The sequence below is a fragment of the Caloenas nicobarica genome, chromosome 13 (assembly GCF_036013445.1).
Source record: "Caloenas nicobarica isolate bCalNic1 chromosome 13, bCalNic1.hap1, whole genome shotgun sequence".
Taxonomy (NCBI): Eukaryota; Metazoa; Chordata; class Aves; order Columbiformes; family Columbidae; genus Caloenas; species Caloenas nicobarica.
The window spans coordinates 9,630,871-9,686,231 of NC_088257.1; the positions used below are offsets into that span (position 1 = coordinate 9,630,871).

The window sequence follows — 55,361 nt, forward strand, 5'->3', positions numbered from 1 at the left end:
TCTTGAAAAATCAACAAACCACTGCAACACTGAATTTCAAATGTTACTCACTCACAAATCAGACTATCCTCTAGGTAATAAGATCATAATAAATCTTCTGGGAATTTTACATGGCAATCATTCTTTTGGAAACAAAACCATCGGGTTTCAGGAGACTTAACAAAAAAAATATATATGTATCTACTACCCGAGTGGCTGGATCCTCCTTAGTATAGTGTAGTTCTCTGTTTGGAGGGAAAAAAGGTATTATTGTTGAGAAAATGAGATGGAGTCCTGCTGTAAGGAAGCATCTGCTCACCAGATTACATCCTAAAGCAGGAAGCACAGACGTGATCAACCGGTACCGACACTTGTGTTTCAGTTTGGTACTAATCAAATAATTTGTCCTGTCTGTACTTCTTGAATACATATCCCTGGGGAATTGGGATTTTTGTACTTATCCTGCCAAATAAAGAGCTTTCTTTCAATTAGTGCACACCACCCATTATTATTTAAATCTCTATTTCTGTAGTATCTCGGTAAACAAGAAAAGTTTTCTTCCCCTCAACCTCCAAAAATAAGGCTAATAAAGAGTAAAAGAACAGCTTACTAAAATGCTCCTAAATTTCTATTTTATTGGAACAGTACTTGAATTTCAAGAGATATTTAAACAGCCTTCATTTCCATGAAAAGGCTACTGCTCATCCATTTAAAGCTCTACACATTCAAGCATGATGACAGTCGTTTAAAAACCGTGTGATCAGCCACAACGCTAAAAAAACCCAAACACAAGAATCAGTGTGTTGCTGAAGTCTTACCATTTTTTTTGTATTACTGACACATTTTTTTTATAAACACCAGCAAATCGATATTGTTACTGCAACTAGAGTTTTTGGCTGGCTGCATTCTACAAGCCCCACAAAAGACGACTCTTAAATCAGTTAAACAACTTAATCTCTGCTTCTGAAAGCACTGCAGCTTTTGCATCTCCCAAGAGAAATAGAAAACTATTTTTAAAGTTACAAGACCACATTCGTACGAGGAGAAATATGTACATGGTAAGGCATCAGCATCTAGTGTTACAAGAACTCTTAAATCAACCTTTGTAAGTAAGTATTTGAGACGTACTCAGTTACAGATAAAGGAAATCAGAAAAAAAACTGTGGGTTGTTTTGTTTTGTTTATTGAAATACGAGCAGCAGTATGCAAAAAATATCTTTAAAAACATAACATAGCAAAACCTAGTAATTTTAAAATTAACAAAATAAAAAGACGTTTAGAGTTAAATGAAAAAAACCTCATTGCTAGAACTGTGTTTCCTACAATGTAAACAAAAGCATAAAGGTTATGCTTGCAACAAACACAGAAGCAGGTTTATGGAGCAGCACAATAAAGCAACATTATGTTGTAATCTGATGGTTTGGTCTATTGATTTGAATTCAGAATGGGTTACCTGGTTACCTTCCTAAACAGAAACTTCACAACTACAAGAAAAAGAAACTTGTCACATCTTTTGAAGTAAAACATTTAGAAAAGGTTTTGTTTTGTTGTTTGGTGTTTCTTTCCTAAAAACCATCACTAGCAACACTTTGGGCAACTAAAACAATACCCTGGAAAAAATATTATTTCAAACTAGGGAGAAAGCCTGACACATTTTAAAATTCTCTAGATTTACACTGCGAGAGTACCTGCCCAAGAATATTCAACTTTCACATTGGAATACTGTGGGGGAGAAAAAAAAAATCATAGCTTCAAGCAAAACCCAAAAGAATTCCAGTATTTTAAACAATTTTATACCAAATCATAACAAATGGGCTGGTTCATTATTCTTTTGACTAATGGGCTGCTCTGTTAGATTTGTCTCTCATCAGTCAGTCATACTAGAAAGTTTTATTTTGGTCCTATTGATACTACAACCCAATGTCATCCCTTCATTTATGACTACTTCAGGCCTAACACAATTAAATGAACGTAATACTTACACAAGGCACCAGATTGACCACCAGCAAGACTAAAGTCCTCTAAGGAAGAATATCCCAGCTACCACCTTATCTTAGTGACTGTAACAGCAAACCCAGAAAGAACTTCAGTACGTGCCTGTTCAGGCTCTTTGCTGGTACTGCCAAAGCTGTTCGTTAATGCTGTGGTTGGTGCAAAGTAGAAAGATGACCCAAAAGAAGAAAATACACTACGAAAGCCAAAACAGTTTTCATTGAAGAGTAACATTCAATCTAAGCTGGGCTATACTGGAAAGGCTCCATCTTCCACTACCACACTACCGGCTGATTCAATCTCTCCACCTCTCCATCTAGATCAAGAAGTGACTTACACACAATTATGCTGCAACAGAGGCAGCACTCACTGCTATTGCTGTACTTAAAACATCACTAGGATCAAATGGTTCTCTTCCAATTCCTCTGTGCATCAATACCTGAATTTTGTACCAGCAGCACAGATAAACTAAACATGATTAGAAATACCATGAACCAGTAGCACACAAAATTTGCTAACTAGAAAGTTCTCAAAAAGTTCTACTTAAAAGGAAAAGTAGAACATAGACAAACCTCCCTGGGTCTGCTCCTGCAAGCCTACCCTGGCAAAATCAGCACTCACACGGATATTCCCAGCATGCATGTATTACAGTTCAAGAATATGTACAGAAGTAAAAAAAAAAAAAAAAAAAAAAAAAAGACGGACAACTTTAATGACAGCATCAGAAGTGGCTTAACTGGATATTATTGCAGAAATGACGGTTCAGTGCCTGGGTAGCCAATCTAAGCACAATACCAGCACTGAGCACCAGCCTGGCTCAGGAACACCCACTTCAGCACCCGGCCTCCAGTCATTTCTTTGGCCACTTCTAAACATGCAAGTGAACAGAGACAAAGCCAGGTGAAAAACATTTTGGATAAAGTAAAATCTTGTACCTACAACTTAGATCTTTCCTTAATCCAATGTGCCATGACATTTATTATAAAAGCTAGTAAAGAAAAAAAAATCCTGTAGTGTCAAATACATATATGCAGCAAATTGACTGAAAGTCAGGCCTGGGGAGAAGAAAATAGAAGCCTGATCCTGCAGCCAACTGACTTCGCAACTTATCCCATCAAAAGAACAATCTGTGGGTTGGAGTTCCAAAGAATGAAAGAGAAGACCCCAAAGGTGAGTGGCAAATAATGTTACTTCCCTTGTTTGTTTTTAAACACACTTGAGAAACTGCTTAAAAAAAACCCCAAAACACAAAACACCAAGTAATACAGAAATTCCTGTACAAGAGAATATTATGGTTCTGCAGAAGTATTACAGTTTATTCCTTTAAGGCATTTCATAAGAAACATTTTAATGACACGTAAACAACTTCATTCCTTTAAGATCATTTGTTACTTAGGTACCATATGATGCACGATTTCCACATTTGAGCAGAAACTGTCGTTCAATAGAAGACACAAGAACTCGTGTAAGCAATCAGTATCTCAGGATTGCAGTAATTAACTGCAACACATCTTTTAGTAAGTATTTGCATTTTAGAGTTTTCAACCTCTCCTCCAAACAATGAACCCTTTTCCGAAGGGCTGTTTGGGAAAAAGAAAAAGGAGGGTGGGAAGTTAAAAAATACAATAGATCATTTTCTGCATGCAAAGAAATTTTGTATATACTTCACTTGTAATTCTCTTAGAATGTTTCTTTCAGCCTCCTTTCTTATTATTTAGAGGGGAAAAATATGCATACATTATTTAACTGATTTCTTTTAGTGTTTAGTACAGTGTTTAAATTCTCTACTGAGTAATACAACAGCACAGGCAACAGGATTCTTTACATGTGAGAGAGAAATTTCATTGTCATATTAATGCAGTCCTTCCATCCCATAAAGCTGCCAACTACAGTTACGAGTCTTCTGATCGAACAACTGCCACCAGGGACAGGATCAAGACCAGTGTTTCATGTAGGCTACAAAGAAGTGATTACTTTTGGTCATTACCAACAGGTCTGTATTAAGTTACATGACCTGGAAGTAAAAGCTTCTGCATTCAGTTACTAACTCGCTAAGCCACTCACAGTCTCCAAAGAGACTCAAACTCATACTGAAAGTGAATTAAATACAGTGTAATCACTAATACTGCATAATGTCTACTGAGAGATTAAAAGGCCTAATGCAGATCAATTCCAGACAGGTAAAATAAACAGCTAGAACACCAAAAAGAAAACAAAAAAAACTTATTCCTTCCAAAAAGTAGTAAGCACTGCCATTTACAAATAGTAGTGTTTATGTTAAAATAGAGAAGGGTACCTAAAAAGAAATAGCCTTGGCAACCAAATCCAAATGGCATGAGTGTAAATCAAAGCAAAATGAGAATTACTACTCCAGAAACGTGCAAGGTGTTTACCTTGTATGAATTACTATTTAAAATGGTGGTTAAAAGAGCTATTACAAAACTGAAGTGGGAAAAGGCTAAGAACTGCTATTCTGTATTAATATACAGTGTGTTTATGACAGCATTTTCCAATAGACAATACAAGTGTTTTTACACCACTCCAATATTTGTAAAAAGTATATTTCATGTGTACACTTAAAAAAAATCACATTGTTCAATCTGAGGCAAATTAGCCCTAATAAAGTCTAATTTTGCTTATGACAGATGTCAACCTTAAGATGTTAAACAACTACGCTAAAAATACAGCTTGCCAGCTGGAGCTGCACATGTTCAGACAGTTTCATAAACCTAAAAAGAAAACCCCGAACTATGATATGTATTTATTTTCTGAAGTCAGTCTTCATAATTCTTGTCCCTACAGGACAAAATGAAAAAATTTTCCAGTTAAGACATATGCCTGTTTAAGTTCTACTTGAAGGAGGGGAAAAGTGTTCTGAATTTTTCAATAGACTTTTTTCCCTTAGGGCTCAACTATCACTTAAGCATCACAAGAACAAATTGAAATGTAAAACTGATTAGCTATACACAATGGAATTGGTCACAAAGGGATTTTTTTTTTTTAAAAAAAAAAGTTAAACCGTAAGATCCATCCTCCATATAGCTCACAGTATCCACACTGGAAGTTTCTCTAGAATTAGAATAAGTTCGCTAAAAATAAGGCTGAAGACAGAATTTCAGCACTATGAAACAGACGAGATGGGATTAAGAGGAGAACCCATTTGTGTAAGTACTTTATCCAGCCACTGGAGGGGCCCATGAAGATGAATTTCTATCCAGCATGGGGTGCTTGTGACATCTTGTCGGTGATATTCAGCTCCCCAGCCCTATAAAAACAAACAAAATGTTATCCAGCAAGTTGAGAACATGCTTGTCTTTCAAAATAACTGTACTAACAAGAAGCAGGAAATCACGTTTTAAGATCCTTCTCTCAAGGTAACTCACAATCTAGCAACACTTCTTATCTAACTGGAAAAAAAGGAGGGTGGGAAGGAGCGGCAGGGAGGCTGCACCAGAAGCCTGAACCGAGACTTGTCTGCTGCAGACTTGGAGCAACTACATGAGCTGCTCTGTAGAGCTCAGTGCCGACTGGAGAATGACTCCTGGCTATGGCCACATCTCTCTTCTGCTTCTCCCTCCTCCTCCCTACGCTCCACACTCCTTAACTGAGCAGCATTTATCATAGCTCACAAAACAAGTCATCTTTTGGGCAAGATCCAAAAAAACCCCTGTAAGGTCCAAGCGAGGCTCCATGCTACATCTGAAACAGACAGCATCTTGATTGAACAACATTGAGAAAACACTACTGTAAGAATAGCAGCAAAAATTCAAATTGTATTTTTTCCATTGTCAATTTTTAAACAATATTAATATCTTTGAAGGGGCTGCATTTTTTTTCTGCAATCACACTCCTCTCTACTCACATTCTTTTAGTGGTCTTGTAGTTCACTTTGTTCCTTAAAATTTAGATCATGAACTCAAATTTCCTTTAATAAAATTACAGCAATCGCAATGATTAAATCCCTGTCCTGAACACTGAAGTAACTAAATACACAGCCAACATTCAATATAGCAATCTGTGCTTTTACTGTCTTGCATTGATTTCCCTCCCCCCAAATTAACCATTTTCATTGAGAACCACATCAGGTCAGAATAGCTTTGCTGCATTGTTACAGTGCTAATGTAATTGCTGCTGAATACTCAAATCCACAATAAATTTAAATGGCTCCTAAACAATTTGTTTACCTTTACAAAACTCATTCGAATGGTGCACATCTTGGTGAGCTCATATACTGCTTCAAATCCATGGTTGACAGACTGAGCTAAAAGTTGAGCAAACTCCTGATTGTTGAAAATTTTCAGGCTGCATCCACTAGGAATCTTGCACACGGTTGTTGGATGAAAGCCATGGTGGTAGTTGCAGTTCCTGCTCTGTACAAATATGCTGCTATCACTTAAACACTCAGCATAGACTTCTCCACCAACATAGTAGAGATGAACTCCTTGAAAACAAAGATAAAAACATTTCAAATTATTTTTTTCCTAGGAGTACTTCATACAACTCCCTTGAAATCAGAGACAAAGTAAATTTTCTGTTTGAAGAGCTTTACAGAAAAGCTCTTTAGCCCACACTAGAACATATTTTCTCATTTCAAACGCAGTAGGTCTCATTATACATCAGCCACTAGATGTCCTTCTCTCATCAATTACAGAATAGGATGAAAAAACTACTTTCACAAGTCAAGGTATTTTCCTAGAGAACTTACGGGGATTTTAAAACTCCAGTTTTATATAACTGGTAGCTTCTGCCTATCAAAATTCCAACAGAAATCAAAGTGCCTAAGAAAAGAGGCTGTGACAGACACGAATGAGAAAGTGTATCTATAGTCTGCTCAGATTTTCAATGTATTCTATCAGGCAAAAGGAGAGGTAAGTCCAATTAGTTGCACAACTTAAATACCATCTGGCTTTACAGACCTTAAAAACCAGAGCTCCCAGATTTATCACATCTGCCTGGATTCAGCTACGCACAGGAGCTATTCCCTCCCTTCATGTTCTGAAGCAAATATTACACTACATCTGAATAAAAATTAATGTATAAAAGCCGCTGATCCTTTCAGGATCCCAACACGGATTCTCACACTCCTGTTTTGGTTGAGATCCTCGCCTCCTCCTTCCAGAGCTTCTCTCTTTCCCCCACCCACCATTACATGGTTGGGATACAGTTCAGTTTGACACATCTTCCTGCAACACCCTGAGAATCCCCTGCAGATTATCCCTTGGTTTGCCAGATGAGGCTGCAGGACCTCAACAGATGCAAGTTGATCTGTCAGACAGCAGCAACTGTTGTGAACATTGTTAGATCCACTTGAGACTAAGGTAGGATGAAGGTTACACAGAAGAACCGTCGGCTTCATCAACTATAAGTGGCTGTCAGAATATCTGAGCTGGGCAAGAATACATTTTCACAACACAACCCTATTCCTTTAAAAAGGCAGGGACCACAATGTGCTGGCTAACCTGTTTTGAGGAAAGACCTGTGAGACCTCTGAACAGGGGAACTGGATAATATAGTAGTCTGAGAAGAACACAGATATTTCAAAAATAATCCAACGCACAATCAGAAGTCATGCTTGCAATGCAATACTTCTACAGACAAAAACTGAGGAAATAGGATCGGGTAGTTTTAAGAAGGAAACAACTCAGACTTTCCAAACAAAAGCCATAAATAAATAACATTTTATCCCAAAACAAACTGTTCTCAGAACTGTTACCATAAAGCAAAGTTTTCATTAATAATTAGTATTAGAGATGTAGATATTTCAGAGCTCATTGCAACCAACACTATTCTACAACATGATATTGGCTCTTTGTTACATTTCTGACCTTCGGTGGATGCACAAGATTCCTCTGCTAGTATCATTGAAAGGGGCAAGCCCAAACAAAAGAACAAACCACTCACAATGAACAATAATAAATTTTCTTGGATGACAGAATTGCAGAGCCAAGTTTCCACCAGATATTAATATCTTGTGGTCTCCAGATTATCTACAAAACTTTGCCATACTTATAGGAGTTTCTAATTAAAAGACTGATGTGACAGGTCTTCAAGAGACTACAAGCAACAGTAACTTTCATTTAAAAAAAAAACACCACTCAAGACCAACTGTACCAAATTATTTTAGGTATTAAAAAGGCCTCTAGATATGTGCAATGCAAACAGGGGTCTCTTCTCAGGACTTAGTTACAAAAGAGATATTCAGGAAGAGTACTACATTTTAAGATAATTCAGGCACATTCCAAAGATGAAAACTGAGCACCTAGTTGTGCTATCAGCCAAACAGCACTAGAAGATCTTGCAAAACCTGTTGTCTTCAGGAATCCCTCCCACACACATACACACCCCCTGGATTCACTCAGACAAATCAGCCCTTGCAGCTTTGCATTAGCACTTCAAAGTCCTGCTGCCAACTCATGCAAGATATTTGAACACACTGCAGACCACAGTGTACTACCTTGCATAAACAACAAAATAAAAAAATTTAAAAAAACACTTTGATATACTGTAAAGTGGTATGAAGAATTTGATTTAAGCAGCAGGTATAACATAGAATATCAGAAGTCCTGCAATACGTTTCTTGGTGCTGAAACACAAAATTCTACACACAGACTATCCTTAACCATAACAAACAAGTCCCTGTGACAATATAGGTTGGTAAGGAAGAGGTAGTATTTAATCTTTTACATTAGTGACAAAGAAAAATGCATGCAATTCCTAGACTAATTAGAATCAAACTATGTCTAAGTCAATTGTCTTCAGATGCTGAAGAGGTAGACAAGAATAGCAGAAGTAATCTGTGATATATTATCTCAGAATAATCACTGCAGTATAGAGAAGCTGAAATAAAACCAAGAACTTAACCATGTGTAACACAACTAAACTTTACCTTTTCCAATATGTCGTCTAGTGTTCTCAATTGTTGAGTTGCGATTAACATTTGAGAGCAAACCTAAGCAGAATCTGTTCTTATTATTGGAGGGATCTGTAAACCCATCTACTAAGACACTTGTAGAAGATGCATGAAAAGCCTCCCCAACACGATTATTTAATTCGTAATACACAATCGAACACCAGTGTTTGGGTTCTTCATAGGCAACAGGCTGAACATCTGAAAATAAGCAAAATGGAAATACCAGTTTACATAAATGTTAAAATATTAAATCTAAGAACTGTAAAGCAGGCCTTCTAAAATACCAACAGATAACTAACAGCTTAGTCAGTAGTTACGATGGGCAAGAACAGTCCTGATTAAGATCTTAATGATTTTCACTTTCATGCATTTTTAGCTAGTCCATGGATTTTATAATTATTTTGCTATTTTAAGCCTGATATTAAACAAAAAAAAACCTACACAAAAAAAAATATAGATGACTATGTGATATCAGGTGAAACATGATTCTTCTGTCCACTTCTAAAAAAACCTGTTTTAATTGATATTTTGAGACTCAATTTTCACAGCCTTTGTGCATATACAATTCTAACAGCAGGCAAAAGTAGCAGAAAAGACTAATTCTGAAAAACGAAAAATTCAACTTCTTGTAAGCGACACTGTGCACCCGAGGCTTCAAAAAACAAGAGATGCAAATAAGCAAATTTTATTTCTCAATTCTTCCTGTTGTAGCCCCAGTTTGCCTTGAAGGACACTTCCACTTGTCAATAAAGTCTACTGGGCCATTTGAAGTTATTTGTTCAAAATGAGTCATGAGTTTTAAGAGGTGAAACTACGTTAATTTTACACCATACTATGTAACTTACCTCTGGTAGATATATTTGGCATAATTTGAGGGATCATTGTATTGCTCGTGTCCATAGACTGAGAATTATCCTGCCCCATTTGGTCATCAGGCGGCATATATGCAGGAGGTGGAGTATCAGCTACAAACACACAAAAAAAAGAATAAACCAGAATAAATCTCAATTTACTATATTTATTTGTTCATTCTACAGTTGTAAACACACAAAAATACTCTTGAACAAGAGACGTTAAAACTTTTGGACCCATTTTCAAAGTAATCTAAAGACAACCCAGCCAACTGTCTTTACAGTAACCTCCTTCAATAGCTGGGTTCTCACCTATGTGGCTAAAACCAAGATCAGACACTCGAGGAAAACTAAGAGACGTACTTTTTTCTTTTTGCCCTTTTCTTTAGCTGCAGTCCTGAAGCTGGGCAAGACAGCTATAGTTCCCACTTTTTTTTCACACAAACATTAGCTTTCTTGCCTACCCTCTTCTCCGTGTTCAAAAAGAAAGAAGTAGTAGAAGAGAGAACTGTAGTTGCTGTAGCATAACAAAGGCTTAAACCAGGTATTTTTCTGCTGCTTCTGTAGGCTGAGTTCATTATGAAAGTGTGGATCTCTGCATTCTTCCATTCAGCACAGTAGTCAGTGTACCAACACGCTATTAACCCCTATTTCGGAAATTCCCTCCACATACATGATGCATCTGTCCCAGTGATCGCAGTCCTTACCCAGGAGGGACACCTCACTAAACAGACACTCTTTTCGCAGCGCTGGGCGGCCAGAAAGAACAAAGATGAGGCCACTGTGCTACTGGAAAAATAAATTCTTTTATCTATTCACTTCTTCACTTTATAAAACACACCAACAACCAGACAGACTCAATAAGGCTTCTTTCCTTTGCCCCATCATTTTTTTTTCCCTATTTTCACCCAAATCTGTTAAGTTCGTATCAAAACTTTGCTCTATTTTTTTCCAGTTAAAGGCCATATGTGTCTTTATTCAGAGAAAGACGCCAATGAACTTCTTGCTCAGTTTCCTACATCTCCTTTCTTTTCAGTGCCGGATATTCTTCTAAAGTATGTATCAGGTATTCTACATCGAAGCTGTGCAAAATAACTCACCACTATGGTATCCATGACAAAAAACATTTGGAAAAATTAAACTATAATGATTAACTCTGACCAGTGACAAAACTAGGAAAAAAAAAAAATCCCAAGATGCAAATGGAAAAGCAATTTATTGCAAGTTATCACAAATTCCTGAGGTAGTATGTCACAATGGCATGTGACATTTCAATTATTTTTATGGAGTTGACATTTAGGCTTTACTTACCGGGTAGCTGAAATGGGCTAGATGGTCCAGAGCTAGCTGGGGAGCTGGGGTAAGTGCTGCTGGCTGGAGAAGGTGGATAGGGACTGTTTGGTGAAATGGAAAATGGAGTGCTGTTGGGCTGCTGGAAAGAATCTGGAAATGTCGCATTGTGTGGCATATGTGGTTCGTTGTGGCTTAGGTTCCTGAACTGAACTAGTAGACTGTGCTGTGGATTGAATTCACTATGTCTAGGCACTAACACTGGAGGTAGAACTGAAAAAACAAACCAGAAAACAGAGAAACTTCGATTAAAAACTGAGATAGAAGGAAAGAGATATAAATAATGTGCTATTCTGCTCATCATGAAAATTTCAACACTAGCTGAGGTGGAAAGGGCAGTAGAGGATTCATCTGTCATGCCTTTACCTCATCCTCTCTCTTTTTTTACATTATGCTTCATGGAAGACTCAATCTTTACTCTTTCAGAAATCAGAGCAAAACCACACTTATCTCATGCTATTGGAAGTAGATTTTTGTCTGCAGGGTTTTTGTGTTTTTGTTTGTCTTTAAATGCCACATGGCACACACCAAAGTACTGATTTAGAAGTGCCAAACGCACTGTATGTATACATTATCAAATCAGTAAAAACGGAAATACAGTCTATCTTACTATAGTCAAACTATGTAGTTACATGTAGTCATTTTCACTGAGGACAAATGAAATCTATACTACAATATGCAACTATTGCTAAGCTGAAGTTTTAATTTTCCAATTCAAGAGTGTTGGAGTCTGGAATTCAACTGCTACAGTAGAGCACTTGAGCACTAGAGCCAGTTGCAGTAGAGTTACAACCATTTTGTAGAACAACGGAAGCAACTTTTCACTATGTTTTCCAGAGCAACATAATTCATCTCTCCCACTCATAACCACAATCCTCCTCACCTTCTCCCATGGCAACGTGCCCTAACACCAGCCTTGCTACCAGACACAAATTTGGTACGTACCTTGTTCTAACTGATCATCACTCAGTTCTGTTCAGCTCTTCTGCCTGCTAATGGGAAATGAAGCGGGGAACACTGCACCCTAGAATATTTTTTTTTAAATCTCCTCAATTCATGTCACTCACTGATGAAATATTAAGCCTCTGAAAGAAGGCTACCGACCTCCTTGCAAGGACTGAGGTTTTTAAACAAGTTTCTCAAAGAAACTAAAGTCTTCTCATTACTACTTTCCTATTTTCTTATAAATGAGGGTTTTGCTACTAACTTTAAGCACAGCAAGCTTAAGAGATCTGTGGGAAAAGCGTGATTTACCACAAAGAAAATCAGCTAGCACAGAATGGACAACACACTTCTCCAAAACCCCACTAGAAAAGTACATGTTGAACATTCCTCTTCCAAACTCTCCCATACACCACATATAACTTGTTATATAGTACTGGAGGAGAAGAAGGAAATGAACAAGAAGTGGTTCCTGGAGATTCTGTTCAGTTTTTAGATAGACATACCTGGGCTTTCCACCCTCTTATAGTGGTACGGATTGATGCAGACTTCCTTCTGTTTAGATCCAAAAGGAAATTCACAAATATCCAATGGCTTCAGCTCATGATGGCTTTGTAGATCTGGCCAACGCCAAACACGACAGTAAATTACATGGGGAAGGCCTTTCCGGTGAGAAACTTGAAGTCGTCCATCTAAAGAGCGGGGGATAGTAACACACTTGCTGGGCTGTCCTGGACTGCTCAAGGCTCTCTCCAGTTCTTCCATAGCACCCTTTTTCTTTTTCAGCTTTTTTACCAAAGCATCAACAGCTTTTTCTGCCCATTTTTCCTCTTCATCTCCTTGTTTCCAGCCCAACAGACGCTTTACAGCTGGGCTAGTAAAGGAGAACAAACTGGCCATTGACGTCATTTGACACAAGTCTTCAAAAGGTTTGTTAGGTTTTGTCTGGTTTGGTTTTGGTTTTGTTTATTTGTTTTTTCAAATTAATGTCAGTGTATACCAAAAGCAGTTATTGCCATCGATGAGGTGTATTATTTCTTGGAGGCTGACGAATGAACATATAGATGCCAGTGAAGTCTTCACATCAAAAATAATGATCGATTCTTCCAACTTAGTTCTATTAAAAAGATAAGTTAACAAGCAATTAGTAAACAAGAACGTGGTAAAACAAAAAGGCGGATATTAAAAGAATGCCCGTTTCAACCCTAGCCATTGCACCTGATTCTGTTTCAAAACAGAATCCCAGAACTACTAGGACCTCATCCCAAAGCTAAATAAAGTAAAATGTGATCGAAGTCTCTAGTTCTTGCATTACTGATTAGTGGGAAAAGCACAGTCAAGGGACCAAAGGGACAGCACAGTTTCTGTTAACAACGCGCCTTAAATCTGCAAGTTTCCTTCAGAAGACAGGCTTGGGGAATATGCTTTAAAACTGGTATTATATCCCAAACACAGTGCTTCACCGGAAAATTTCTACTTGCTTTGAAGAAACAGGGAACAGGCACAGTGGAACCTGTAGTTCCACAGCCAGTATTGCACAGAAGTACCCAGCTTCTCAAACAGATTTTTATTTCCCAAAAGGAAAATTGCTAAAGCATCTATTTGTTCTTGAGCTCTAATTAGGTACCCTGTGTTTTTTGAAAAGTATTAAAAAAAGAGGAAGAAACTGTAGATAACTCAAAGGAAAAAACAAACCAGACCCAATTAAAAAATAACCAATAATCTCAAACCACCCCGCCCCCCCCAGCCACTCAAGAAGGTGGTCAACCTTTTCAGCTGTGGCTATTTTTATGCTGCACTTCCTTATATCTTTTAAGAAGAACATTTGAAGCACTGGATATTTTAACCTTTAGCAAAAAAAAAAAAAAGTTTTCTTTTCCCCAGAAAAAGGGGGAGGAGAAGGCACGGCAGAGTAAGTAGGAGAAATGTGACCTTTACTACAAACTGCCTCAGAGGGAGAGGAGCAGAACAGCACTGAGCAGCTCCAACAGTGCTCATGAATGGTGGTGTTTTCTACCACTCCCCAGCTCTAAAGCAAATCCTTCCCCCACCAATTTAAGGAGTAACGATGACAAGAGGAAATGATGTGCTGTGGCAACGAACTGATAAGAACTTGTAAAATCCCTTGTGAATACTAAATAAGCAAGTATAGACAATGAGCAGCTGGCAAAAAGCAAGAGCAGAGCTAAGAGAAAGGATGTCAATAACAAAAGATGCTTCCTCTCTTGCTACAGAGACTGCCAAACAACATTGTCTCTCAACTTTTGACAAACCGTGGTGAATTAGAACACCTAACATACCCCGAGACACCAAATCTGCACATAAGAGAAAAAGGGGTGTGTGTGTGGGGAGAAAGCAAGATTTTGTGTTGCTTCTTAGACTGCTACCTTTAATCAAGGGATCTTTTTTTTTTTCCTCTCATCTTTGATCAACTAAAAGTCATCTGATAAGGCTTTTTTAAGTGTCTAGGCACATTTACAAGCTCCCTCAGACATGGGTACTTCCCTGCAACAGAACCATATATTAGGCATCCTCAGCTAAACATACAGCAAACATCCCTAGACATTTACAATGTCACACATGTAATCATCCTAGATTTTCTACTGGGGAGATGGGAGGTGAGGAGACCAGAGAACAGACTGAAGGACACTGCTAAAATGAAGAATGTAAGTTTAAAAACTTATAAACACCCCCTACAGGAAAAAAAAAATCCATTTATTTCATGCAGTAGCTTAATTCTATTGGTACTACTTTGATCATTCAGCTTTGTTTCAATAATATGGAAAAAAATGGGAAAAGCAAAACAAACAGAAAAACTGTTTGAAGATCTTTCTTCCTAAGCTCTCATAAAAACAAAATGAATAAAAGAAATTAAAAGAAGTCTCTCACTGCTTCGGTACGTCCTATTGCAAAAAACCAAAAAACAAAACACACCCCAAACTCCAAACAAACAAACAAAAAAAGAAAAACACAACCACAGCACCAATTATGTATCACCTTATTTCTTCAGAAATAAAGACATGTCCACACCTTATGTATAAATTTAATTCTCTAGAACTATTACACACGAGAACCTTTGCACCCTTCAAAGTAACAGGAAATACATAAAGGGAGATAAACTTGGCGAAGAACTCAGACTAAATTTATTCTTTTACTGAGGATAAAAGTTTACTGTTCTAAAAAGTAAAAGCTGTTTATAGTTGCAATTAACTTCCAAGCCTTGGGTACATTCAATAGCTGTAAGTTATCAGCAGTTGCTCACACCCCTAAAAAAGGAAATGAACCCACCTAGAATCTCAGACCAGCAAGAAGACAATTAAAAAGTTCTATTTCTGTTTCTCAGCTATGCTTTCAAAGAATCTTAAGCACCATCAAGGCAGAAGACACACTAGAAACTTCTACAGTTAAGTTGAGCTCTAATAAGATTTTAAGAAATGTCTCGACTGTTGCCACCCTGATCTATTCCATCACAGCTGCCTCACCTATATCATGCAATCAAGCTTACAGATTTAGCATTCTGTTCCATGATCAAGTTTTTCGGTTTTTGTTTTTAGTATTTTGAACACAACACTAACATGCAACAACTACGAATGAAATTGTACTGGTTGTATACAACTTCAACATCATTTACCCGCAAGTATGCTTGCGGAATAAACAAGCTAACTAAAAGCAAAGAAAGCTGGAACAGTTCTACTAAAATGATGCATTGCACTAACTAGTATTTGTAGGGCAAGTGTCAAAAGAACTTTGATAAAAGATTCTGTCCTATAAACTATGATTTTAGAAAAAAAATCTGCTTGCAGTAACATAATTAGCTCTGAAAACTTTACATTAGTCTGAATACCTATCAAGCAAAATGTGGTAGAACAAGTATCCCAGAAGCATTGTAACAGATTTGATCAAAACAGTTGCGACTTCTTAAAAAAAAGTTTCCACATTCATGCTTGTCCCATAACCACTGAAAAACAAGATTGTTGAAGTTGAACACTAATAGAATTTACTGTAAATCCACTCTGGCCACGCATGAGGCTTTCAAGACTCTTATGCTGAAGTGTATTTTTACCTGTTCAAAAACTGCTTGGACAAAAAAGAAACTCTGCAACAAACTAATAGGATTTGAGGCGTACAAACAACACTGAATTTATCTCGTTACAGGCCTTTCGGACATTAATTCTGGAAGGCAAAAATACTGAAGGTTTACCGCTTCTGCTTTTTTGGAACACAACAAGGTAGTATTAAAAAGATTAATGAATTATTTTTAGACTAAAAGCATTCCCTTCTTTGGAGCTATTTAGGTAACAAAGCAGTAGGTTCAGGCATTTAATCTATAAACCAAACCTTTTCATGTAGAAACTGCAACTCTTGTAGGGTTTTAAAATTTCTGAATGAATGGCATCAACTCCATTTGGAAGATTTACTTGCATTCGATGTAATTTCAGCATGTAATTTTTGAAAGGTTTCTAACTAACCATGACATCTCCTAGGTATAGCTTCACCAGATCATCTATATTTACAATCAAATTCTTCTGAGGCTTTAAAAGTGCACATTATGAGATGTGACTGTAGTACAACAGTGCATCGATGTAAGATTTGAGCACAGAAACAAATGTTTTAAAGAGTCACATTTTCACTAATAGTGTTGCACAAATTACTCGTATTGTTGCAGTTCCAGATGCAGCTGGTAACAACTTTCATGGGGGGGAAAAAGCTTTCTTAAATTTCCTTAAGAGGCAGAGGGTCTAGTATGCATTACCTTCTTTTATTAAGTAACTTTCCAGCTGAGCTACAAGAGAACATCAACAGAAAAACACATTATTACATTTAGGAAAAACAGTGAAAAATGCTCTTTAAGGAGTGAGCGTAATGCATCACACGGGGTAGCATGAGGGGGTTTTTAATGGGTGAATATGAAAGGAAGTAATCTCTCTATCAGAGTTCGACTTTGGGGCAGGCATTATTTATAAATTTAAAGTTCTTGTTAATGACTACAGCAAGTGGAAGGAAACTAGTTGTGTGAACAGGCCCATTGTTTGAACCCCTTCTTAATACCTCATCAAGCCAGCTAGATATAAACAAAGTTGGTTAACAGTAGAATTTACAAATTACATTTCATTTGTGAAGATGGGAGAAATACACTTTCTTCCATCTACCATGACCAATTCTAAGCAACTCAACGACCTTTTGGTTCCTCTTCCAAGATTTTCTTACCCTACTATATTAAACTGGCAAATTTAGCAGATTAATTTCATTTGCTATCAAAGAATCTTCCGGCTAAAATGGCCTAAACGGAACTCACCGCAGAACAGATCAATATAAAATTATGTGCGGTGTATTTATTTTAACAAGATGCATTTTTTAAGTAACATGTTCTGCCATTGATTCCAAACTAATTTCCCACCTGCAAAATCTAAATTTAAAGTACCATTATCCAAGCAGCCCATTGCCCCAAGTAGTGCAGCAATGAATGATGCTTTTCACAAGCATAAGAGTAAAATGGGTAACAACTACTGGTCTTCATCCTTTCCTACTGCCAATACTAATATTGCAAATGGACAAGCACTATTCTTTTCCTGCTTAATTTACTTGTTTGCAAATTAAAAAAGCTTCCTGTAGCATCAAACACAATCTGAAACAAGGACCTTCCCTGCTCATGATTAGAAGCTGCTTTGAGACTCAATCTCATAATATAAACAAACCACTGCTTATAAGTAGCTATACAATTGGTAGTTCATTCGAGCTGCTGCAGACTCACAGTTAAAACTGCGTTTTACAGTCAGCTCTTGTGCCTGACTTTATTGCCCCTTCAAACTTAAAAATGCTCAAGTATTTTGACTCCATACACACATTAACACATTATACACTCATACAGAAAGCTCAGAAACTCAATTACAGTATATGACAGCATATCATACTATCTTCAGTTATCAATATTTTCTTTAAAACTACCTAAAACTACAATCTTGCACATCAATTTCACCTGGTCCTTCTTTCCTTATAAGTTTCCTGACAGGAATTGTGCAGGATTGTGCTTGGCTTTTATTATCATTTTCCCAAGTCTACATCTGACATTGTAGCCTAGCACAGGGTCCCATGTAATGGCATTCATTAGAGCGTTTTCTTGAGGACAAATACAAAAGAAACATTGGCTCCATGTTTTTTCCATGCACATCAAGGACAAAATTAACCACTGTGTAACTTTAGGGTTTAAGAATTTAGCCAATAAACTCAAAGGGCCTATATGTTCCCTACCATTACCACAGACTTAACAACAACAAAAAAAATCTTTCAATTACTCTGTGCAACATCTTACTCAAAGAATATCAATGATTTAACTCATCATTTTCCCCTCTTCCTCTTAAGGGTAAGTAAAGATGAAAGGAGACTTTATGAATGATACCAAAAAGGAACTTGCGGTATTTTCATCAGAACTGGGCTTGTATATCCAAATGCATATCCAGTTCACCAAAACCTACGATAAATGCTTTAGACTAACACTAGATTTCTTTGCTTCAAACATGCCTTGTAAGGCAATATATTCTAACTAATAATACATCTAAACAAGAACAGAGAAGAACTGTCTGGTCTCCTCACCAATTTTACTAACCGTGACTGCTCTCCAAACAAAAAAATGTATTGACAATTTCAGACATGGCCATGCACAAGCAGCACCCTACATGGAAAAACTGGCATCAAAGCCATAGAGCCCAGGTTGCAAAAGTGATGTTTCTGTTTTTTCTCAAAGTCTTCTCAAAAATCACTGTTAAAAAACATAACACAAGTGATAATGATTTATGTCACAAAAGAGTTCACTAATAGAACTCCACTGCATTTCAAAAGTACCCTCACTTCCAGCTGATGCCAAGAAAATCTCAGAAAAAGCGTAACCAAAGGACAAAGTTTTGAATTTGTTTCGCATCATGACAAAATTTGAATTTAACTGTGATACAGAGGAGGGGAGAAGGAAGGAGTAAAACCGAACACTTCCTAAGCCTAAAAAAGTTAGTATCTATTTCTTAAGGCATCCACTTAGAACAGAAAAAATCCAATGCTCACAGTGGCCCCAGCCTTTGCAACGACTCTAATTACTGAGCAATTAGCTTTTGTAGAAGTTCTCAAAAACTACAAATTCCTTCTTAGAACCAAAATCTCTTCCCCTAAGTGTTTTGTCAGAACCGTGCATTTTCTCACACTTCTATTTCAGCTAATTGGCACTTTCCAACAGAAGCATTATGCTGAAAAATGCCATCATCAAGAGCAGTTAGCACAACTGAAAGTCTGCTCTGAAATTGCCTCATGTTTTTAAGGTTATTTAAGATCTACTCTAAGCACAGCAGATACCTACAATTTAGCATCTATTTCTTAATTAAAATTACATACAAGAGCATCACCAAATTTCACTAAACATGACAACAAATGCCTATGCCTCCATTGGTAGGTTAGTGGACATGGACAGGCAAGTGGGTGATTACGAATGACCTTACTACTACACTTGGAGACAAAAAAAAGGGGGAAAGTAAAGGACACGTTATACTTTTTCACAAACTCTAAAATATGTTAAAAATTAACAAGCTGGGCAAAACCTTCCAAAACTTAGATGCTCATATGCAAGACTTTAATTAAAGAATAAGATCCTAAATACTGCCACTGAAAACGTGAATTGACAACAAGAAGTGTAACGTGAAAGCAAGGACTGGATAGACTTTTCATAAAGCTCTAAAGGAGGGAAAGAAAAATAAAGATGTATATATGTGTGTGTATACATTTCCACTCCAACTGAATTGCATTAAGACTCTGACAAGTTTACAAAGCTACAGGATTTGGAGGGAACACTGATAATAGTAATTCAGCAAGCTTTTTTTTCCCCTTCCACAGAATGAATGAATGGCAAAGTATTCTAAATTTGTCAGTTTGTGACATCCACTGACCCAGAATTCAGAGACACTACCTCATAGTTGGTGGATCAGTAGCAGCGATTCTGACAAAGATCCTCTGTCAAGGATGACAGTCCTGGCAGGCTCAACCTTGGTGGTAGGTCAGCAGGGATACAGACTTGGCAGGCAGAGTTCTGCACCTCGCCAACCCACACTGGTCAAGCACGCTGAGGTGCCAGCCAAACTTTTCCACGTGGTCACAGGAACGCAGCTAAAAAGGCCTCCAGAAAACAGTGCAGGAACTTGAACTGTGGCTAATGATAACTGCAAAAGTCTTAAATTAACTGTTCAACTTGCTTTTAATGAGTTATCAAATTTAGCCATGAAATACCTAGTGTTCTCAGATCACACGAGAACAAATATTTTAATTCTGAGCACGAGGTTCTTACATATTGCTATTAAAAATAATTTAAAGATCTTTAAAGAAGAAACATTAACACATTAAAACTAATTTTAGCAAATCTATCATAGAAGTTAGAAGAAACTTGCATTTTAATAAAAAAGAAACAACTGGCAGAGAAGGAAGATACAGGGACATGCACAGAACTGCCACAGCAGTATTTCTGCTGGTATAGAATTCAGCCAAGAGCAACAAAGAGTTCTTAGAGTTTTCTTTACAGAACTAAAGAGAAAATATAGAGGACATTTTTCTGAAATTAAAAGTGTCCTCTGCAATATTAAAGATCACAACATAATTTGCAAAGACCATTCGAATGAACCCAAAACCACAAACTACACTTAATAGAGCTCGAGCACTCCATCCTGAGAGACAGAATTTCTTCCAGCTCTGATAATATTCTATCATCATGAAAACTCTGCACAGGAGATCACCCACTCAAGGTGCAAAATTAAAAACCTGACTTTGTAACAATAACCAAGCAGTACAGGGTCCACAGTTATAGTTCCTTTAGGCTCCCATCAGAGGTTAAAACTCCAAACCGCACACAAAAACCATCCAGCACAGCTGTAGGCAGCATCACACCCTTTTGCTGTGATCTTTTGTCATCAAGAGAAAGAAATGCAGAGGAAGTCCCTCTTCCTCCTTTCCCCGTTCTCATCACAACTGTCCATCCTGGGCTTCCACTAGGAAAGCTGTCTTTAGAAAGTAAGAAAATTCCTCTCTTAAATGTATTTTCTCCACATTTTAAAGGAAAATAAAGGTTTGGCAAAGGCAGGTAGCCCAATAAGCACATGGTTTGTTGGAGTTTTGTTTTGCAAAAATAAGCGCCATTAAGCACTTAGCAACAATTTCAAGGCCAAGTGAACAAAATTTTAATATCAGAGGTTAGAGTAAACCACTATCAAATGGTAGAGATTAAGACATTAAATCCAACAGCACCCTACACAGACAGGGCATTCTCCAAAGTTACAACACACTAATTATGAAACATCTTCAATTAAGTTATTTGCTGCTTCTATTAACTTCCACTACCACCAGCTGCCAACTTCATGAAGTATTACAGCTTTTGAAGAGCATGGGCACGTGACTGCAAAAGCGTGTTTGAGAAGTGTGTTTGCACCTTCCCCCGCCTTCTCTTCAATCAAATTCTGTGATTCCTCAAAATATTAGAAGGATATTCCACGCAGAACTTCCGTAACTAAGATGTGCAATGAGCACCACTCGTTTCAGTTTTCAGTATTTTAAAGCCACTCGTGGCAGGTAAATTATCTGAAATTAAGAAAGGAATAAAAACCAGCAAGAGATTTCATCTAAAAACACCACATACTGACAATCTAATTTCCCACAGCAAGACAAAACTTACGGGCTGACGCAAATTTTGACAGTTATTCCTTGGAGATTTTGTTAAAGCAGAGAGCCCAAGCCATTCACTGATCAAAGGCTCTAAATCCCTACAGATTCCACCAAAAGACTAAACAGCTATTTTTGAACCCATTAATTCAATTACTACAGTTCTTCCCTCTCCCATTTTACTGAGAAATACATTCATTTTATCAGCTTAAAGTCACGCCAGACACTACACAAATAGAACAGAGCACTGATCACTTGATTTCCAGTCTTGTGCTTTTAACCACAAGACCACATTTCCTCTATTAAGTTTACAACCCGCAGAAAACAAAAATTGCCGTTCTAAATCGCTTAAGCAGTCCATCTGTTGTCAGGTTGCTGTCAGGACGGGATGCACACAAGGAAGGCCAAGGTGTGTGTGCCCTGACATCGCCTCTTTACCGACGGGTTTGAAACGTGTGGGATTGTTAACTCTCCCCTCTCTTTTGGTCAGGCCTTGCTGCAGTTAAGAGCAGAGTTCCTCGACTTAAAAACAAAACAAAAAAGCATAAAACACCGAGCCTCTCATTAGCATTGCAACAGTTTGCTCCTACAGTTACGTGCACAGACTTATTTTTATCAGCACGAAGCGCGCGCTCTCAGCCCCGCAGCGCGGTCCCGCGCTCCCTTTCCCTCCCGGGCTGCTCCTTCCTCCACACGCCGCTCACCGGCCTCTTCCTCCTCCTCCTCCTCCTCCTCCCCCTCCCGCCGCCCGCCCCCCCGCCAGCCCCGGCCCGGGACGCCCCCAAAGTCTGTCAGCGCCGGGCCCGCGCAGCCGGGGGTGGCCTCGGCCCCTCAACTTTCCCAAAGGGCCCGTTCCCCTCCGCCGGGAACCTGAACCGCAGCGCCTCGACCCGCCCGCTGCCCCCAACCACCCCCCCACACACACTTCTCCGCTTCGACCCACCCGGCACGCAGCGAGGCGGCCTCCCCGCCGCGGCGACCCGGGGCCCGGCGTCCGTGGGGGCTGGAGGCTCCGCCTGGGCCGCCCGCTCACAACAAAACTTTATGTGGAGCCCGCGGAGGGGACAGCGGCGCGGCGGCGCCGGCGGGGCCAGCGCCGGGACCCGGATGTGCGCGAGGGGCGGGAGGCGGGGGAGAGCGCGGGCTGGAGGCTGCGCGCCGCGCATGCGCGGAGGAAGCGGCCGCGGCGGGGAGGGCCCGGCGGGTACCGAACCTGCACCGGCATAAAAAAATAAAATTAAAAAAAAAAAAAAAAAGGCGAAGTGTTCGGGTTTGCTTGTGAAAAAAGTAATTTACCCGAAGATGGAGCAATATTAAAGCTTCTGAAGCTCAGCGCGGCCCTGCCGTGACCCCGTCAGGCGGAGGCCCGGAAGGCCCGGGCCTACCCGGGGCTGCCATGGAGCCGCTGGGCTGAGACCCGGCCCCTGCTGCCCGGGGCCGTGTGCTGCCGGCCCGCGGCACAGGTTGGGTTTTACCCGCAGTGCTGAGGCCCTTCAGGTGGCCGCATCTCGCAGTACCTGACTAAAACCACACGGTAAAGCTTCAGGGAAAGAAGTTAGCAGCGTTAGGAATGACTCTAGAAAGGACCGTATGGATGAGGACTTTCATACTGTATGTAGTGCCGGCATGGGACAAATTTCTGCTTTTCTCACGGTTGCCCTCATTCTATGAAGTGGAAATGACTGCTGTTTCCTCAAAGCTAGTTTTTGAACAGCACAGAAGAAAGTTTCAGAGAGATACTGGGGTAAAACCACCTCCAACATGCCACAACAGTGCCTGACCTTGATTAAGCACAATGCAGGCATCATGGTTTTTCGTCATTTTTAACTATGTAAATTGATTGATATGTGGGTGAATGAAAGAAGAATTGGGTTCCACACTGTGACTTGATGTCAGAATGTTTTCATTTTTTAAATTGCTGTCAATACACAACTGGCTGTTGGAAGTACAAATGCCTAAATTTCCACTAGATGTGAAGAATGTGCTTACTTCCACTGAAATCAGTAATAAGAACGACTTGTCTGCTCTAAGGCCTCTCTCATTGTAGGGAAGGACTGGCAAAGTCTTGTTTCCCATACAAAAGACAAGATACCTCAGAGCGACGTGTGGAGGGCTGAACCACACACAGCTCTGCTCTTCTTCAATCCATTCATGAGCAGGTGGAACTGCCCGCCACAAAGCACCGGTGAGGCCCAAACTCAGATGGCATTGAGAAATGTAGCTGCATATGGGCAACAGGAACATCCACAATTAGGGGAAAGTATTTCACACTTCAGCCCACAAAGTGATTTTAAGAGGAAACCTCTACAGGAAGATTACCTCATAAGGCTGCCTTCCTCAGAGGTTGATCAGAGCCTGTTTCAGACACACTACTGAACTAAACTGAATCTTAGTGTGATCCACTGCAGAAATTCCTACAGAAGAGTTTCTTTCTCTGGCAAAAAAAATGTTTAGGAACAGATATACAAGGCAAAATAATCATTTGTATGTAAATTCATGTCTCTGTTGTAAGACATGTAGCTATACTGTCTTGGAGCAGTTAAAAATCTGCAATTGCATCTTCTGGCATGCCAGCTGGATCTTGATATCAAATAAATTCCTTTTGGAAAAAAATATTAGAAATGAGCAAATGTAATGAAAAGTGATTTTATATATACATATTTATGTATATGTACTAATATACTAATACGTATACAACTAGGCTAAAAAGAAACCACATGAGATGAAGGTAAAATATCAACAACAACAACAACAAAAAAAGAAGAAAAAGCAATGTAAAATTTGTAGAAACAGGGAAGACTATCCAGTGAGCCAAACTCAAGTTTAAATTTCAAATATATTTGAGTTTTGAAGAAATTTTCTTCTGGTTCAACACTATGTGGCTCTTGATTTTTTTTTTATGTAAACAGAAGGTTTTAGCACCAGTGTGCTCTGATCAGATCTATACAGAAGTTAATTAATAGCCCAATGGCGTATCTCTACTAAAGTTCACAAGGGCAGTGAAGAAGCAAAGCTTTGGTGTGATTTACTCACGGAATGGAGCGAGCCTTTGGGGACTCCTGTGTATCTCTGCACCAGCAATTGTTCTGCTTTGGCCAGGCAGTCCAAAATACGGGACAAAAAAAATCCTGTTGGTCTTTTTCCAAATCTTTTGTGTAACTTAATTAATAAACCAAGTAACAAACAACAAATTGGCAGCAGGCATTTTAGGTGTTGTTCATGTGCCAGCCATGATGTCTCTATGAAACAAAATGTTCTCTGATTGAGAAGTTACAAAACAATTGGATGTTGTTGGATGAAGCTACAGCACAGAGCCCTGATGAGCTTCCTCCTGCAGGAGTTTTAGAGTTCCAGTCATGAGGAAAGCTGAAGGTGTTCATGGAAGTGTGTGGGAGAGGACAAAGAAAACTCTAAGTTTTCCAAGATGTTCTCAGTTTAAAACTGCAGGCAATTTTGGCATGTCTGCTTGCAGCACACCACTCCTCAGAAAGTAGTGATTCTTAAGCACAATATACAGACTGGTTTGGAGTATGGTAGTGAGTATGATATACCAGCTGCAAAGTTGTTTTCCTCTTTGTTTTTTCCCATTTTGTCACAGACTAGTGTTGAATGGGCAAAAGCCAAATGTCTAAAGTCCAGTTATCACCTTCTTGTCAATGGGAGAGAGTTACGGACAAAGTAAAAAAACTTTTGGTATCTAACGATACAAGTCTGTATATCCTTAAGGTCACAAGAAAATTAACACCACTTCCACCACCATCTACTTCATACGTGGTTTCCATCACATAAATCACTAGTGCCCCGCTCCAGTGGGTCCACTCTAATAATGTATCAAGTTCAATAAAAGGTTTAGAACAAGGAGACTCAAGGCATCCTGAACAAAGTTTCCAGAAATCGCGTGATTTCATGAATTTATGAATTTCACAACTCATGGAACCATCAGTCCTCTTTTAGCATTGCCAAACATGGATTTTAACAACATATAGATATGCAGCTGTGGTAATCCCAGGAAAAATGACTGGCTAATCATCTGCTTACCTGAATATTTTAATTATTAATTGTCTGTTCAGATTCTGCAGAGGCAACTGCAGACGTTTATACATTTAGTCCTGCCTTGTAAAGTCAGTGAAAGTACAAGTACCTGTGTCACATTCCTTTGTGCACAGCCTGATGGCAATGAAGAGAGAAAACTTCTCATAAACCTATGCGATTGTAAATGTTTATGTTGGAGGTAGCTATAACCTTGCAGTCTGATCAAAGTACAGAACACTCAACAGAAAAACTACCACCCATTTGTATCAGGCCTTGCATGCTTCAGAAGCAACCATGAAGTTCAAGAAGTATCTTAAATTACATTATTTTGATTTTTCTCTCCAGGTTTTGAATATGATCCCTGTATTTTTGATGAGATTTTTGTTTGGTTAGAAATGAATAGTTTGAAAATCAAATGGGTTGTTTGAATTATAAGGAAATAGTCTTGAAAAAAAGTTGCGTTATTATGAAACTTTGGCCTTCCTGTGACTTCTAAAATGAGTGCATTGTTCAACTTAATTCTCTATCAGCTTTCTAAACTGCTGGGAGGGGAGCATGTTGTTAAATATATATATATGTATATACTTTTATATATAGATATGTATGAACAATCACCATGTGTATTTTCTACCCACATTAAATTTTTGCAAAGCCACTTTATGTTAAAAAGTTCCTGTAGTGTCAAAGATGGCTTGGGCACTTAAACCAAATCTAGCTGAAAAACAGAATTGGGGAAAAATGGATAGGATAGCTCAAGACAGTTCCACTCACAGCTGTCAGCTGAGCAGAAATGGGGGAAGGGGGAAATGCTGAGAAAGGAATTTTTTTTTTTTGGCAGTGAAGAGAGGAACATGCCATCCCTGTTTGAAAAGCTTCAGAGTGGGAAAGGCTAAGGAGGGGCTAACATACTATACATACCTTTACATATATTTTTGAGGCAGAAAAACAGCGTTATGTTTGAGCAGAGTTCAAGTGGAAAGGGAGGTGGCATTCACTCTGGCCATCAGGTTCTCTGAAATAACCCCACAATTAACAGCACGCTGAGAGCAAGCACGATACATGATAAGTGGCTACCTAACAACAAGAAGGCAATGCAAACGTTGTGTACATCCCATCATGTGTCAGGAAATGAAAAACAAATTGTTTAGTGTCTGGAGGAAATATATTAAAAACGTTTACCTACAAGGCCCTGGGTAGTGTGGGCTCCTGTGAAGTTATGCTCACTGGCTCACAACCTGTGAATTTTAGGAGAATAAATTACGTACTCTGTTATTGTTACAGCCACACTTCTGGTACCTTGCATGACTCAGCTCACACAGCAGTACAGAGAAAGGGAGAGAAGAATTAGTCTTGCGTCCTGAAGCTACAGATATAAGACGTTAACATGAAATTGTAGACCAGGGGAGGGAAAGACAAGCCAAAGGTATGCTTCCCAGCAAGTTTAAAACTGCAAACTTTTCTTCCTAGACTGAAATAACAAATGAGGTGAGACTCATAAATGAGTACTGGTACTTCTATGGAGATGTTAGAAATAAAGACATTGTGTGAAGGTTTTGTTACTTCAACTCAACAGTGTAGCTTCATACTCTACAGAACAAAAACGTGAATATATTGGGGATGCTGTATCCAGTTTGACAGATCTGAGAGTCAACTAAGGCTGCAAAACAGAACACACAATTCAATAAATAAATGTGTGAAAAACATATAAAAAAGGCAAAATCATAAGAAGCGCAAAAGGTCGCTGCAGGAAGAGTAAGACATGTAAAAAGTAATGAATAAGAGAAGCCTTTGCCTGAGAACCGGCGCAAAGTCCATATCAGAGTATCAACCCTCTTCCATTGACACCTGTGGACAGCCTGGTCAGGACAGAGTACTGCTAAATCAGATCTGTTCTGAGAATGAGAAGTGGAAACCTTCCCAGAGGAATGGAAAAAATGCCCTCGCTGATTAACAAGAAGTGATACACTGCTGTGACAGAGGAAATGATAAAGAAAATAATTTTAAATGACACAATTCCTTTGAATATTCCTCCAGTGTTCCTGTTTTTCTAGACCATCTCCAGCTTGCCCTCACCATTGCACCAGCAGTACAGAAACATGTAATACTCCCATTCTTCTGCATCAGTTATTTTCGACTATGTCTAGAACATGACCTCCCATTATGTGAACACTTTCTGGAGTCTGACACCCACTGCTAAACTCAGAAGAAAGAGAGCCCCTGCCCCCTAAAACCTGTCTACAAGAACCAGACCAAATCCCATGGACAACAGAGAAGTTGGACCATAGAAGTGGAACAGAAAAGTTACTACAGAAAGAGAATGAATCTTAACTTTCTTTTACTTAGTATAAGCACATTATTGCTATGAGCTTTTTTCTTTTGTGTAAACTCTGCCCAAAATTAGCCATGAACAAAATTGTGTCTCATTTTCTTAAATATTTATTCCCTTCCCTACCACTTGTTTTAGGTCCCACACTGTTAGCCAAACATGGAGCTTCTGGGGTGTATTCTTCAATGTTTTCACCTGCACACACCAAATTTTTCTTAGTGCTATTCCCTCCTCGACCCAAGTGCTGCCTTCTGAGCATGGTCCCTTTTGGCATTTGGGTGGGACACGTCCTGGCTTTGGGACAGTGAGAACTAACGTGCAGTCTCACACTCAATCATCTGCTGACACAGTCAGGAGCTGGAATTCCATTTCTTGTACCAATAGTTGGGACCAACATCCACAATAACTGTGCACTGAAAACTTGTATTTGTGGCTCCATGGCCAAAACCACAGGAAAACTATTTTTAGCACAACGGAGCTCTAAATAGTGGAAGCACTGAAAATTTAGCTCACATCATGGGCCAAATTCTTCTCCTGGTTACGCCCACTCTATGGAGGAGCTTGAATATAATAAACAGAAACACTCTGAAACAGAAATTAAAAAAAAAATAGTGCCACTTTTGCTTATGAGTAAAATCAGTATTTTAAACTTTAAACTAAGAAAGGTACACATCCTCCAGTATTTCCTCTAGAAATAAATAAAGGGAAAGGAAAAAGGAACAGTTTGAACCAGAAGTGATCTATTACAATGATTGTACCTATTATGATAAAAGTAATTTATCCCATTATATGTGTCTGAACAATACCCATAGCTACAATCTCTCTCCCTTCATTATGCAGATCCTTTTGGCTTAGACCAGTGGAAAGGACCTTGAGTTTATCTGTATCTTGAAAGAGGCAGCAGATGAGTGTAGCCTATGAGTAACAAATCAGGTTTTAATAGCCAGACCTACACACAAGCCAACTTTCTAACAGCAGTTTATCACCTCAGGATTTCACAACCCGAAACAATTAGTGATGGCAATGCAGAGGACTCGAGTTTTCTCAGGTAGGAACAGACAGGACCTGACTTTCTCCTTCTGGGTGTTTTTCTGCCAAAGTCCCCAAGTTACAGGGCTCTGGGCCTTTACAGCCTGTATTTAAATTTTCTGGCACACTTAGGGACACAACTTTTTTTCCACCCTCATGACCAAATAGTTAAGTTTCATAATTTCCTCTACAGTATCAAGATCTGCATATACAATCATAATAATTGCTATTGTAAAATTAAAGTGCTCTGGGGCATAGTATAGTGCAGGTTTTGGACAGCGTGTTGCAAGCTATTTGCTCCTCTTCACAGAATTTCCGCAGAATTTTTTTCCTTTCTTTGTGTTTTGTTAGGAGAACAGGGAACTGGATCATTTTCTAAAACAAAAATTAAAACTTTTTGGAGAAGCCAGTAAGATGAGAAAATAACAAAATATGGGGTTTTTTTCTCGTCATCACAATAAAAAATGTTATTTTTCATTTATTATTTTATTGTTGATGAGATTTCTTCCCTTCTTTAAGCTGTGCCCTATGGCATATATTTTAAAAGGAAATACATGGAGGAAAATCAAAAGGCAAACAACACAGTTTTGATTTTAATTGCATTTTTGCAAATCTGAAATAAATTAGGATTATTATTATTTTCTAAACACCTTCATATTTCACACAGTAAAGGAAAAAAAAAAAGTTCATAAACTTTTTGCACCAGCTGCTTAGATGGGCCCCATGTAAGGCACTGTCACTAAAATAGTTCACAACCCTAATTACAATTCACCACATCTTGGGAATGACATTTAAGATTCTCGAGGCGCTTTTAGATAATTTTTAGACTCTGTGTAGAAGTTCAGCTGTCACGAAGTTGGTTTTATTTTGTAACAGATTTTATCCTTTGGAATGTTATGTTTGGATTGAGCTGAAGATACGGAAAAATACATGCAATATAGTTTGCTTACCCACTGAAATATAACTCCTAAAACAAAGCTGAGACTTTTTGTCCTTTAATGTTCATATTCCAGCCTGTGCTTGCCTATAGCTATTTAGATTTGGAAGCAGGGGGTAGCAGAAAAAACTCGCTCTTACTGTATTATTCTGACTCCATTAGTGTAGTCAGAGAGAATTCCTGCTCTGTATCGAGTAATTAAATAAATATTTAACATTGCAGGATTTAATTGGAATCCCAAAAGTTAACAATAGCCTCTGCTATCCATGTCGCTATCTCAGGGGTTCTGTTTTCACAGGCGTATATTTAGATCTCGGCCACATCGCCTACTTGCATTACGAATAGTACAACCTCCCCCCTCCCTTAAAAAAAAAAAAGAAAACAAACAAGAAGCTCAGTAAAATCTGGAAACTTTTATAAAGTGACGCCATCTCTGCGAATCTCCTTCCCTCTGCTGCAAAACATAATTCAAAGCTTAACAAATTAAGTGGCGGGCAGGCGCTCGCAAAACAAACAAACAAACAAACCAAACCAAACAAAAAAAACCCCAAAACTACAACAACCAATAACAAACGAACGCAACTTTACCTTCCAGAAAATTACTGCAGCTCCATTTTCTCAGCCCGGATTTTTTTCACCAGCTGCTTTCCAAGTGATTTTTGTGCCTCTCGCTCCTGCTGGCGCTGGGGAGGAGCCGTGCGGAGGGTCCCCAGCCCGCGGGGACCGGCTCGGGTAACACCCAGCAGCACCCCCCCAGCTGCCTGCACAGAATTCAAATTCCCACTTTAGAAACTTTCTGCAATACTTGTGTGTCAAGTCTATTTTTGTTTCCTTCCTTCATCCTATAATAATGCTCTTCGGTCCGATGCAATGCAGCCATCTTTTGTGCTGTGTCTTTTCATGCAATCTGTAGATCAAAAGCAATTTGCTGGTGTAAATCCTGGCTTTACCAGAGCTGGCTGATCCTTTTTGGTGAATAATTTATCTAGTTTGGAAAATGGGAACGACTGCAATCACAGTGTATTGACTCTTTGCATTAGGTCTCCCTGCACAAAAGGAATACTCACAATCTGAATGCATTTAATGGATACAAATGTGTCTGTACATGCATAATACATAGAAGTATATATACACATACAAATAAATATATACACATTTAGGGCATACAAATGGTATGTCTATGCACACAGGCACACACACACCTCAAAATAGGCCAGTTTAATTAGGATGATGGTACTTTTAATGTAAAAAATACAATTATAAAGTATGAGTGATCTTCATACCAGGCCTTCTACATTTGCATTTTACCACACTGTGTGTATATACAAAGATGGCAAAACCAGGGAGCAACATGTATAAACGAGAGTGTAAGTCTGCAAAAGATGGATCGTTCTCTGTGAATCTACTGAGCTAAACACAGTAAAAGCAGATTAGTCTTGTTGACAACTGAGCTCATAGAGGTTTCAAAGTCCAGTTCATATGAACAGTCCGACAGCTGCACGCCCTAGAGGAACCACTTAAAACAGAGAATAAAATTCATGCGATTAGATGCTTGCAGAATCAAAGCATTTCTTACTAAAATAATGATATTCTTGTGATTACATCTAGCCATTAGCCATTGGTCTTCATGAAGATGACCAGGGCTGTGTCTAAATGATCAGCCTTACCCTCTCAAACCCTGGTTTGTGAGAAGCCTCGTGTCTCCCTCACACTGCGAGTGTGAGTTCCCTTGCCAGAGCTCTGATGATCTGACAAGGTTTGAGCCAAAAGTCGAAAGGAAGGTGCAGACACCCCCCGTAAGGCACACAGTGGGGAAGGACGAGCGTGGCTTGTCAACAGAAAGTCAGACTTTGCAGATCACTACTGGATTTCTTTGAAGGATTCAGCCAGAGTGTGAAGAAGATAATGTTCTTGGTGTATTCTACCTGGACTTCTAAAAGACTCTTGGAAATGTCTCCCACCTTTCTCAGGGAAAATAATCTGTCAGGGGAAAGGAAGTAATGGTCACCTAAGAAGGTCTAAAGAAAGGCAGCAAAGAGTGGGAGTATCTGGTTACTTTTCAGAGCAGAGGGAAGTGGAATTTCACAGGCGTGTGCACATTGGTGCTGCTCAATGTGTTGGTGAGTGAGCTGGAGAAAGCAGTAGGGTGATCTGTGGATAATGGAGTTAGGAAAGTGAAGATGAGGACTCAGTGTGAAGAACTGAAGAGGGAGTGCGCCATGCTGAGCGGAAAACAAAAGGCAGATAAAATTTGGTGCAAATGTAAAGTTGCACACTTGGCAGTGAAGTCACATCTGAGATGATGTGCTCTAACAGACTGCTCGGGAACAACATTTTATAATAGTTCGATGCAGGTGTTGAATGCATTTTTGATCACCAAGGAGTGTGCTGAATGTCAGAAATTGCTAGCAAAGGAATGGCAGACAAAGCAAAGAAGATCACTCCAATGCTGTGAATTCCTGGTGCACCTGCATCCCAGGCTCCATGCAGAGGACTGGTTCTTCATCTCAAAAAGAAACGCTACAGCTGGCAGAGGTACAGACGAGGCCAAAAAGAGTGTTCTGAAGCACCAAATGGGTCCCATGCAGGGAATGTCTAAATAGTCTCTTCTATCTGGAAAAGAAACGGCTGAGAAGGGATATTACAGACATCTGCAAAAAGCCCAAGTGGAACAGGAAAGGTGAGAGAAGACTTTGTCTTCCAGCTCTGGAGGAGGTGAAAAGAAGCTTAGCTGCAGGCCTGTGAGAAAAAAACGGTAGTTCTTCACAAAACTGTGATAAGGGCTTCAAATCTCTGCCACTGAATGTTGTGGGTACTAAAAATTTACAGGAGTTCAAAAACCAAAATGGATGACAGAGCAATTCCACAAAAGAAAAACCTGTTAAAGGTCACTAAATATAAAGACACCGACCTCTGGCTCCGAAACTCCCTTGGCTGCAAATTGCTGGGCGGGAATTCTGTGGCATTACTGTTTGCCCTGTTCTTACCGTCTTCCTCCGGGCATCCTCCCATGCCAGCTGTTGGACAGGACGCTGAGCTGGACAGACCTCTGATCCCACCCGGCAGGGTCATACCCATGGTCTTCACATGCTGTCAGGAGAACTGCTTTCCATCCTGAAGCTCCTATCTCACTGCAGTCATATTTTATTGTCTAAAATATCACAAACTCTGGTCTGCATTTTTTTTCCAAACTGTTGTGTTACTCCGTTACTACCTCTCCACCATTCTACAAATATTGCTACATATTTACACATATAAATGCATCTGTTAATAGGAATAAAAGTCTCCTGGTCAAAAACTGTGAAATCATTCTTATTTAACATACCATGCTGGCTCTCTCACTATGTTCAGGAACAAAGCTTCCAAAAGTCAGTAATGCATTTACACTATGTAACTCAAAAATGCATTAATTGTTCTAGTTACATTAAGAAACTATTACGAAGAACTTCACATTAGAGGTAATTTAAATAGAGGCTTCAGTTTAGTGAAGCTTTGGTATGGTAGAGCACAACTATGCAGAGCTTATAGCCCAACTCAAAGACTGACTGAACTAACCATGTAACATCTTTTCATCCGCATTTTTTTATCATTATGTTCAACAATGAACGTTTTGTTTTGGAATGTGCATCTGGTCTCTTCCAGTGACACCAGAGCTGTGCAAGAATGGGAAACTTCCCTTCATGCCAAACAGGAAAAAAAAGTGGCTTTTTTACATTTTCTGTGAAGGTAAAATGGTAGCAGGGATGACAATCATTTGGCATTGGAAAAGTTGTGTTCTGATAGAAAAAGAAAAATTCTTTTAAAACAGTAACTGAAATGAGGAACATCTAATGGGAAAGTCATTTTCAAAACTTGTGTTTTGACATGGGACTGCAGCTGAACTTTCAATCTGCCCGTTCTCCTCCTTCCCTAAACTAGGAGTAAAATGCAGTGTATCTCACAAGGTACTTTAACACATTTATTATATATGCCAGTATGACAGATTTAGGCCAGAGTGTCTTTGGTCCAGCTCAAAATGACAGCAAAATAATTAATATTTAATTATTACAGTTTCAATTATTTCATTTTCATTCCTATTAGAAATACAAAGAAAATGAAGCTCAGCTAGAAAATTCCACATGTCCACAATCAGTCAGATATATCAGTGGCAAGTTCAGAGCTGAAATTTTCAATTCTACTCCTGATTTTGAGTTCCAAAGACTAACGTGATACAGAGGATCTCGGGTGTAAAAACACAGAGCAGTTGTAGTTGCACTGCAGTTCCCACTAATCCTGAAATACTGACATTTTGGGGTTTCGTAGAACAAGGAGGTGTTTGCATTCTAGATGACCAAGGATGTGTTTCTGAGAAAGCCACACAATTCAACTCGAAATAAGCTCTTTCCTGCCTTTCTTATACATAACTCATCATACCCAGATTTTGATATTTGTACTCATGTTTCAAACCTACTCTGCCAATTTATTACAAAAGCAGGACCTCAATCTCCATTCTATCTAACAAATTTCTTAGAAAAGCTCTGATTTTGGTGCCAGTTTTTATTAGCAAGATAGTTGGAACTGCTGATAGAAGGCCATAAACCTTGGTTTTAGGAAAAAACTGCTTAGTGCTCACATTTAAGCATGAGAATAATCTCCTGTCTATTCAGCAAAGTATTTATGGCTGTGCTTTACTTGAAGCACACACTAAATTCAATTAACTTCATTTTAATCATGGGCTTAAGTGCTTTGCTCTCTCAGGATAATGAGACTATTGGCATTTCATTTAGCTGGCTGAGCTTGTTTTTAAGTAAATTTCGTACTCTCAAGCACAAACTGACAAACATGCAAATAAGAGTTACCTTTTTGCCTAAAGACAGAAAATGATAAACCGAGTAGCTTTCCAGTCCATGAGGGGAAACACCTAGTCATGGAATAGATTTTCATTTCCCTGATAGTATCATATTAATTGTCTGGTAGTGAAATGCTGCCTTGTAAGAAGAGATTGTGCCATCTTTGATCTCCTGTACATGAGCAAGGAGAGACATAAGCGTTATTTTCCATTGAAATGAAGAGTGTTTGTTTGCTAGACAAAGGCAAAAGTCTTTTAGACATCGTGGGCCACAGCTTCACTGGATATAAATTGGCACGTCTCTTTCGTTCCAGGGGAATTACACTAATTTTACACCTCAGAGTACATCTCGGAGACTTTCCACGTCATGTATAAACTTGAATAGAGAGATTCCGTATCATGAGGTGAGATCATAAAACTATGAGGTCTGGGAGTGCTTGACAGTAGCTAGTAAATACAGCATGGCCTGGTCATTAAGTGGGACCAATTGTTTATAAGAAGAATAAACCCGTTGGTTGGCAGAGCCAAAAAGCAGTTTTCTTTACAATGGTATTCCTAATTAATGGCTTTTCCCCACCAAAGCAGTAAAATGCAAAATTATGATTTTATTAAATCTTATGTGGCTCAAAAAAACCTCCTTTCAAATGTCATTAACATTTGATCCATTCACCAAAGAAGTGGCCATTTTAAGTAAAAGAATAATTGAAAAATTTTAACATGAACCATCTTACACCACTGGCTAGAGTATTTCTGATGTAAATTGAGAACTGACATAAAATAATGCCAATTCTATCACCATTCAATTTTAAAGGAAATAAATTGTGTCATGTTGTCATAGTTACTTCAACTAACCCGAAATAAAAGATTTTCAGAATTTTTAACACTGTATTTACAGAACCAGACCAAAAGCAAACCCAGCAAAATTGGAATTTGTTTTCCATACTATCACTTCTATGAACAGTGATATTAACGAAGGCTTGGTATAAAAAAAATACATTGAGTGCACTTAGCATACTTTGATTTTTATTTTGTGAACATTACTGCAATTATTTTCATATACAGGAAAAAAATATTCCTAGCAGAAGAAAAACAATGCCGAACAGATATTGGGAGAACTTCAGACAGGAAACCCGGTACCTTCGAACCCACGAGTTTTGAAAAATGCTGAGTGATTCATGACCAGTTTAGAGAGCTGAGAAACTGCAAGAGCTGGAAGGGGACTGTGGGGACAACCAGGGGGCTGGGGGTGCCACACATACCGAAGATCATAGAATCATAGGATAGTTTGGGTTGAAGGGACCTTCAAAGCTCCCCCAGTGCCCCCCCTGCCATGGGCAGGGACATCTGCACCAGCTCAGGTTGCTCAGAGCCCCGTCCAGCCTGGCCTGGGATGTCTCCAGGGATGGGGCATCCACCACCTCTCTGGGCAACCTGGGCCAGGCTCTCACCACCCTCCGTGTAAAAAATTTCTTTATAAAGTGAGACTATGAGAAGCTTGCAATGAGCACTCGGGGTTTTCTCTCAAATTACAGCATATGGGTGCTGCTGCTAGTGACTCCAAATTTTATGGACAACAAAAATGCTGAGTAGAATGGCTTTTCCCAGGTCCTGCCCTTCACCTGACTGACAGATGCCTTTTCCTAACTTGAAGAAATACTATTTCTGGTTTGCAGAGATCTGTCATCTGGCCGATCGCTTCCCCTGCCTGCCTTCTTTCCTTTCTACTTTATTTCCCAGGCTTTCCACTTGGTAGAGCATAATGCCTTGTATAAGCCCAAAATATGTTATTAAGTCCTTTCTTCAAAAATGGAAAAAAAACCCCAAACATCCAGGGGCAGAATGATTTCAGGCTGATCAAATTCCTGACATGGAAAAACCTGTGGTTAGTCAAAGATAATCCTGTTATTTCCACCAGTTTTACAACACTATAACCATCACTTCCCGTTGGGTGGTTATGAAGCTACCCCAATGCGAAGGGAGAACAAAGTCAAACCATCCCAGCTTCTGTGTACAGAAAGGCTTTTGGACCTCCATAAAAAGTTCACTTCCTTGTTGTAAATGACAATAATTCAGGACAATTCTTCTGAGGTTCTTTGCATTTAAACATCAAATAAGATGCAAGGCTTCAGAAGTGCTTTCAGTCTGTGCTAGAAATCAGAGGGGAAAAAAAAGACAGTAAGAGTTAATAGCTTCTTTGGAGCAAATTATCATTTACAGACAGTTCACCATTAATGTGTACCTGAGCAACTACTCTGACTTCATAAAGTGCAGTGAATTCAGTAAAATTTAAATGAGATTATTGTATATTAAAGGCCAAGTCATATGGGTTTTTTATGCAGGCAAAAGCCTGGCTGCTTTCGTTCTGAATAGGGTCTGATTAACGACAGCAGAATTCAACTCTATGTTAATGCACCATTTAGTGCCCCACTTTTGCACACTGTAATGCTACATCTGTGCCCATTTCGTGTTCTCAGTTAAATTAGAAGTAAAAAAGAATATATTAAGATGGTGCATTCTAAGTACCGCTCACATAGGCTTGCTCATAAACTGAATGGCCCTTTTTGTAACCAAAAGGACCAGAAACAGCCTCCGTTCCCAACTAGAAGTCTTTTTTAAAATCTGGCTTTTAAAATTCTTTATGGTAACATAGAGGAAAAAACCCACATAGTCTATATTGATGCTCTGCTTGCAGATTGTCCTCCAGAGCAAGGGGCACAATGTGCTTCCCCCACCGACGCAGGGTTGTGTGAGAATCATCCATTTTTATCACTTTCAGTTATTGTTTCCTTCCCTCGCCACAAATATTTCCCACAGTGCCACTGTTTTCTCTTGGCCTCCTTACTCATCCAAGCTAATAGTTAGGGGCACACTGGGCATTTTGTTATGCCTTTTTTTTTTTTTTTCCATGTTCTGGTAGGCATGAAAACACTCAGTAGGGATTCCATTATGTTTTAGCAGTCGTGTTGAAGGGTGAAATAACTTCACAGCCTGTCACAGGAGTGACGCATCATGAATAGTTCCTTCTTTATTCTACATATTTTCATTTAAACATTCTTAACCATGTTTTGTAACAAGCTGCTTTCACAGTACTAGACTGTCTGGAGGAGGAGGATCTGTTTTAACTTTCAAATGACCGTGAAAGATTGGAGAGAAGCAACAAACAAGAACATCTCTGTATTAAGATATCAAACATTTCCAGGGATCTGAGGCTGAAGAGCCAAAGGTTAGAAAAGAGCTTTTGCCTTCATTCAGTGTTTTGCCACCTTTGTTTTCAGAAATGTGCATTGTTTTCACCTGGGTATTGATTTAATCTAAAACTTTGACAACTTTGTATCTTCTGTGAATTCTTTGAAGACTGAATGTGTCAGAATTTGCATGGGCAGAGCAAAGAGCAAACCAGCGTCAAACCCCACAATGTCTGTGTTCCACATTAGCACCTTTTTACTGATAATCTTCAAATTCTTGTCAACAACTCCTATGTTTCCAGCACCAGAAAATGTCAGATTTGCCATTTTTACCGTGTTACTAAAAGCCATTACCACATTCAACTAAATAACTGCACCAAGCCTTTAGTTAATGAACATCTCTGATGAGTTCATTTTTGTGAAACATCCAAACCTCCTTTTACAATATGAAATATGTGAAGGTCATTTAGCCTTAGCGCGTGGCCCTGCCTAGAAGGGTCTGTGGCACAGGTCAAGGTTGGAGAATCAACCAGGGAGAAGAGGAAAGGGCATTTTCCTCCTCTCAAAGCTCCTCGCAGTGCAGTTCAAACCAGAAGTTACTGAGTATTCCTGGCTCTTCCTCAGCTCTTTAAAACAAGTATGGCAGCGATGGAAGGGTTTTATATCCTCACAAGATGAATTCAAGATACAAAACCTCTGCAATGTCTTCTCATTCTGGTAACATCCTGCTAGCTCTATTTTGGGCCAAAGCCACCAGCTCTGATGGTACATCAAACTGGAACAATGCGTTAGCAGTAGTACAGCCTTCATTATCTTGCCTTATGCACCGATCTGTGCTCATCACTAACATTTCTCAAATAAACTACAACATTATATGTTCCCCCAGACATCCTCCTTTAAGCACAATCTAGGCACTGAATTCTAGAATGTTAAGTTGAAAACCTAAGAGCAATTTCTTCATGATACTGCAATCAGGAGCATCTGTTGTCACTTTGCCCAAAACCCCACTCATGGTGAGCAGGACACACGCTGCCCAGAGGCAGGCTGAGACATAGGTCATGACTCAAACTGTTCTTAATCTTTCTTCCTTAGGGTTTCCTTCCTCCCTGCCTCCAGGACATGGGTCCTACACCAGTTTTCTGCCTGGAACAAAGGGTGGCCCCACCGCAGCATCTCAGTTCCTGCTGACATCCAGGGAAGGGACAGAGCTGCCCTGCTGAGACCATTCACTTTGGTGCTACTTCTTGTAGTAGCATCAGGAGCATCAGGCCGTGAACAAGCTGTCCAGGGGTCTGCTTAGCAAATCTAGACCTGGCCAGGTCTAAACAATCTGTGCAAGGTTCTTCATTTAGAATTATAGAATCATTTTGGTTGGAAGAGACCCTCAAGATCATTGAGTCCAACCATAACCTAACTCTAGCACTAAACCACGTCCCTAAGAACCTCATCGATGCGTCTTTAAAACCCCTCCAGGGATGGTGACTCCACCACTGCCCTGGGCAGCCTGTTCCAGTGCTTCACAACCCTTTATGTGAAGAGATTTTTCCTAATATCCAATCTGAACCTACCCCGGCGCAACTTGAGGCCATTTCCTCTCATCCAATTGCTTGTCATGTGGGAGAAGAGCCCGACCCCCCCTGGCTCCAAGCTCCTTCCAGGCAGTTCAGAGATCAGAAGGTCTCCCCTCAGCTCCTGTTCTCCAGCTGAACCCCCAGGTCCCTCAGCCGCTCCCATCACACTTGTCTCCAGCCCCTTCCCCAGCTCCGTTCCCTTCTCTCAACTCGCTCCAGCACCTCAAGGTTTTTCTTGTCATGAGGGACCAAAACTGACCCCAGGATTCGAGGTGGGGCCTCACCAGTGTCCAGTGCAGGGGAACGGTCGCTGCCCTCGTCCTGCTGGCCTTTTGCTCAGCATCCACAGTACCAGGATGCCAGCAGCTGTAAGAAGCAGGATTGTGAAGTACAGAGACCATAGCAGCGTGCTGGCTTGTGTCATGCCAGAAGTCACAGGCTGTACCCATGGCATGATGCACCTCCAGAAATGGGTGTCATGCCCACCCCCATGCTGAAACCAAAGCTCTGCTGCCCAGCCCGTGCACAAGATCAGCTGCAGCCTGGCCTGTGCAATGGACACCAAGTTACTGACATGCGGTGACAAGCTTCACATCTCGTCTTCTGCCCCTAAAGTAAAAAGCAGAGGGGAAAAAAAATATTTAAATCGGTCCATTACTCTGCTAAAAAGATGGCAGTGAACTGGATTTATGCAGCTTTCACAGTAACAGGAAATCTAAGAACCCCATCTCTAAATCTCTGCTGTTCTGTACTGATTTACAAGCCCTAAGAATCAGAGTTCATTAACAATGCTCCCTTTCCCTGGCTTGGAATTTTTTTTTTCCACTACTGGCTAAGAATGTATCTCAAGAATAGTACCACAATATTTTCCTATTGACCCAGCAGAAGAGAGATTCAGGAGTGAATAAAATAGGTAGCTACATGGCTTCAATGACATGGGTGTGTAAACTAAAGTGCTTGCAATAAAATAACACCAAGAAACTTTAAACAAGCAGAAAAATATTTTGGATCTATCTTTGAGCTGATTTTTCATTGATTTCCTATAACATGAAGAGTTGAAAGGAAGCTTTAGCCTCAAAACCCAGAGTGAACAATAACAAGGTTTCTACAACATGGTAGCAAATTTACACAAAATAAGAAGAACATTTTCATAAGCTCTGCACCATGAATCTAGACTGCCCTTTTAAGGAATATCATGTATTGGCCGGGGTTTGTAAAAGTGATTTAGTAAATTTAGCAGCACAATGGTAACAGTCACTTGTTTTTTCATCAGTTCCGTGGTTTTGATAACAAACCCCTTCCCTTTGTTTCAATTTTCTGAGAATTTTGAGAAAACCTTTTTTCTACTGTTTGAAAATAAAATTAGTAACTCTTTTACTGATCCATGTATTATGGGAATAACCATGAGCTGCAGGGTAAAATTGCTGACTGCATGCAGTTTGTGCTCAAAGGACATGGACCAGACTTCATGCTCCCTCCTGCCTCACAGACATTTCATCAGCTGGAAGAAAATTAATAACATCTCAGCACTGATTTGTGTTCACAAGCTCAATGAAAGAGAGGCAATGCAGAAAAAGTAATCACACAGGAATGTACAGAACATTAAAACCAGCAGCAAAAGATAGTGTATAGTCAAAACACAGGTGCTTCATCATCATATTTTTACTCAAGTCTCCATATCCTCAAATAACCTGCACAAAAATCCCTGGAAGAGGCGGTGATGGGAACACTTCAGAGGATCAAGGAGAGAGTCTGAGGAGGACACAGAGTTGGCATCGAAGGATCAGAAGCGGCAGGAGGTTTCTGGGTTCAGCTCCTTCACATCTATACAAAGCTGCCAGGTTGCAGGCTGGGCTCTTTGGTGGGCAACCTGCTTTTATTTGCTCAGAAGAACAGATAGGACCTGTGAGTTACAGGCATTAGAATTATGGTGGTTTGTACATAGAGAATAAATAAAATACACGCTTTGGGCTTGCTTGGCCATGAATTTTACAGCTAATAATTCAAAATCAAGTCGAGAAGCAGACCCTTGATGAAGAAGGGGAGAGAAGAGGGCAGGGCTGGACACCACAGTCACAGCAGTGCCAGCTGCCATCAAGAGTGGCATTCTTAATGCTGAATACCCTGAAACTAAACCACAATAAAACAGATACTCTCAGTCTAATAGTGTCTGCGTACACATTATTCTGATTACATGCTCCTTCATCGGGGTAAGGAAGGTGCTTGAACAGCCAGAGCTGTTGAAGAACAGATGTCTTGTACACTATTTTACCGTCTCTGATCGGAAGAAGGAAGGAGAGAAACCATGTATGCTTGCAATTATAAACCAAGGGCCTGATCCAGAGTCTATTGAAGTCAACAGAAAGGTTTCCATTGACGTCAGCAAGTGCTGGGATGGGCCCCCAGAGCTTCACTGCATGCTAACAACATCTTGACTGTTGTCAGCTGGAGCTTCGCCGAGTGACTTTCAGGACTGGCTCAGATGCCCAGGTTTCTTCTCCTTGCACGATGGGTGAAAGGGCAGCCTGCAAGCATGGGGTTGCAGGTTTTAAGGCTGGTTCTAAACAAGGACTAAGCTTCGATGGATTGTGCAGCAGCCTTGGGCTGTGCTAAATTAATGCCATCTGCTACTGGCCTTCCTCCCCTCGCCTCCTCCCACCTCCTCCCTCAGGGGGCTCCTGACAGTGGAGAATAGCTGGAGTACAGTCACAAGCATCACGCCTCTTCCTGTCCCTAACACACCCTTTACACCCTTTGTTTCTCTTTAAGTGTCATGGGTGGAGTAGGATCCCAGTACACTGGCTCCAAACCAGCTGGCAGCATCTGGCCAGGCTCAGCCCGGTTTCTCCCTGACTTCAGGGGGACCTGAAGCAGTCAGAGCCTCCACTCTGCAATCTCCAGGGGTTAATGATTATTTATGTATGTATTTATTTATTACCCAGGAGAGGAGTTATATTCAGTGACATCACTGCCCTCCTGGCTGAAAGCTTATGGACTTTCCAAATTCAGAGAATTGCAAATACCACGTGCAATCTCTTCTCGCCCTGGGCTTAAACCTTTCCTTTCAGGGGAAGGCTCCCACCGTTGGTCTGAAAGTTCAAAAGGTAGGAGCCATTTCTCACCATCAGTGTTTGTGAAACACAATTGAAAGTAAAGATCCTAATTACATGTGGCATTTCTAATAGGCAGCCTCCTGCTAAACAAATGACATCATCTGTGGCATTGGCAGTAAAAGAGCCCACTGTAAGGCACTGTAAACAAGAGTCCATCCAGCCTCATTCTGCTCTAACAAAAGGAAGGGGAAGAGGGGGTGGAAATCTTGCTAAATGACCATGATGTTCACTTTTTTTTTTTTTTCCAAGTATTACAGATGTCCTGATACCTCTGCAAAATAGTTTGGAAATGGCGAAAAAAACATGCTCAGAAACTGGGGCTTTTGGCAACCATAAGGAAATCACTGTACTCGGCAACACACAGCCGCTCAGGCTGGGGGCATGATCACCCCTTTGCCTTTCTGGATCTGAATTTTGTAGGTGCTAAAGATCTGTGAGGTTGGATTGAACCTCCTTCTCGTAACTGAATGCCGTATTTGACGTTTCTATGGGATGTGTTTTCTGAAACATGACTGATATTCACAATTCCTCTTGGAAAAATGATTGCACATCATCGCTCTCTTCCTCATACCACATTTTGCATTCCTTGCCCTTCACCTGCGGGTGTCACAGCTCCCACCTCCAACGAAGGGGGAAGAGATGGTCTTATTTAAGCCTAGAAAGAGTAAAGAGGCTCTTTCACAGCAGGGACAACTCCACAGAGTTTTGGCGTAGCAATGTATCAGCCTGGTCTTTTTTTTTGAGAGAAATAGCAGGATGCTGGAGCTATGCATTGATCATGATTAACGGGACAGAAAAGAAATCTCTCCTTAAAACAAACAAACAAAATATATAGGTATATATAAAATATAATGTATCTATCTGTCTCAGACTGCTGTATTTCAGTCTCAGGCTGTGTAGTTTCTAGTTTGCCCTTGTACAGCAGTCTGTCCTGTGGCTCTGCTGGAAGTCAGTGCAATGCCAGCTCGGAGCAGCCTGAGCTGCCAACACGGGAGGATTCTTCAGAGCTCTCCTTTCCTCCTAATGATCCTGCTCGACTCTGCTTAGTTTGTGATATTTGAGGGCATCACAGCATGAAGTGGTATGAGCACAGACCATTAATTGTAACAGGATGCGGTTAGAGGCTTTTTGATATCTACATGCACGTAACCGTAACCTGCATTCAGCTATTTTCAGCCCTTCATGCAAATAGAAGTAACATTTACATTCAGATTGCCCTCAGTGCATAGATGTGCTGGATGATAAATTAACAGTACAGTGTAAGGGCAATACCCATCTGTTCCATGTCATATATATATAATTTTTTTTTCCTCACCAGGTACTGTAGATGGATGCTCTTTGCCAGATTTCGTTTTAGGCAATTGCACTCACCTCTGAAAAATAACTGCGCATTTGGAATGCGAGTCGAACTATGATCTTAATACTTTGCCACTGCTCAATTTTTGAAATCTCTTTCCTAGCTGTGCTTCTGATAGCTTCCTCATTCTAAGGAAAGATCTTCTCCTCAGTCTTTTTTTCCTTTGCAGAAGTAAAATACAGGACACATTCTTGATCTGAGCATATTTCCCTGCCTACAAAGTTGGATGGGTTCATAATGTTCCTTTCTCTTATGAATTTAGTTGCAAGACGCTCTCTGAATCACTCGCAGTATCATCATGCAAACCCTTTCACGGTAGTTAGGCTTTATTCATGGGAGCACTTGCCTTGCGGAGTGTAAAAGAGGCCATTTATGCTTAATAATGACAATAACCAGCAGTTGGAGGCAGGGAAAAGAAAGGAAAATAAAACCCTGCAGAAGTTTACAGGAAAGGACATTTAGTGTTGCCAGCAGGGTGAGAAGGTCAAACATCTGGTGGTTGGTCTCACCCTGGATTACAGGCAGGAATGCATGGCCGCGGTGGTGGGGCTCAGCTGGCTGCCAGGACAAGGGCACTCGCTGATGGGACTTTGGGGTGCCCTGGTGTAGCCCCCATTTGCACGAGACCTCTTTTGCTCAGGGTGCAAAGCACAGAGCAGGCTCATTCTGCGCAGCCAGGCTCCCAGGGAATGAACAAGAAGTGGAAAAAAAGCATGGCCTGAAAACATTTTAGAAAATCAGCTGGAGTAGGCTACCAAGGAAATATTTAGGAAATCCCTCAGAAATCATGTCGTATTCATCCTCATTAATCATGAAAACACCCAACAGACAGGGATCATGTAGACCTGTGTGTCCTTGCTTGGTGGTCCCGAACTTTATGGGCATAGACTGTCAGATATTCATTAAAAAATAAGTCCTTTGGGAATCCAGTTGTGCTCCTTGTAGACCCTTCTATAAGGGGTCACAGGCATGGCTGCTTTATTCTGCTCTAGTAAAGCAAAAACACTGCAAGTGTGCTGAAACTGTGAGTATCAAAACCATGGATGGAGAGATTATCTGGTCAGCTGTCACCTACCCACAAGTCATTGAAATATTTAGAGTAAGGGTATCTACATTTTCCTAAATACTAGGATAATGCTTGCGTTTAAGAGCTCAGCAGCCCACAAGAAAAGGAGTATCTTCTTATCAAATCCTGTAAGATCTTGCAGTGTTTTTCCTTTGGTGCTGCAATTTCAACGCCCCTGGCATTTATTGTAAGTTATCTCAAACATTCACTGTGTTCAGTTTACATTCATCTCCATCTATTTTTAACAAAAATAAACTCAAATGCACATTGGAACACTACAGTATTTCTCTTGAGTATCATAAGACTGCTTGATCACATCTTTTCCTGGCACTTAGTCCGTTGGTTTATGAATTATTTTGTTACACTGAGTACATAGTTGATAGTTTAATGGCTGGAAGTGATTGTTCTCGAAATATGGATGGAGTTGTCATGGTAATATATTGCTAGGAAGATTAAGGCATGCATTGAATTCTCAGTTGTTTTAGCTACTCTTTCCTTGCCATGTTTGGAGAACATCCTATCTAGCGCAATCCTCCAAGACGTCTTACTGGATTCCCCGTCAAGCAGTGACTAACCAAGCTTTGAGTCACCAATTTGCCATCCCTGGGCTGCAGCCAGTCCCGTGCAGCGTGCGCAGGGGCCAGCGGGGCAGCGATTGGCCTCCAGCACTGTCTGTTTTGCAATACCAGTAATTCCTTCCAGCCCCTTTGAACTAAATCCCGAACAGACTCATGCGCCGCCGGAGCATTGGGCTCCAAGATACACACGAAGGCTTTCAAAAGCAGACAGCAATAGAAGCTGGGTTTCTAGAATTTGATTTTTCTTAAGGGTTTTAAAAGCATTGATAGCAATAGATGGGTTTGTAGATGATTTTCAGAAACATGTAATAGTGTCACCCTGGCTTTGCCTCCCACCCACCCTACACATTAGTTTGTTCAGAAAAAGTCACCGTAGCAATTCCTATCAGAAACTCTGACAAAGAGATTTTAGTTGAGTATCTCAGTATTTGTGGTAGACCAAGAGCATTTCTGGCCTTTGTTCAAAGAGATGGGGTGACACCAGTTAAACCTCTGGTCGAGTGTGACCTGTCACTGGGGATTTTTTTCACGCAGCCTCACTGACAGAGACAGAGATTGTTTGCATGGGATAAACATCATTTCCCCAAAAGCAGCTCCCAGTAACCAGCCCACTTCGATGTTCTCGGCAGATTTAGTCTGTGCCTTCCCATCTATGCACAAAGAATATATACTAAAACCTTATCTTTGAGAAAATTTGCATGGGAAAGGAGCATTGGTAGTCACATGCAGTCTCAAATCCATGCTAGTATTTGAAACATAAGCAAAGAGAAACCTTCAGACATTGAAACTCAAAAAGAAAACAAAACAAAACAAACCCACCAGAATAAAAGGCCAGTCTATGAACATGTGGAAATACACTTTTCAGAATTGCCTGAATGAAACAGAAGCCCTATATTTATTTCTGAACATCCTATTGCAGTGGACAAAGTGAATCCACAGCAATAAAAGTTTGCAAAGAAAACAGTTCATTATCAAATCTACTGACATGGAGTAATGACAACTTATTTGCAACTGCAGTCAACAGTTTTCTTGCAAATCCAGCAAATAAATATTCACTGCTCTGTACGTGATCTGCAGCTTGCAGCAAGGGTGACCCCAAGCACATGGGAAAAGGATCAAAACAAAAAGCACGTGATGGTTCATAACAGAAACTACATTATCCATGGAAGGGACAAACACACATGGCCTTCAGATTCGTGTGAAACAATACCAGGGCTGCAGCAGGGCTGAAACTAGGAAAAGCAGATGCTGCCCAAAGCTCAGGAAGCTTAACATGCACAACACATACCAGGAAATCAAAGCGCTTTCATATGAGCAGAGGAGAGCTCACTGCGAGCTTATTTCCAGCTATCATCGACGAACCAAGTGACAGAGAGAGTCAAGAGGCAGAATTCAGACCAGAATCCGTACGTTCACTCAGTCTAGTTGAGTTAACCCTTGTATTCAGCCTCTTTTGGAGCCAGGAGCCAGCTACAAAAACAAGGCCTGGCTTAAGGTCAAGAGCTACTGAAAAACATAGAAACAGTTTTGCAGCATTTCCTCTTAAGAGACGCTATTATCCACAGCAAGGAGCAGAAAATTTCAGCTGGTGCTCATTCATGGGCAATTAAAAAAAGCACACAAAGCACGAGAGTCCCTGAGACACAGCGGGAGTGGGGAATTCCCACCCCAAGCCACATGTTTTTGACTCCTTCAAGGATACATTGAGTTTAACCCTCAAATCTAGAGCTGTTTTTGCAAATGTAAGAAAACCTTCTCCAACTTTTAATAGGTGCCAAATCCATTATTTTGGCTAGAGAGTCAAATTAGCTTCGGGCCGGTAGAACAGACTAGATGATTTACTGAAGTCCCTTTCACAGTGTTTGCCATAATTTTATAAACGAATTACAACATGCAGAGTGTTTTAAAACCACCCAAAGGCAATGCTGGCCTCCTTGTGCAGCACAAACCTGTGCACATTGCATCAAAGTTACCAGCATTGTTTCTAACGACAAATACATCTTAATTCCTTTAGTCACTCCCAGTTCACAGTAACAGATATGGAAAATTTACACAGTGTTTATGGCTGATTTAGAACTAAGATTCAATTTATGGCTCAACCATGAGAAGCAGCAGATAAATCTTGTAGGATAAAATGAACAAATATTGATGGGCTTCATGTGGGGCTCTCTCCTTCCGCGGCGCTGGAGGAAGATGTGGAGCTTCTTGCTTGTATGCAGGTGGGCATTCCCTGTTTTCCACACACACAGCTCACAGATGAGCGTGAAAGAAAAAGAAACCTCCACACTCAGCTACAACCACCTACGTGAATGGGAAAGGTCTGTTCACCACATTTCATGTCCTCCATTCTCTTTCTACACCAGGGTATTTGCATTCAAATCTTGAAGTGCTGAGAAGGCAGCAAAGACCAAAGCTTTTCCTCATCTCTCATTACCAAGTGTGAGAAGGTGATGCTCAGAGTGCCGGCAAGGAGATGCAGGTGCGCTGCATCCGTGGTCCTCACCGCGGCATCACTCCCAGCCGCCGTGGACCTCCTACGGGATCTTGCGGAGGAACTGCAGCGCCATATGAACAGGGTCAGGTGAACGGCAAAGCTCAGGCCAAAAGTGTCATCGGAAACAGCTGGGCCCTGCGAAAGGGAGGTGGCTGCAGTGCCGGTGTTGCTCTTGGCCGCCCTCCCTGCCCCGGGGCAGCCGCCGTGCAGTGCAGGGAGCACAGAGGATGCAGCTGCCCCGTGTTAGGATCTAAACAGAGCCTGTTCGGGTGAAGGAAAAGCTGCTTGTGCCCTGGGGCTATTTTTCTCCTTACTTTCTAAAAAACAAACAAACAAACGCCAAACAAACAAAAAACCACCACCCCCCCCCCAAACCAAAATATTAAGAACATAGGGTTGACACCTTCTCTAAAAGGATTTTTTTAAAAATCATTTGCCTTTTGAGAGTGTTATTTCAAGAGGGTATATCTATAGACATGTACCTGTCCCATAGACATCATCAGAGGCTAAAACTCCCCTCTTCATCAGGAGTGACAAACATCCCTCACGCAATTAACACAGCTCTGGCACTGATGTGCAGTCTGCCAGCCAGAGAAACATGCAAAGCAGCCACTTGAAAAACAAAATTCCCCAGTTTCTTGTGCATGTGGAATGAGCATGATTTATCTGGGAAGGAATTTGCCCTAAGTGTTGATCTCCTTAAAAGAGATGGTAGCTAAAATAGCTACAGGCTGCTCAAAAATTCACCAGTTGTCATGTGCAGCGATGTTGCCCCATTTTCCCCTTGTCCTAAACCCAGACTTTTATCTGTGTCAGTACTTTGTTAGCCCCTATCCGACATCAGATCATAGCAATGTTTTTGCAGAGGTTGGTATCACTGTTGGATAATTTCTAATTCAGCGGAAGAGCTGGGAGCCCCACTGGCACAGGTTACTGGGGCAGGAGAACCATTCCCAGTTTGTCCCAGGCAGAGAGCTGCCCAAGAGTGGGAAAGAAATGTTGTTTGGTAGTCAGGGAAGAAGCCAGCCAAACCACCAGGATTGCAAATATCAGGATGCAGGATTAAAAAAAAAAAAAAAAATCATTAAAATAATAATCACAATTTGTTGGCACAGGGATTATTGGCTTCATATCATTTGTGAAACCTGAAGTGAATCGGTTGGGTTTGGGAAGGAAACAACCAACCAGAAAAAAACCTCCTAAACAAAACAGTCTGTCTTTTGTTGGTTCATGTACAAGCTCTGCCACGCAGCCTGGGACCAAGTTTTGGATTGAGGCCTCAGCTTGGCTTTTATTTACTGGCCAAAACCAGGAGAACAGATTTACAGGGAGCAGGGGTGGGTGGTGCGGGGCAGGTTGTCGTCTTCTTGGGTTGTTGGGGGTGGTTTCTGCTTTCTCTCTGCACCCCAGCTGCAGGCTGCCTTCACATCCCCATGCAAGGAGAAGGGAGATGAATCCTGCTCACTTTGAAGAGCTCCTCACCCCAGCCAGTGCCCAGGGCTGGGCAGGATCTCACCCCTAACACCTCTAGCTGTCTAGCACCAAGAAGCGATACCCAATCTGAAATGCTCAAGGTAGACTGGGCACACCTTGGGCAGGAGAGCTCCTGAAGACAGCATATCCACAGGGAAGCTCCGAGCAATTAAATACTGTCCCACATTGAGATGTCATGACGATGATGGTACCATCATCGTAAGGACAATGAGGTACCCTCACAATGTAACAGAGGCTTTATCCAGTCTTTTTACTTATGTTATTATTCACAAAAATCTTGGTTTTAGTCTTTTGCTTTGAAAAAGCAAGAGTTCATTGAAGAGTTTAAATGAACCTTTAAAGGCATCATGGCAAGGACCGCCAAATTAACCTGCCAAAACAGCATTATTGAGCTCCTGGAAATTCATGACAAGGAAATGTGTGTTTAATGTACCTCATTTAACTCCTATTATTCAGAGGAATCAGCAGGTGTATTTCTCTGAAGCACATGAGATGCTAATGGAGACAGCGTGCTGTCGTTCAGCCTGTGCCTTTCTAGAGCTGAAGAAAAACAGTAAGAAAGAAAAATATTCTTTCCCCTCTCCCCAGAGCCTGCCAGAGGCAAATGGCTTTTTCAGTTGCTCTTTAAAAATCCGGAATTCTTATACCTCTCCCCCGCTTCCACCAGCTTTTATCCCCCACGTGCTGTGTGTTTCACCACAGTTCAGATGCCCCATTCCAGCAAAGTTCCTTTTATGCACCAATGCCTAAATACAGAGGTACTTACTTATCTACTGCACTTGCAGTGTCAAAGTAAATACCAATAAATAAGCAAGCTCCTGGAGCACAGCTTACATATCTGCCCTAAACAGCTGATTATTGACGTTGTGGCCTCTTGTAGCAAAGCAGCACAGACTGGCTTGAGTAAAAAAAATGTTCACAGAAACAAAACCGGGGCAATGTTGCTGGTGAGATAGGACAGGTCTGTGTTTGAAGCATGGGACAGGAGACCTGGCAAGACTCCTGATATGCCAGGGGCATCCCCATGTCCATCTGACATGTACTCTGCATATCTCCCATTTTGTGCACTTCAGACCCAGGCTGCGACCCTGAAAACCCTGACTGCCCTGCTTGCTTACCCGGGAAAGCACTATAACACCTCACCTGAAACATCACCAAGCACTTAAACTTCTGCACATGCCCCAGATTGCTGCAGTCCCCATGGCATCCCCTGGTTTCTCTTGCGGACGCAGCATCTCATAAGGTGCGATTGCTCTCAGCCCTGCACTCACATAGCAGCCTCAGCTCCAGGCTGAATTCCTATTTTTTTGCATGAAGAAACTGAAAGCTGCATCTTGCACTTCCCAAGAGAGCTGCAGGGCTACCAAAGTATTGGAAGTTATTTGTAAATATGTTATTTTACCCTGCAGATGAAGGTGCACAGGCAAATAATTGAAGATTCACTGGCCCTGAGAGCAGGATAATATGACATGCTGCTGGGTCCTGAGCTCATGCAGGGTGAAAGAGGAGCAGTTCTGGTCTTTACTTCCAAAACTACTCCATCTGACGGCGAATTGATGTAAAACATTTCCATAACCCTAGAAGTGAGAGCTCAGGTCTGACTCAGAAGGTGGCCCTTTGCTCTCAGCTTCCATGCCGAGAAACAACTCCTTCGGTAGCATCGCTGCGGGGTGCAAACACACCCACCCAGCAACAATGCCTTCAACAGAGAAACTGCCTGTATCTCTCAGGGTGAAAAGTGAATAGCTACAAGTCGCCTCTCAATATATTTTCACTGGAACGCAGAAAAATCGCTCCAGTGTTTAGGAGGGTGTGGAAAGCCTGCCAAAGGATGCTAAAACATCAAGATGCTCTTATCACAGCAGCTTGGTGCTTAAGAGAGGGATCGCCTGAAACCGCCCATCGCAGCCACATCTGGAGGGGGCCTCCCAGACCACCGGCTCCAGTCTGACATCCCCAGGGCAGCAGCCCAGGACCTGTGCGAGACATTTAAAGAGGGGCAATCTCCATCCCCTCCTCTCCAGCGCTGGCAGTGCTCCTAGATGTGGTCTGTCCTCCCATCAGAAATACTGCCTTTTTTTTTTTTTTTTGCAAGCTTGCCAACAGCATCATCCTCAGGCTTTGCCAAAGGGATATCCTCCACTTCTGGGCACATCACAGCAAGGGAGGGATGATAGGAGAGTAAGAAACAGATCTGTATTGCTTGGCTCTGCACTCCCTATGGAAAGCAGCACTGGGAAGCTCTCCCAGTTGGCCAGTGCTCACTCTCCCACTTGCTGCTGGTGCCAAGTGCATGGCAGCAAATGTCACAATTGCAAAGAGACTCTTGCTATTGGGCTGGGTGCATCCTAACGTAAGAAAACAGAGGCAGTTGGAAGAGATAAAAAGGGGTTATTCTGCTATTTCCCGTAACATGACTCTAGATTGTGCTAATGAGAGACAAGGACACCTTCTGTAAGTAGAGCAATTTGAAGCAATAATACTATTTCCCTTGTTTCATTAGACCTTCCTGTTTGAAACTGCAAAGGACAATCCTTCCTGGTGTCTTGTATCTGTGTTTTTCTGTATCTGTGTCCCTTTTCTCCCACTTATCTTCATTCCCATGCAGGTATTTGCAGAGCAGCACAACCAGCAACCAGTGCCACAAGGTCCCCAGCCCCTCTGCCCTCCATTTCCCTCAGTGCCATGGGTTTCTGGAAACAATGTTGGATTGCTCCTGCTTACTAAATCAGTCCTGGTTTTTACAGCACCATTTAAACTACTTCCTCAGGAAATTTCACAGGCACACTGGCAGGCATTGATTTCAAGCAGAAAATATCCCAGCAGGAAACTTAAAAAGGAAAGATGTGCTGTAATTATCTCTCTTCTGGTCTTGCAAGACAGAGGAAGACAAGATATAAACTAACACATGCACTGAAGCTGTAATGTGCAGTAATGCTGTAATTAATACAATCAAAACTTTCAGAGCACTTTTCTTGCACTCCGAGTTTTGAAGCCTTAGTGCACAGCTTTCCATTTGGTCACACACACGATCACAGCAGCATCGTCACTAAATGGCACAGACCATCTCATCTCTTCTCAATCCAGTTAAACAAGCACAAGCAATTAGACACCTGTGACAGCTTCTGGTTCACAGAAAGGGCCTGAGATGCAAATCCAGATTTTCAGTCAATTTCTAGACTAGAAGAAAGCAGAGAATAAAGCAGAGGAAAAACAACTACACAATGAATGTGGATACAGACTCTGAGAAGGTCTGAAACTATTTCACACTGTCACAACACCAGACGTTAGTTTCACGCAGCTTCTCTGAAACTGCTTTTTCTCAGCCAGTATAGGATCTGCATATGTGTTCTGCCCTTTACCTAATGGAAAATTAATCTGTGATGTTGTTTTACTTCAAAGCACACATGATTTACAAAGCATGGATCAGTTTTAGGTTGATAATTGTTTTCAAGTGAAATTCCCAGACGGAGAAATGAGGGTTCAAGGTGGGGGGGGAACTAGATTCACAATTTTTTTGTTTGTTTCAGTGAAAATAATTTCAGGATGCGTGCAGAGAGACCAAGTATCTTGCCCCAAGTCCCATGATAAGCCTGAAAATGAACCCATGGTTCCCACAGTTCGGACAGCATGCTACCGGGGGGGTTGCACCTTCTCTGTATAGCGCTCCTAAAAGGCTGATGTCCTCTGGCCGCAGAGCAGATACAACACAGATTGAAAGTCTTTTGGTCTTAGCTTGCTGCCTGCCCCTTCTTTGAAAGGAGAACCTTACTAATAAGAAGGGATATCTTGCTCCTCTTGTATCCTAAAGCCACCCTGCGATGTTGGGCAACAATGTGGAAAGTCCAGAGTCAGACAGTATCACGTAAAGGTTTAGTGAGGGATTAACCCACTTAGCCAAGGTCAGTTGGAATGAGATTGCAACCACAGACCACATCGAATAGGCTCAAAGTCGGCACCAGGAGCTGCTGAAAAAGAACTGTTTTCAGTTTTAACATCCTTGAACTTACACTGCAGAAGACCTGGGGAGCACTCCTGACCCAGACATAGTCAGTCCCTCTCCGAAGTGGCAAAACCAGTACTTTAACCCAAGGGCTTAACACAATGGGTTTTTCTAGGTTTTAATTGTGCTATTGGAAACAAACAAAGAAACAAACCCCCAAACAAACAAACAAACCACCACAAACCACTACCCAATTCTTGCATCCGAAAATTTGTTAAGTGGAAACCTGATTTATTTTTCTGAACCTGATTTTGGAGGAGCATTATATAAGAAGCAGTTTTTCATCTCCCACTTCTACGATTTAAAGCCTGCTTCGGCTTTGCCATGTACATTCAGGTACAAATGTCACGTTTGTTTGTAACAGGGGAAAACACACTTATTATTTTCCATCTCTCCTCAGAGCAGATTTACCTGTTGTGGTTTGCAGGAAAAAAACCAAACCAAAACAAATGCCAATAATGATTGTTTTGTGTTTGTGGGGTAAGTGGGAAATTCAGGCATAACTTTATGACCTTATTTTATAGATCTGATCTGTGGGTGGAAGTGTTCCTGGAGATGCTCCTTTCTCACCCTGCCACTGCTTTGTAACTTGCTCTACTTTCCTCACCTCAGAGCTAAAGAAGAAACGATGGTTTTATTTCAAAGCTTAGTTTTGCGTTATTACTAGCGCAGCTATTTATAACCCCTGGAACAATAGCTGACCTTGGCCCAGCGCAAGCACTTGGATGCCCTGCGCCTGCATTGCCTGGCAGCATTCCCACCCCGCTGCCTCCCCTCCCCAAGGCTGCCAAGCCCTTGGACACAGGGTGGGGACATCACAGAAATCATAAACAAAGCAGAGCAAGCCACAACACTCAAGGCTCGACCGACAACACGTCCAAAGCCGGGGAGAGGTGATTTCTCCCTCCCCCAGCAAGCACAGAGAAAAACGTCCCTGCTGACCTCTGTAATGAGATAGTTTGCCGTGCTATCAGCAAGACTTTCAAAGTATAAACTCTTGTCCCTGGTGGTTTTCTTCCTGGAAAACAAGCCAGGTGTCCTGCTTTTCCTCCTGGGTTATTTTTGCAATGAGGAGACCGCAGTTAGAGGGGAGTGGGGCATGCACTGCTGCCCACCCCCAGCTGCGAGCGCGGTGCTTGGGCAGCCCTGCTGTGCTGTGAGGAAGGGAGATGCTGCAGCCCCCACCACCATGCTACACATGGACAGAACCTGGATCCCCTCGCTGAGTGCACATCTGCCAGCCCTAGCATTGCTCCTCAGCTGCACAGGGGGCAAATCCCCTGGTGTGTTTGCAAAAGCAGAGCGGTGTGATAAAGCCAAGGCCACTGGCCAGTGTGCGGCCAAAGGACCTAGCAAGGAAGGGTTAGTGAGAAGGGGCAGCAAGCAAAGACGAGTGTCAGAAATCAGCCCCAAAGCAGGGGCCTCCCCTCCTTGCTACAGGGTCAGATAGGCAAACCTGTTGGTTTCTAACACTGCCCGTGGGGAACAGGTCTAGGGTGCAGAGAGTTGCTTGTCAGACTGGCCAGAGGTCCAAGTGCTGCTTTGGGCTCGGTTTAGAGCAGAGATCCCCACCAGAGGGACCTCTTGCTCAGAGCTGGGGAAACCAGGCTCCAACCAGGCTCCTGCCCCAGGGTGAGCCGTGG

General features: G+C 41.0%; 1 protein-coding gene across 3 annotated transcripts; it reads right to left on the reverse strand.

The window, feature by feature from the left end:
* Positions 1-767: 767 nt before the first annotated feature.
* SMAD5 (SMAD family member 5) lies at positions 768-30,858 on the reverse strand. Of its 3 annotated transcripts, none has more exons than XM_065644033.1 (7): positions 30,618-30,858; positions 12,531-13,141; positions 11,044-11,295; positions 9,727-9,846; positions 8,858-9,079; positions 6,156-6,412; positions 768-5,236 (listed from the first exon to the last, which is right to left on the reverse strand). In XM_065644033.1, exons 2-7 carry the CDS (start codon positions 12,931-12,933, stop codon positions 5,093-5,095), a joined length of 1,398 nt encoding a protein of 465 aa, XP_065500105.1. In that variant the 5' UTR covers positions 12,934-13,141; positions 30,618-30,858; the 3' UTR covers positions 768-5,092. The 3 variants fall into 3 exon arrangements, with proteins under 3 accessions (XP_065500105.1, XP_065500104.1, XP_065500106.1); XM_065644032.1 differs by lacking the exon at positions 30,618-30,858 and adding an exon at positions 22,649-22,799; XM_065644034.1 differs by lacking the exon at positions 30,618-30,858 and adding an exon at positions 22,645-22,799.
* Between the last annotated feature and the right edge of the window lie 24,503 nt (positions 30,859-55,361).

What these genes read in the sequence shown, in the direction of transcription:
- SMAD5 (XM_065644033.1), bottom strand. Translation starts at nt 12,933, where the DNA reads ATGACGTCAATGGCCAGTTTGTTCTCCTTTACTAGCCCAGCTGTAAAG. An exon ending in TAGCCCATTTCAGCTACCCG is followed by an intron (nt 9,847 to 11,043) that starts GTAAGTAAAGCC and finishes GTGTGTTTGTAG; the next exon opens with CTGATACTCCACCTCCTGCA. An exon ending in GCCAAATATATCTACCAGAG is followed by an intron (nt 9,080 to 9,726) that starts GTAAGTTACATA and finishes GCTTATTTTCAG; the next exon opens with ATGTTCAGCCTGTTGCCTAT.